The sequence below is a fragment of the Trichomycterus rosablanca genome, chromosome 9, assembly GCF_030014385.1.
Source record: "Trichomycterus rosablanca isolate fTriRos1 chromosome 9, fTriRos1.hap1, whole genome shotgun sequence".
Taxonomy (NCBI): domain Eukaryota; kingdom Metazoa; phylum Chordata; class Actinopteri; order Siluriformes; family Trichomycteridae; genus Trichomycterus; species Trichomycterus rosablanca.
In genome coordinates, this window is record NC_085996.1 from 38,789,312 (window position 1) to 38,861,400 (window position 72,089).

Consider the following 72,089-nt stretch of genomic DNA (forward strand, 5'->3'; position numbering starts at 1 on the left):
TTCAATGGTCAGGACCACCCACAGGACCCTCACAGAGCAGGTATTATTTAGGTGGTGGATGATTCTCAGCACTGCAGTGATACTGACATGGTGGTGGTGTGTTAGTGTGTGTTGTGCTGCTATGAGTGGATCAGACACAGCAGCGCTGCTGGAGTTTTAAAACACCTCACTGTCACTGCTGGACTGAGAATCATCCACCAACCAAAAATATCCAGCCAACAGCGCCCCGTGGGCAGCGTCCTGTGACCACCGATGAAGGTCTAGAAGATGACCGACTCAAACAGCAGCGATAGATGAGCGATCGTCTCTGACTTTACATCTACAAGGTGGACCGACTAGGTAGGAGTGTCTAATAGAGTGGACAGTGAGTGGACACGGTGTTTAAAAATTGATCCACTCATACCAGCACAACACACACTAACACACCACCACCATGTCAGTGTCACTGCAGTGCTGAGAATCATCCACCACCTAAATAATACCTGCTCTGTGAGGGTCCTGTGGGGGGTCCTGACCATTGAAGAACAGCATGAAAGGGGGGTAACAAAGCATGCAGAGAAACAGATGGACTACAGTTAGTAATTGTAGAACTACAAAGTGCTTCTATATGGTAAGTGGAGCTGATAAAATGGACAGTGAGTGTAGAAACAAGGAGGTGGTTTTATTGTTATGGCTGATCAGTGTATATTCCTTCACCAATCCATTCTTATTTTCACATAGCCATAGCCGATCTGATCCACACAGTTTTACGCCTCCTATTTTTATCCGGGCCTGGGACCGACACTAAGATTGCACTGAGATCCTTCAAACCCAGGATTTGAGCGGTAGTGGGCCTGCATTTTGTACCGCTGCACCACCCAGGAGTCAGAGAGTTAATCAATCCACATCAGCGTTGAGCAGTAATAGTCACGCGTCACACCTCCACATGAAGCGACAGCTAAAATCTGCTCAGATCATTCGGATAACAAACACTGCGCCCGGCGCTAACTGACAGGAGAATGCGCGCTTATTAAGCATTAATGAGTTAAAATATTCGCCGCTCTGCGTCTTTGCGCTGGAGGCACTGATGTGCAGTGACATATGAAATATCATGTCAGGGCACGACTGCCTACAGATCGACATTTCAAACAAATTTTCCGCTCCACGTCACCGGAGACGAGCGCGGTTATCAAATCGGAGTGGGATCGGGCGCTGGGTAAACGTGGTGCGGATGGCTGGAGCAGTCGCTCCCGTTACGCTTCTCTCTAACACACAGTGAAGGGTTAAGTGAGGGGGGGATTAACTCCCCAAAATGCCGTAATTACACGCACACATTAATACAGTCTCTCAGTGTGCAGGCCTAATTCGTTAAATAAAGGGAGACACCTGCTATCAGGCTAACAGGAAAATTGCATCCATCTGTTCATGACGGTTACCAGAGTAAATGAAATAAAAATGATCTGATTTCATGATTTCATCTATTCTGAGAGGTGCACGGACGGAGGGAAACGAGGACGTGCACTGTGGTGGATTTTAACTCCAGCATTATGATACAACGACGGCTTTACGTTAGAGGTTTTCTGCTCGGTCCTGTCAGCAGGGTTTAATGTTCTTAATCTGTCTGGTATGTAATGAGCTTTAGGTCTGCTGTATGTGTTCAGTAGGACCTGGTACCTGCAGTCTTATGACAGGATAAAAGTGAAATAGTATTTAATACACTGAGGCTTTGGGTTACTTAAGTCTCACGTGTTACAGCAGCAAAAATAATGTGTTTGCATGTTTGTAAATCAAATGTTTGCTCTGATGAACGTGTAATTTGGGGCATTAACAACAGGGAGCTTTAATGTAAATAGGTTACTGTAGCAACTGCTGCATTATTTATAATACCTAAAATGATGCTGAACCCTACACGGGGCGGCATGGTGGCTCGGTGGATAGCACTGTCGCCTCACAGCAAGAAGGTCCTGGGTTCGATCCCCAGGTGGGGCGGTCCGGGTCCTTTCTGTGTGGAGTTTGCATGTTCTCCCCGTGTCTGCGTGGGTTTCAACACTGAATTGTCCTGTAGGTACCCGGCCGCTAGATGCACAAACCAGTGCATTGTAGTGCCGGTCCCAAGCCCCGATAAATAGGGAGGGTCGTGTCAGGAAGGGCATCCGGCGTAAAACTGTGCCAAATCCCGCCGGCGCCCCCTAAAGGGAAGAAGCCGGAAATGCCGACCCCGTAACTGAAAAACGGGACAGAGGCTGAGGAACACGAAGAAGATGCTGAACCCTACACTGTTGCTTATATATCAAAGCATGCTGTATATCATTTTTTCCCCTGGAATTATATTTACTCAGTACTGTGTACTGGCCAACAACACACTTGTCTTTTGGTCCTGTATTGCCTTTCTGTTCTGACTGCTTCACTTTTTTAGCTCTAAAAATGCGCCTTGTATCTACTACACTTATTTTATCTGCACTGTGTATATTACATTATTTGCACTTGTGTTCTGTGTGGAACCCTGGTCCTGGAGGAACGTTGTTTTGTTTCAGTTTGTACTTGTCTACAGCTAATGAACACCTACCTCGGCAAAGCAATGTAGTAAGGGGGAACACTGAAGCTAATTCTTATATTTACACTAGGGAACAGTACACATAGATGCACAAATACACAAATGCTAAATACAAAAAACACCACCAGAACTAAAAGGACCTCAAAAGGACCTCCAGGATCGTCCAGACAGAGAAACTCTCGCACAGGAACAGTTAGCAATGTCTTTGTGAGCCACTAGGTTCTGTAGGAATTCCTGCAGGTCCAACCGTCTGTCCTCCAAGAAGTGGACGTTGTAGTCATTTAACTTGTCATTGAGTGTGGAAAAGTCACGCAGCTTTCTTTTTATTATATTTTTGTTTTTATGCATTTTCTCCCCTTTTTTGTCCCCTTGTAGCTCATCCAATTGCCTGATTGTGTCATGCTTCCTCTCCACCAACTCCCATCCCGGTGTGTGTGGTGGCGTCTCGGGCCTTGGACGGGTGGAGTACTCCACAGTGGACTCCGTTCATCCTAGTCCGTGTCACAGGGCTCTGACATGCTGCCATGAAGCAACTGCTATTACCTGAATGTCTCTTTTCTGAACCTACATCCTCTACTGCGCCTTTAATAGAGGAAGACTCTGAACTGTTTGGATGTTATGCCCAAACTCGAAATGTAGCTTCACTTCAGACACTATGAAACACTCGGAAATACCTGTAACTATGCAGTGCTTACCGCTACTGACTAAGCTATACATATACCGACACAATAAACTTGAAATTACGCTGCACTAAACATGAATGCTTACACACAGAGCCCTGACTTCAGCAACACACAACAGCTTTGGAATGAACTGGAAAATCAATTGATGCTTTCTTGTCCAACATCAATGCCCAGCTATACAAGTGCTACTTCACACAAATTCCCACAGACATACTTCAAAGTCTTGTAAGAAGCCTTATCAGAATAGTGGCTGTCGTTACAGCTAAAATATGATATGTCCAACAAGATAATGGTCAGGTGTCCAAAGAAATAATTAAAAATGAATTAAACACACTGTTCTTACCTTCGCTAAATGGGAGTTAATCCACTTCGTAAAGGTCCGTTTCTGTACAGCCTCCTGTTCATCTAAATAAAATACACATAGAACAGCAACATTAGTTTCCACTTTAGTCTCAGAACTACAGGATTCTACTGAACTTCACTTTACTCTCAATTAAAGCTCAGTTATCTGTGGTAAAATAAATAATGTGGCCACCAATATCCAACCCAATATGATGTGTTTGACCAGGTCAGGGTCGCAGTCAGACCACCACCACCCAGAAACCCTGAGTGCAAGGCAAGGATATACACACTAGTCAGGCGACCAGTGCATCACAGGGAGCCACACACTCCGTCCTTATGTACTTGAATTATAAATGTGTTTGCAGTCTTTGTGTAACGGGGTGGATCGTGCCTCATCGCTGAGGTGCCGGGTGTAATCCCGAACCTGCAAGAATTGGAAACGAACCCAATTTGAAGGACGCTTAACCAGAGCAATGAGAAAAAAACAGAGGTGGACAAAATAACAGAAACGATCTACAGTACAATGAAAATAATGAATAGAAAAGAAAAATGGTTGGGATAAAATAGCAAGCTACTTAGATTGACTGTGACAACCCAGTTCCAAGAAAAAGAGTAAAGAAAAGACACCCAGAAACAAGCTGGGGTTGGCAATAAACGAACAGGACTGCCACCACCAGCTGGAATCTGTACATAGGGCCCACTCCAGCAAGAGAGGGCGGTTCTCTCATGGTGGCTGAAAAGTGCAGCAATATCGACTGAGTTCCCTGGAAAAGATAAGGAGTGGCGGGACCGGTGTCTGCAGAAATTTGGACCAGCTCAAGCCCACTATCAAGCCCGTTTTCAGAGAAACGCAACTTTCCCAACGGAGGGCCGGGAGCTATAATAAATAAAACTTCTCCACCTGGAGCGAATTAACACTCAGAGGCGCAGGTAACTGTCAGGTAAGAGGAACGGATGGTGCTCTCACACCAGAGCTGACATCTCGAACTCGTCGGTTTGAATCTCAGCTCTGCTACCGGCAGGCCGGGCGCCTACATGAACAACAATTGGCTAGTTCGCAGGGAGAGTTCCGGAAGTGCATTCCTCATAACTGAGCGCCTGCACAGAGTCGAGAGATAATGAGGATCAGGTACACAAAAGCTGAACCGCATATGAACTCGCCTCGTGCAGGTGAAAAGATGCATTCGATACCGCACACGTGTCGGAGTGGGCGTGTGTTAGTCACGGCTCTCCTCGGTCAGAGTGGAGGTCAGCATTAGTGGAGAGGCAGTCGGGTAATTGGATACGACTAGATTGGAATGAAAAATGCAAAAAAAAAAAGGTAAGAGGAACTGGCAAGTCAATTATCTTCGCATCCATGTCCTTTCTGCTGGCCATAAATGGCAAAAAAGACATAATCCTTTAAACGTGCCCCCTGCTGATCTCCAAGGCAAGTGGACCAGTTACAGTTTGTAAATTTCTTAAAGCAGGTACATGCCTATATAGGGCGGCACGGTGGCTAAATGGGTAGCACTGTCGCCTCACAGCAAGATCCCCAGGCGGGGCGGTCCGGGTCCTTTCTGTGTGGAGTTTGCATGTTCTCCCCGTGTCTGCGTGGGTTTCCTCCGGGTGCTCCGGTTTCCTCCCACAGTCCAAAGACGTGCAAGTGAGGTGAATTGGAGACACTAAATTGTCCATGACTGTGTTCGATATTAAACTTGTGAATCTTGTGTAATGAGTAACTACCTGTTCTGTCAGGAATGTAACCAAAGTGTAAAACATGACGTTAAGATCCTAATAAACAAACAAACAAACAAACAAACATGCCTCCATACAGTACAGATGCAGATTAGCCTAAAAAATTATAAAATCATCAACAGAAAATCATCTGGTACCATTTTTTTAATTTACTTCATTATAGAAATGTTCTGTGATCAATATAAAAATAAATCTGCAGCCTACAGATACTTTGCCACCATGTCTTACAGCCCGAGCACTTATTTCAGCCAACATCCCGTTCCTGATATAAACCCCTAATCAAGCCTGTAAAAGTCACATGACTAGACTGAATAATAACTCTATTATTATTATTTATTTATTGCCAGTTATAACTTTTAGTTCATTTATTTCTGCGTTTGTATGATTTGATGATATGATTTGTGTAAATCCTACTTATTTAAAGTATTCTCCAGGCCACCCAAGAAGGAGTCTGGTTCCTCTCAAGGTTTCTTCCTGTAGTTTTCAGGGAGTTTTTCCTCGCCACTGTCGCCCTCGGCTTGCTCAACAGGGGTTTTTGTATCTGTTGGTCCTGGATTTTGTAAAGTTACTTTGAGACAATGTCTATTGTAAAAAGCGCTACATAAATAAAGTTGGCTTGACTTGACTTGACATGAACCTGTAAACCTGTTTTTATTAATGAGGATTATTTACTGCACGGGTCAAAACGTATTAGATCAGAATTGTTATTCTAAAATCTAACAAAGATCAACATCTTAAACAGAATCACATGATTCTAGCAAATAACATGAAACTGTAGGTGAGGCTGAGTCCACATCTTTAATAAAATTAATTAAACGGTGGAAGTCGGTCACTGTATCACACACGTAATGTGTGTGTGTGTGTGTGTGAGTTAAAGAGTCGCCTCATGCATGATGCAGCTCGGATGATTTGCTAAAGATCCTGAATTTTCTGAATTAATCGCTTCATCCAGTCAGATTGAGAGAAAGCAATAAAATATTGATGAAAATGAACGAGTGATGAATAAGGCTGGTACTTTTTCTGTCTGTGTTGTGTGTGTGTGAGTGCACATGCGCATAGCTGCATTCACGCAATCCAAAGGTCGATGTGACTTTGAGCTGAAATCACACGGTACGACTTAAACACACACACACATAAACTACGCACCACTGATTATAAAAACAACACCGCAAACAACATTTAGTTAAATATGTGCTTAAACAACCACAAATTAATCAGCTCAGCTCAATCACACACACACGCAGCCACAGCCCGCTACAGCTGGAGTCTTTCTGCAGACACGTGCACACACACTTTCATTCAGGGTGTAAATGGTTCCACTAATGACAGTGTGTATGTGTGTGTGTGTGTGTGTGTGTGTGATGTCGTATGTCCTACACACATCCCGACAGACTCTATCACCCCATTACCCCTCCAACCAACCAGTACAGACATACACACACACTCGTGTTAGAGATAGAGCAGGTAATATCACAATACACAAGCTATGCGATATTACAGAGGAACCTCCATTTAACGGATTTCAGATTTAACAGATAAAATCTGGTAACCCGGATGCCCAGTCTGATTGTTTGAAATTCCAGTGAGAGGCGAACCGAGACCAGTAGTTCAGTAATCGTCCACTAGCCAGCGCACGTCTCTTTGTTTATATGAGCGAGAGGCTTTATTCTTGCCTGTTTCTCTGTGGTTTATGCTTCATTTTTGCAGGTTCTAGTGCTCAGTTATGGCTTTGAAAGACAAAGGAAGTGGTAAGTGAAACAAGGTGTGTCTAGGTATTGCTAAGAAGTTAGCGTTAGGGTTGAAGCTGAAAGTAGAAGGCGGTGCTATTGCCCAATCGGGCATCTACACAGACGTGATTAGCTAATGTCTAGAAAAGATGAAGATGGTTGAAGATCCTAGCCATCAAGAGGTGCGTTTTCAGTGGCACAGTGGGTGGCACTGTCGCCTCACAGCAAGAAGCTCCTGGGTTCGATTCCCAGGTGGAGCGGTCCGGGTGGAGTTTGCATGTTCTCCCCGTGTCTGTGTGGGTTTCCTCTGGCAGCTCCGGTTTTCTCCCACAGTCCAAAGACGTGCAAGTGAGGTGAACTGGAGATACAAAATTGTCCATGACTGTGTTTGTTGCTAAAAACTTGAACTGGTGAATCTTGTGTAAGCAGTAACTCTCTGTCCTGTCATGAATGGAACCAAAGTGTGTAAAACATGATGTTAAAATCGTAATAAAATAAAAATAAACAGTGCCAGTCCCAAACCTGGGTAAAATTAGGAGGTTGCATGAGGAAGGGCGTCTGGTTTAAAAACTGCACAGAATTAAGTTTGCGGACCTGAATGATTGGCTGTGGTGATACACAAATATTAAAAGAGCAAAATGAAAGTGCAAATGCTAACTCTGTACAAAACTATGACCTGTAAATGTCTCCTAATCCTGCAAAGTTATTAGAAATTAAGTAAAAGTGAAGAAAACAACATTAACAGTTTGTAACTGTAGTGATTGGTCACATGAGCATAATATCAGCAAGTGACATCAAAGACATACAATGAAGGCAGGACACCTAGAACTAACCTAGAACTAAAACACAAAATACACGACACTGAAAACACAAAGGTGAATATGTTAAATACTTCAGAATAGTAATACTCAGCAATGAGGAGATGGTGTAAAAAACACAAACCAATCAGAGAGACAACGGGAAACGTGCGTAGACAATGACAGCGAGCAAGACAGGGCGGAGGCAAGAGAAAGTGAAAACAAAACAAAAGCACGTGGATCAGTCAGCTCAGTCACAGCGTGAGAGAGGAAACCAAAGAGATTCTTATTTTATTTTTATTTTTATTGAAGAAAAATAAAAGTGTGACCACAAACCCATCCTGCACATTACTGTCCAATAAAGCCATAAAAAAGTACAAACCCTGTGTTAACCTGGACTTTTAATTATTTATTAATGAAGTTGTAATATAATAATCAGAGGAAAATGAGCAAACACAAACTGTCCCAAATCCAAACTATAACCATACATGACATGTCAGTTGTAAGACAGGGAACACGTACATTGCGCACTGCACCAACCCTAAATCTATTTTTAACAGCATTTTCATCCCAAACCCTAACCTGTTCAAAATACCACAATAAAGTCATAATGTAAAACAATAATGAGCTTACAAAGAAGGTACAACCCTGCACCCATCATAACCTTAAATATTTTTCGGGGACTGTAGATGGAAATGAGCTTGTTAGTTCTTGACGACTAAAAAATAAAACGTTTACAACTTTAAACGAAGTCATGCGTAGAAGTTCAAACCGCAGTCTCATTCCAGCCTTACCTGTCAGGAACTTAAATTCAGTCATACATGAAGAACAAACCCCCTAACCTTTACCTGTACCTTAATGATTCAGAAATGAACCTTGAACCCTTTAATGATCTGCTTAACCATTTGGTTGATCTTACTTTGAGTCTAAATACTTTGGCGTATTAGAGCCACTTTAAAGAAAGATATTTGACAGGTTTATATTGACGGGTTTAGATGTCATGTCACGTGGATGGAAGCGTACAATACAAACAACCACCCCAAAAGTAATCGCGGGTTACTGGATAACTAGTGGATAACGTGCTTCTCTGAACTGACAAGCCTACGACGGCTACACACTCTTTGGCCGTAATACTTCGACTTTAATCTCATAATCATTTCGAGTTTATTCTTGAAATCAAAACTTAAAAATATTTTTTACAGTGGCTCTAATACGCCGTCGTAGCTCCTTGGTTGATGTATTAAACTCAGACATGTTAGCAGATGATCACTGTGGTTTTAAGAAAACAGCTTTTCTAATCTTTATGTCAACTTGAAGCTCACAGCTGAAAAATTATCCATGATGTTGAATCATTTTTTGTGATCATCTCAGCTGTTTGGTAGAGGCTCATTAAAACAAACTGTGTGCAGTAGTAATATAAATCTGAATTGTTTGTTGTTGGTATAGTCCCAAGGAAGAAAGAAATAATAATTTTAAAGGGTTTAGTGAAGTTGTACAAGCACTAGCACCACCTCTAACCCTAACCTTCATTCGTAACTTTCAATCAAGACATTACCAAAGGTGTAAATACTCATAATAATAAAATGCCCTTCAATGCCCTTACCACGCAGGTGCTGGGAAACCTCTGGCACTAAGTTAACAGATGCAGCCACCACATCTTCCCACTGCTGTGCCATTCTGCTCCTTCCTTCTGTACTCAATCCTTCTGTGTATCCTGGGTATGCTGGGTCCATGAAGTCTAGGTGACGTCCACTACCCCACCAGGGTGCATGGATTGACTCTGGTGAGGGAGGCTACCCTGCTCTCACCTTCAACCTGCGTTCTGCTGGAGTTAACTCTTCACCCCTCGGTGAAAACTCTGCACGTGTCTGTGTGAATGTCTGTGCTATGATTCTGCATGGGAATGTGTGAATGTGAGTGTAACACCGGCCTCTCCATCCATCCCTCCCTCCCTCCTTTCTGCCGTACTTCCCTCCGTGTGTGCAGCAAAAACCCAAACCAATCACAATTGGCTGGAAGGACTGACGTCATTCGACACACAGAGTGTGTTTTGAGGGAGGGGAGGGAACCGCGTGCTGTGATATGAATGTGTGTGTGTGTGTGTGTGTGTGTGTGTTGGGTCAGAAACAGCGTGCCGAGTTCTGTAATATCCTATTATCAGCTGATTTTCTCCTCTCGCCCTCGTCTGTGATGCAGCGGCATCTGATAAAAGCTGATAGGATAAATAAGCTGATTGATTCTCGCTGCCACTGCGACGCTGATTTAACGCTCACAGAGGAGCGATCGAGGAATTATTCAAATGTGATGTCAAAATAATTTGATCCTCTACACTACTAGGCCAAAAGTATGTGGACATTCCTTCAAATTTTTGAGTTTGTGTTTTATTTTTTAGAAACAATTATTGCAGGTGTATAAAATCAATAATATAAAATAATTGATATGTATCGATCGATGGGGCAGAGTGTCAGTCTGCTAAACGTTAATTACGCTAACTGTTTAACTCACACCAGTGGTGTCAGCCCTTGGACCCAAGCCCCTTATCTTTGGTGTCTTGCATTGTACTGGTTTTGAGTATCACTATCATTCCTGTTTCCCCGTTTTCCTCCCACACAGTTCCAGTGTGATCCAGAAAGCATTTTGTTTTTAGGAACCATCAGTTTGAGCTGCTGAGCTACAGGGCAGTAGAAGCTCAATCCATAAGGTTTCCGGTTCAATCCCCACCATCGCCAGGTTGCCACTGTTTGGCCCCTGAGCAAGGCCCTTAACCTTAATAATTGTAAGTCGCTTTGAATAAAAGTGTAGATGTAAATGTACACAGACACACAGTAGGCTGTGTCTGTACGGGGAGGGACGATGGTTGAGCAGGGTTCCTTGTCGCTGCTGCACTCACAAACTCTGACAGCCGGTTAAGGCGCCTGCACGCATCTTTGTACGCAATACTGTGGGTTACTAATAGGGGTGTCTGGGTCATTTTAAAGGGTTTATTTACTTAATTTGTTTGTCAACTGAAGTCATTAATGACATAAAGCGAGGGCCCTATAATATAATTAGGGCCCTGCTAAATTTCACAGATTCTTAAAGAAAAGAGCCACATTTCACAACAGTCATTAAATTACACTCATAAAGGTCGCTCAGGTGGCGCAGCGGTAAAAACACACGCTAGTGCACCAGAGCTGGGATCTCGAATACATCGTATCGAATCTCAGCTCTGCCATCCGGCTGGGCCGAGCGGCCACATGAACAACGATACAGGGGTGGGGTATTAGGCCGGATAGGGTCTCCTCGTAACTGATGCAACTACGACCTCTGCTGGCTGATAGATGGCGCCTGCACAGAGGCGGGGAAGGAGTGCGGATCAGGGTGTGTCTCTCCGTACACAAGGCTGATTCGCATATATGCACTCGCCTAGTGTGGGTGACAAGATGCATACGGCTGCTGCCCACGTGTCGGAGGGGGCGTGGGTTAGCTTCGTTCTCCTCAAATCAGAGCGGGGGTCGGCATTAGCGGAGAGGAAGGAAAGCATTGCGCAATCGGGCAATTGGACCCGCTAAGAGGGGAGAAAAAGGTTAGAAAATGCATAAAGAAAACATATTTTAAAAAATGACACTCATAAATTAAATGATAGAATAAATAGAAGCTACAGTAGACAGAACAGCTCCCTTAATGGATAACTGTAAATACAGCGACGGTCTCAAAAATGAAAATTCTCGCCTGTGTTTCGACACACACCCCCTTTATCCAAACTCAGTTACCCAAGTCGTGTTTTTAGCTGCTTTACTTCTACGTCTTGGACATTTTGACTAAGCGATTGCTAACTGAATTGCCGTAGGATTGCTAGGATGCCTCATAGTGCAAATCAACCAGCAAATGTGAGACACTTGAACGCTACACGAATGAAAAACTTTAAATCGCTGAACACAAACATTAACTATAGCGTTTCTGTACATTCATAATGATACAACAGTCACGAGGCCGTGCAGAGCAATATAAGCAATATAGAAAGTATTAAGCCCAGGGAATTTCATATCTCTGAGACTACAATAGAATCATTAATCACGGGTATCATTTTCTCTTTCACCCTTCTCCTCCCTAAAGGGCTTTTTTCCTAATGATGGGAGTCATTAATATCAAACGGCACCTGTCACATGTTATGTGTCTTTAGGACCTCCCGTCATCTCCTGCAGCACGGATCTTTTCTACAGAGGCTGTACAAGGAACAGGACTGTGTTTCTCAGTGTGAATAAGAGGGAATAAGAGAAGCCCTGTACCTCTATCTAATGCTCTTGTGTTAATACATTTTATAACTATTAGTAACATTTCTCTTTAAGTTATTAAAAGCATTTCTCTAGAAATTGCAGCGTTACTTGTCTAGTGTTGACAGAGAAAAATCTAAGTGCTATAAGATTGGAATTGCAGGACCCCTAACTAATTTTCTGGGGCCTGTCAAATTCAGTTTCTCCAAGTTTCAGTCCCATCACTTGAAAATTTGAGTTTAGGTCTCTTAAGGTTCCCCTCTGCCAAGAGGCTCGGAGCAATTGAGGCTTAACAGTGGCTTGAACCAGTGATCTTCCAGTAACTAGTCCTGTACTTTAACCGCTGAGCTACCACTGTCCTTTTACTTGGTTAAATCTTGTAGCATGTAATATAAAATGTTTAATTACAAAATTACAATTTAAGAACTGGCAAAATATCATATTATTATTTTCATAATACATATTATGTCACAATACTTATTTTTTATTTAACATAATTATTTTACATGAACATAAACTTTATTTATATAGATATATAAACTGTTGGAAAATTGTATTTTTACATTTAAGTAAATAGTTACTTTAATCCTAGGTGACACGGTGGTTAAGTGGGTCACCTGTCACCTCACAGCAAGAAGGTCCTGGGGAGTTTGCATGTTCTCCCCGTGTCTGCGTAGGTTTCCTCCGGGAGCTCCGGTTTCCTCCCACAGTCCAAAAACATGCAGTCAGGTTAATTGGAGACACTGAATTGCCCTATGGGCGAATGTGTGTGTGTGTGTGTCTGCCCTGTGATGGACTGGCGCCCCTTCCAGGGTGTTACTGTGTGCCTTGCACCCATTGAAAAAGCTGGAATAGGCTCCAGCACCCCCCCCCCCCCCCCCCCCCCCCCGCGACCCTGACTGGATAAGCGGTTAAGAAAGTGAGTGAGTGAGTCAGTTTGATCCTCACACTGCTGTGTGTAAGGAGTTTTGCATGTTCTTACTCATGCACTCATAAGTCAATTTGAGTCTGACTACTCTAATTTACCCCTAAGTGTGAAGTGTGAGTGTAATCCTGCCTCGCTTCGTGTTTCCAGCGCAGGCTCTAGATCATCCGGTAAAAACTACCCAACAATCCCGAAAACCCTCCTCAGATGTTTGTATAAAATGTTCAGCACCATGGACAGAGAGACTCTTCAACATCATTCAGTTCTCTGTTCACGTTAAACCTGTTTGAGCGCTTGTGGTCTGTCCACGGTTCTGAAACGCAGCTTCACAACCGCAAAAGAAATGTTTAAAAAAACAAAGGTGGAAACAGTAATGGAAATGGATCTTCTCTAAACAAATACATCAATGTATATTTAACTCCCTTCCAGACCACGACAAACTGCCCTACCTACTGGGGGAGCCAGGTGAGGGACAGTGGGTGACCATGTCTCACACACACACACACACATTTTTGTTCTTACTGCTTACATTTATTATCATCACTGTCACTAAATATTTTTATTGTTACATAGTTGTTACTACTTGCACTGTTTTTTAAATTATTTGTACATCCGTTACCTTTATAATAAACTGTATGTTTTCTATTGTTTTTATTTTATTTTTATTATACTGTAATTACACTGTGGCAATTTCAATATTTGTCCATATTTTGTCATGTCAATAAAACTATGTTTGAGTTGAATAATTTCTTTAAACAAACAAATTGATGTATTTTTTCTTTTAAAAAATTGATGAATTATTTTTTCCTCTTTAAACAAATAAATTAATGAGTTATTTTCTTCTTTAAATAAATACACTGATGTATTTATTCTTTAAACAAATAAATTAATGTATTTTTTCTGATTTAAACAAATAAATTGATTTATTTTTTTCCTTAAACAAATTGATGTATTTTTTCTTTAAATAAATTGATGTATAGTTTCTTCTTTAAACAAATACATTAATTAGTTATTTCTTCTTTAAACAAATACATTTTTGTATTTTTTCTTCTTTAAACAAATAAATAGATTTTTTTTCCTATTTAAACAAATAAATCAAGTTATTTTTTTCTTCTTTTAACAAATACATTTATGAATTATTTTTTTCTTAAAACAAATAAATCAAGTTATTTTTATCTTCTTTTAACAAATAAATGTATGAATTCTTTTTTTTTAAAACAAATAAATCAAGTTATTTTTTCTTCTTTTAACAAATAAATTTATAAAAAAAAATTTTTTTTAAACAAATAAATCAAGTTATCTTTTTCTTCTTTTAACAAATAAATTTATGAATTATCTTTTTCTTCTTTTAACAAATAAATTTATTAATTATTTTTTTCTTAAAACAAATAAATTAAGTTATTTTTTCTTTTTTAAACAAATAAATTGATGTATTTTTCTTCTTTAAACAAATAAATTGGTACATTTTTACTTTTTTAATCAAGTAAATGTAACAATTACACTGATGGATTTTTTTAAACAGACAAAAACAGGTATGAAATATTAAATGGTCATATTTTTTTTACCGTTCCAACCAAAAAGATTTTAGAGCTCTGGATGTGAATCAGCTGAAGGATTAAAGCAAGAAGAATAATTCAGTCTGATGTTTCCAGTAAGAAACACTGAGCAGTCCTGCACTGACAGAGGTGTATAAATTCTAAAGAACTGATTCAACCTGTCATGTAGTGTTTTTTTCTTCTTCTTTGTTAAAAACACACCGGGTTTATTAGCAGGTCAGAGCTATAAACTATAACTACACACACGTTATAAAACAGGCAGCGTGAACTAGGAGAACAAACACGGAGGACTTGCAGCCTGAGGATATTTGGTTTTGCTCATTGATTTCATCAGAGCCATTAATGATATCACAGATAAGTTAGAGCGCCCTCTACATTGTTTGAGGATTAGTGCAGCATTTACACAGCATTCATGTGCAGTATTATTCAATCCCCCGCCTCAGCACCTGGTGGAACATCATGCTGTCTTGAAAACCACTAATAAGATATTTTGGTAAGTGCTAACGAGCTCCTGACACCTCTCGTCTCTCGTGGAATCTCTGCCTGTCATTTTCATGCGTAAGCTTACAGCTCAGTGAGGTCTGACGGCTTTCATGCTGCGACAGGATTTTCTATGAGAATTAAATCTGGAGACTGTAAAAGCCATTCCAGGATAATCCAGGACTGATTCCTTAAGCAAACATTCGCAGACTTGGAAGTGTGCTTGGGATTGTTGTTTTGCTGGGAAGTCCAAAGAAGGAAAATGAGAATGTATTTATTTATTTATTAGGATTTTAATGAATGTTTTACACACTTTGGTTCAATTCATGACAGGACAGGTAGCCACTCGCCACACAAGATTCATCAGTTCAAGCCTTTAATGTCAAACACCATCATGGACAATTTTGTATTTCCAGTTCATCTCACTTGCACGTCTTTGTACTGTGGGAGGAAACCGGAGCTCACAGAGGAAACCCACGTGGACAAAGGAAGAACATGCAAACTCCACACAGAAAAAACTTGCTGTGAGATGACAGTGCTACCCACCGAGCCACCATGCCGCCCCAAAAAGCTTAAGAGGAGTTGTTCCAGTTGTACCCTACTGGCCAGAGTTGACTTGGCAGGTCATGACGTTTGTTTCCTGTCTCTAACTCATGCCATTATGCTTTTTTATTTATGGGGTTGAGTTACTATGTCCATCTGTAGTCCACTTAGAGCCTGCTGAAGGTCCTTTACTGACTTTTTCCCTTGTGATTTCACTATGGATGAGCTTTCAATATAAACATGCACCCAAATCCATCCCATAATAATCCACTTCATACACAAGCCCTAACGAATACTCTACAGCCTTCCTTTATCTATTTCTCTCGCACACACACACACACACAACACGACAATTGCTCTATTTCCTAAACCTTTAAAGCCAAAATGACTTCTTTAACCAAATCACTCATCCAATCATGGAATACTCCTGAGAGAAGCGGAAGTCTCCCGGCTCCGAGGAGCTCATTCACTGCTTCGACTGAGCGCACACGTGGACCTTTCATATGCCAATCGTTTCCTAATGCTGGCTAATTAGCATGGCTAATTACAGAGCTTCCGTAAAAAAAAAAAAAGTCTGCATACATGATTTCATGAACAAGCTGAAATGATGAGTTTCTTCCTCGGCTACTTCCAGATCTTTTGTTGCCGTTTGAAGTCACGTGGTCTCGTGATGTGTGTGGAAAGTTGTCAAACCCCTGCACGCATAACAAACCCGGCATGGTCTGACGCTATCGTCTTTATTTTCTAACATACCAGACAGAAATGAAGCTTCCTACTGTGAAAGTGAAGCCTTTCATTTCGCAAAAGGATCAAGAACTCACTGTTAATAACAAGCGCACTGCGGTGTTCACGGTGCTGTTTTACCCGCCGGGGCAGCAGGTCCTCGGGACGAGGACAGGATGTAGGACAGGTTCTCACAGGGCGACGGGGGGGACAGAATGCGAATGTAAATGCGCAAAGCTGGCATCGTTTCCCGCGGCTGAGCCAAATACAATGCGGGGGTGCGAGCTCTCTGCAAATCTACAGAAAGGACCCGGACCGCTCCACCTGGGAATCAAACCCAGGACCTTCTTGCTACCCACGAGCCAGGCAAACTTAAGTAACGTATCATATCTACAAACATAATGATCCTCACCAATATAATTTAACTGCTGTGGCATTTCCAATTACAATTATTTATTATAATAACACATTTTATTATTTATTATAATTTATTACATGTACTGCCTTGTCCTGACCTGGTCACAGCTGCAGTGGGAACGATTCCACCACAGAATAACTGGACATCATGGACAGGGCTTCACTCTCATGTCTGTGTTGATGCCCGGTTGGCCGATACTACTACTGAGATTGAAACCCAGATCTCAGCGATGGTGGGCTAGTGTAATGGACCACTGCACCACTCGAGCGCCATTGTTAACATGATGCTGGTTCAAGCCCCACCACTGCCAGCTTGCCACTGTTGGGCCCTTGAGTAAGGCCCTTAACCCTCAATTGCTTAGACTCTATACTGTCACAGAATTAAAAGCGTCTGCTGAATGACGAAATGTAAATAATTGTAAGGTTTTGTGTGCACAAAGTAAGTCGCCTCTTTAGTCATTCAGTCATTCATTCATTTATTTTCACGCTTCTTACAAATAATAAATCCTGATCAGGGTCACAGTGGGTCCGCTTTCCCCGGAATCACTGGGCACAATGCATGAACACACTCTGGACAGGATACCAATCCAATCATGTCTGTATGTAGACTGATAGCACAGGCGGGAACCCTGGATCACAAAGCGTCCGAGCACCTATCATTCAATCAACTACCTACATTTACTTACTAATAAAACATTACTGAAATAAAATGTTTCCAGCAATGTGATGAAGATCAGAGGTCCCGACAAGTCTCACACTATACCACGATATTAAAAAATCCAAAAGAATATCAGAACAAATGTATTGAAACATTAGTCTGGTAGGACCTACAAAGCCATTTCTAAGGCTCTGGGAATCAAGTGAACCACAGTGAGAGCCATTATCTCCGAACCGAAGACTTTTGAAACAGCAGAAGCTTAATAACATGGATCCAATACAGTGTCCAGTCCTGATTATCCTAACAGGCATCTGAATATACATACACTTAATGGATGGAAGTATTGGGACACCTACACATTACACCTTCAGAGGCTTTAATGACAGTCCACTGTAAATCCATAAGTATTAATATGGAGATGGTCCCCGCTTTGCAGCTATAACAGCCTCCACTCTTCTGGGAAGGCTTTCTTCAAGATTCATAACTTACTTGACGTGTTCTTTTAAGGTTAAAATACACCCCTGAATTGTTCTGAAAATATATAAGGGTTATAGTTTGCTTTAAACTTAATGTTTACTATGTCCCCATTTAATTAAAAAATTACACAAATATTTTTGTTGACTGGCATGGCAAGTTAATAATCTGAAACGTGGACAACAAACCCCAGTATACTTAATTGGCAGAAGTATTGGGACACCTACACATTACACCTTCTATTCTAAATCCATAGGTATCAATATGAAGTTGGTCCCAGCTTTGCAGCTGTAATAGCTTCCAATATTCTGGGAAGGATTTCGGAGTGTGTCTGTGGGTTGTTTGCACATTTATCCAGAGATAACAAGAGAGCCTGGCTCCCAATCTCCATTCTCTCCATTCTCGTTCAGCCCAAAGGTGGTGTGTCCCCTTTTTAGTCCATATACTGTATCATGACACCACATGTTGTGTGAGTTGTTCAGAGATGCGTTAAGCATTGCGTATTTGACTGAGCTATCACTGGCCACGATTAAAAAAATAAAGAAGCAATATATGTAGAAAAATAATATAGATGCAACAAAGACTGGACAAAACCACCATGAGCAGTTACCCACACAAGATAACGGTGAAATGAAACCATGTAATGTTGAGGACAGAAATAGGTCAGACAGGTTAAGCCCTTCATCCTCTGCCCAGTGCCCACACACAGCGCTTCCACTAAACACTGAAGAGTGGATTTGTGGAACATACTGGGAATGTGATGGACAGAAAAGTGCAGACCAAAATTTGACCGATGCCTTCCACCACTGGTTTTATTATTATTATTATTTTATTATTACAAACTCCTGCTCCAGGCAGTATGCAGGTACCCATTATGAATGAAACCTTTATACAGATCTGATCTTCAGCCAAACAGAGGCCGTCCCGGAGCAGCCGTGTGCAGGACACAAGGTCAACAGACGACCTTCTGCCCTCACCGTATCACACAGGTTGCCAGGGGCGAATGGCCCGATGCTTTTGATTGTTTCGGGATACGACCAGATCTGTGGGGCACATCAGTTGTCAAGCTGCCTTTGTAAGATAAAGGTGAGACGAATTAGAATCCCTTTTGCACCTGAAGGCGATTGTTCCTGTGCTACTGAAGTTGGCTAAAAAAGCCAGTTTATCTGACTGACCCTGACTGACCATCTAATCCATTTCTGTCAATCAGATGGGACAATGCACCATACCACACTACTGTCACTGAAAACAGGTCAGAGCTGTCAGTCAGTGAGGTATAATAATCTATCTAATAATAATCAACACAAGAAAAATAATAAGCTTCCAGTTATGATAGCCGCTCAGGTGGCGCAGCGGTAAAAAGACACGCTGCAACCAGAGCTGGATTCTGAGTACCTCGTATCGAATCCAGCTCTGCTTCACCGGTTCGAGGCTGGGCGGCTATATGGGCAACGATTGGCCCTTTTGCTCAGTCGGGGGGCGGGACAAAGAACCGGATGTGGGTCTCTTTCTGTCAGAATGCGATTACGACCTCTGCCGGCTGATTAGAGGCGCCTTCACAGAGATGAGGAAGAGCGCCCTTAGGGTGTGTCTCTCCGCATGCAACGCTAGGTGGCGCCACACTCATCAATGTGTGGGTGGCAAAAATGCATCCGGCTGCTGCTCATGTTTCGGAGGGGATGTGGGTTAGCTTCGATCTCCTCGGTCAGGGCAGGGTTCGGCATAGACAGAGAGGAAGCACGATGCAAATTGAACAATTGGATGCGCTAAAGGGGGAGAAGAAGGGGAAAAAGAAAAAAAAGAAAAAAAGAAAAGAAAAGCTTCCCATTATGATTATAAACTGTTGAGTGAAATCGGCAAAATACGACACAGTGGACGATAGATAATCAGTCACTCAGATAAACAAGAAGTGGAATAGTTAGTAATAAGGGAGCTCTGTTATATTTTGATTTCTTTTATTACTTAAGAGTCTGTGGCCCCGTGTTTGTATATATTTTTACTCCATCTGGCCCCCAACAAGAAAGGTTTGGACACCCCCGTATTATGTGGAAGAAAAGTCAGATTTACATACCTGATGGGTCAAGGCCTGGTTTAACAATGACCACCACGAGTACTGTTGGCCAGCAGGGTACCAGAAGAAACTATGCTACTGTTAGGGGGATGGACCACGGTGTTCAGGACAGAGCAAGATGGAAACGAAAGATCCACTGTGGCAACTCTTAACATGAGCAGCCAAGAGAAAGAAAAGGATGGTTTGTGGGAAGATGCAGCCATATTGTAGACTGTTGGATTGATTTTGGATGGATTTTACATAGAAACGGCTGTTAATGTTACGTTATTGAAGTTGTTGTTGTAAGGTTCTGTGGCGTCAGTGGTACTTACCATTCTTCCCTGATGTCACAGAGCCTTACAGAGCTCAGTAGAGGAAGGCCTTAAATAATAGGCCTTCCAATTAGGGCGAATTGCCTGCAGCTGTGGGCTGGCTTACTTAAGCCAGCTCTGCACAGCAGCGGGTGTCGCACCTTTTGTCTGCTTTTGTTTCTTTTGTTTGTTTTTTCAGTTCTCTGGTGGCAGCGCATCCACGCTTTCATAGGTCAGACGGTATCCCCTGGTGGCATGTGCCATTAGGGTGTGTAGACTGCAAGGTCGAGGTAACATCTTTATTTAGCCTATTGCTTTAGCGTGGTGCGACGCCGTGCAGCCCTCGTGCTGCCTTTTCTTTATTCGGTTAGCGTTAGCGGTGCTGCTAAACAGCAAGCGATAGCGCTTGCAGCCGTATCCGCATTAACCTCTCATCTTAAGTGGTCATTTGGTTTCGTAACCGCTGGATGGCGAGGCCGTTAAGTGTTCGGCTCTCGCGTCAACATCCCCGGTTCGAATCCGCACTTCTGAGGTTGGCTAACTGATTTGTTCTTTTCTTCTCTTTTCAGATCGGCGAACTTCATTAGCTGCAACCTTCAGCGAAGCCACGCCGATCGCGTCCTTCCCGTAGCCCACCGCCGTGCGGGGGGCTATTGATGTCCGGGAGTCCTTAACTCCCGTGTCATATTGCTGTAGTGCCTTAGCGCTTTCAGCTTGGTGGGTTAGTAACTGCCTGATGGTGATGCCGTCAAGCGCTCGGCTATAACGCCATTACCCGGTTTACACCCACCGCTTTATTCTCAGCGATAGTGGGATTAGTAACTGCCTGATGGTGATGCCGTCAAGCGCTCGGCTATAACGCCATTACCCGGTTTACACCCACCGCTTTATTCTCAGCGATAGTGGGATTAGTAACTGCCTGATGGTGATGCCGTCAAGCGCTCGGCTATAACGCCATTACCCGGTTTACACCCACCGCTTTATTTTCAGCGACAGTGGGATCAGTAACTGCCTGATGGTGATGCCGTCAAGCGCTCGGCTATAACGCCATTACCCGGTTCACACCCACCGCTTTATGTTTCAGCGCCTGTAGGTTCAGTAACTGCCTGATGGTGATGCCGTCAAGCGCTCGGCTATAACGCCATTACCCGGTTCATACCTAGCGCTTTATCTTCAGCGTCTACACACACCCCCTCACCCGCGCTACGTTAGCGCGGTGGCAACACAACCGCCATGCACCGGCGCGACCCGGGTTTGCGCCTTGCATTAATCTTTGTTTTCCTTTTTCAGTTTTCGTTGCCTGCATCGCCCAGCGGTCTCCAGCGGGGTTCATTATTGGTTTTGTTTTTGTTTTGTGTTTTGTGTTTAATTTTTCATTTAAAAAATAAAATTATTATTTAAGTTAATCTCCGCACTTGAGTCCTTTCTCTCCCACGTAACAGTTGTGATGGATTTTGCTTGACAGGTGTAATATTTTGATAATATTTTGCTTTTACAAAGACCCCTCAAAACTCTTATGTCATTTTGCCTTAACCCTTTGATGCACAAGCTAAGCAAACCCCTTATAATGCACAACATGAGTAAAAAATGACCCATATTCATCCATTCAAGAATATTTTCATATGCACATTTGTCAGTTATTCATGTATTTGCTGTCTTAGCTAATAAACGCTATCTATACTAGAATATGTAAACAGCTAGCAAGCAAATAGTATTGAACATATTCAAGATTCAAGAGCCTAATCTTTGGTTGTCTTTCAAAAGATCAGTAAATATGTTTTTGACTACAAACACTTACAAATGTCAGTAGTTTCTGTCAAATTCCATATTAAATACATAAGGGTCATTTTTGACCCATGTTGTGCATTAGAAGGGTAGTGATACAAAAATGAAGAAAATAAAAACTCAGTTGGGTCACTTTTGACCCAGGTTGTGCATCAAAGGGTTAAGAGTTGATTTTTGACCTGATAAAACACAATGAAGTATTTGTACAAAAGTGCAAAAATATAGTGAATATTTAAACAAGTATTTATCAAACACAAATACTGATTACTGATTGTAATTTGATTTGGCTTTTATTAGATAAACTGGCAGGTAAAACAGACCCTTTAACCACAGACAGCCTGTTATTCATAACAACATGAAATTCTCTTCAGGAGCTTTAAAGAGCCACAGTCGCTTTTGTTTAATGATTGACAGCAACACAATAGTATTATTATCAGGGCAGGACCATTGTACACACCTACTATAGGGAACGGGCAGCACCCTGCTGAGGTTGATCTAGCGATTGGCTTTATTAGTGTCCTTCAGGCTGTATGAAGCATTGTGTCAAGTGTAACAGCTATGGTAACACTGACTGGTAAATTATTCAGCAAACATAACACAAGCATCCTGGTCCATCCCCCCCAACAGTAGCATAGTCTCCACTGGTACCCTGCTGACCAACAGTACTCGTGGTGGTCATTGTTAAACCAGGCCCTGACCGATCAGGTATGTAAACCTGACTTTCGATCCACAAACTAGGTTTTTTCACGTCGGATGCCCTGCCTGACGCGACCCTCCCTATTTAGAACAGAATAGAATGTATTTATTTGTCATGTATACAAATACAGGTGTACGGTACAACGAAATTCTTTCTTCGCATATCCACAGCTCTACCCTCTAGGCTACCATTTAACCCGGGCTTGGCACTGGCACTAAAAGTGCTCTGATATGTGCACTCCCAATGGCTAGATTATCTTCCCCATAAATCTGTATTGATTTAAATGTTAAAAGGTCATAAATGGATACCCCTGCTGCTACTAAAAGCATAACTTTTGGTCAGATGCGTCCTGTTGTCCAGAAAAATTGAGTATGTCAATGGGCTACATATGAAACTGTTGGCAGGGCTTGACCGATCAGGTATGTAAATCTGGCCTTATGATCCACATACTAAGCTCGACACAGATTTTACGCCGAATGTCCTTCCTGACGCAACCCTCCCTATCTACCCGGGCTTGGGACCAAGCATGGCTAGATTATCTTCTCCAGAAATCTGTATTGATTAAAATGTTAAAAGGACTTAAAGTGATACCCCTGCTGATACTAAAACTCAGACTCAGATTCAGCTTTATTGTCATTCAAAACCACGTACATGATTAGAACGAAATGCAGTTACTTAGGTCTCGGTGTGTGTAAACATAATGAAATATAAAATATAAAGAGCAAAAAAAACTATATTAAGTAAAAATAAAACTTAACACTTAAAAAACTAGAAGAAATAACTAAGATAGGAATTTTAAACATTTACATATACATTCCAGTATTGCACAAGTATAAAAAGCAGAACTTTTAATCAGATGCGTCCTGTTGTTGATGTCCAGAGAAATTGAGTAAACAGAGGGATGTCAGTAGGTTAAATATGGAGTTATTGGCTCTAGACTCGGACATGTTAATCACATTGTGTTCCTGGCTAATAATCCTTAGAAATATCTGAACTTTGGCACGATTTTAAAGCTTCTTATCCTTGTTAGTTTGTGATGTTAGGTAAAGAATAGGGATGTAACGATACACTCTACCCACGATGCGATACGATTTTTTAAACAAAATGAAATTGAGGACAAATTATGACAAAGTTTCCTTTTATTATTTCTCTTTAGAAAATAAAATGAAATCCTGTATTCGTGCTTATGTTTTATTTATATAAATAATGAACACCCTTTTATTTCTGAGGTAGGTACAAACTATGCCAAATAATGCTTATTGTGTTTAAAAAAAAAACTGAAATGAAATGTTAAAACAAATCCCACATTATATAAATAAATGAATAATTCTAATAAAGAAAGTGTCCTCACATAAATACATTTGGCTGGAAAATTCCGAACCTGGCAACCCTCTAATGACGTCAACCAGGCGAGGTGAATAGCACTGTCACACTTCCTGCGGTTCCTGAAGATAACGCTGACTATAATAATGAGAGCACTGCATTTCCCAGGAGTCAGAGGGCGATCAGGTGACGCAATCGGCCAATCAGATAGCGCAGAGGGAGTCTGCGTCACCCGTGTACTGATTAGCACCTGAATCTAGACAAGTCTATATAAGTGTATAAGTGCGAGGTATTGCCAGTGTTTCTCTGCGTACTGAGCGTTTCTGAATGTGTCTAGCGATTTCGGTGTATGACCCACGAGTGTCTGACGGTTTTGTTCACGGACATGACAAGCGACAGCGCCCTCTGCAGTTTAAAGTGAATATCGATTCATCTTACATGAATAACCGATTCGAATCATGGCACATGTGCACCGATTTTTAACTGTCTTGTGGTGCATCGTTACATCACTAGTAAAGAAAGCACTTGACTTTTTTGTTTTGGTCCAATTCTTGTGTAACCAAAACATACGACCACAAATCTATATACTTAAGTCTTAATACTTAATATATTAAGGTATACTTAATACTTATACTTAAGCACACAGTTAAACTCGCTGGAGTGTACTATAGATTGATTGATTGATTGATTACTTTATTGATCCCCGTTTCGCAATTTCCCTTCGGGGATCAATAAAGTAATCAATCAATCAATCTATAATAGACTCCAGCGAGTTTAACTGTTCTGTAGATTTATTTACTTATTTTGTGGGGTGGCACGGTGGCTACCCACTTAGCCACCTGGGTTTGATCCCCAGGTGGGGCGGTCTGGGTCCTTTCGGTGTTGCATGTTCTCTGTCTGCGTGGGTTTCCTCCGGGTGCTCTGGTTTCCTCCCACAGTCCACAAACATGCAAGTGAGGTGAATTGGAGATACAAAATTGTCCATGACTGTGTTCGATATTAAACTTGTGAACGGATGAATCTTGTGTCATGAGTAACTACCGTTCCTGTCATGAATGTAACCACAGTGTAAAACATGACGTTAAAATCCTAATAAACAAACAAAACAAAAACTTATTTAGTGACTTATTTCTGTAAAGTGAAACGATTATATTCCTTCAAAAGATTCAAGTTGATTATAAAGTGATTATATTACCTCTTAATGATTTCATTGTTTATCAAATAGGCACACAAGAGGTCTCAAAAAAATGTACACATGATCAATTCTACCGCTACTGCAGCACTTGCTGTTCTTTACACATCATTCCAGTGCGCTGAGGGTGAAAAATGATCATTGCGCTGGAATTTATAAACGATTGAGTAGTGCACCACCTCCAGAGAGGGATTCAGCAATCAATCACCATCATACTGCATCATGTGTACATTTCTTCAACTGCTGACCTTCTGCAGCACGGATCATATCTGTGTAAAACGCTGAGGGAGGAATAGAGGAATGATGAGCAGGCATCTACAGACCGCTTAAATAACCTTTGGCAAAGGTGGAGGGATTGGATCGTTCTGTACTGCATTCTCTGGCATGCCATTACACACCACCACAAGGGCAGAATGTCAAGCCAATATTGCCTTTTTTCCCAGTTCGTGTGGAAACTTGCCAGCACTGGTGTGATTGGGCTTAAAGCGTGTGCTGAAGTACATGAAACGACCTCCACGTGTCTCCTTCCCTGACTGCCTCGCTTTCACATTCTCTCATTCCATTACTGGTCTGCTGCTGGTCTGGCCAGTTGCCATTTCTATCTAATACTGTAAAAGGTGAGCTTACTCCTCGAGAATCTGATTCTTAATGCACATCCCAGACGTCCGTATATCTCTACCCTTATTGTATTGTCCAACGTTAATAGAAATAACAAATGCATGTTATTTTGGAAGCAATATTATCCCAATGAGCCACAATAAAGATGATTTCACATATTAATTTCGATGACAGTAACCCAGATGACCACAGTATATAGCAGGGTTTGTACACCACGACTAAAACATACAATATATTTAATTTTGAATGTATATAATTAACATTTTACCCATAATGATAAAGTATAATCTTCTTCTTTGTCCCATTTTTCGGTTACGGGGTCGGCACTTCCGGCTTCTTCCCTTTACGGGTCGCCGGTGGGATTTGGCACGGTTTTTATGCCGGATGCCCTTCCTGACACGACCCTCCCTATTTATCCGGGCTTGGGACCGGCACTACAATGCACTGGTTTGTGCATCCAGCGGCTGGGTATCTATAGGACAATTCAGTGTTTCCAATCAGCCTGGTGGCATGTTTTTGGACTGTGGGAGAAAACCGGAGCCCCGGAGGAAACCCACGCGGACAAGGGGAGAACATGCAAACTCCGCACAGAAAGGAGTTTGTGTGCGGAGTTTGCAAGGACCGGACCGCCCCACCTGGGGATCGAACCCAGGACCTTCTTGATGTGAGGCGACAGTGCTACCCACTTAGCCACAGTGCCGCCCCATAATGATAAAGTATAATAATAATAATAATAATAATAATAAAATTTTATTTAAAAAGCACCTTTCATGACACCCAAGGACACTATACAATAAATATAAAGAAAATCTAAGAAAAATTATAAATAAATTAACATTTTTAAATATGGAAACACTGTACATGTGGCACAGTTCTGGGTCACCCAAAAACGACCCGTCGAAAGACTTTTGAACACGGCTGCAGATGAGCAAGCTCAAGAGGGAGACTGCTCCACAACTTGGGGCCAGCGACACTGAATGCCCTGTCACCAAACGTACGTAATTTATAGAGATGCAAGGTGGAAGAGCGAAAAGACCGAGCTGGAGAATATGATGTAAGCAGACTTCCAAGATATGAAGGTGCGAGGCCGTGTAAAGATCTAAAAACCAGCACCAACAGTTTATATTGTATTCCGTATTGTACTGGACGTCAGTGTAGATGTTTTAGAGTTGGGGTGATGGGTTCCCAGGATCTAGTGTGGGTTAGAATCCTTGCAGCTGAATTTTGCACATACTGCAGCCTGTTTAAACCCTAGCAGGGAGTCCATTAAGTACAGGAGCTGCAGGAGTCAATTCTAGATGTTACAAATGCATGGATAATAGTCTCAGCAGCAGCATATGTAGTTATGAAGTTTTATGAGTTTAAAAACATTAAGTAAAATATAATGCTGAAATATTTTACTTACAAGAGTAAATTATTCAATACTTTATAGTAAATGTAGGAACTATACCTATATCTCTAAGACTTCTGGGTTGCAAAATAAAATATAGCTATTATTTTTTATATTTTTAAGCATTTAAAAAATATATATTTTTAAGCATTTTCCCCTTTTTCTCCCAATTTGTTGTGCTGGGGATCCCAACAGCATCCAAGGAGGGTGTATATTTGCCTGACACACACTCCCTCCTATGTGTGCGCCATCCACCAATCGCTTCTTATTTTCCCATACTTGGGTGGACTGGCGCATGAGGTCAGTTTTGGTGTATGGAGAGCCATGCCCCGATCTCTGTGCTCCTCCACTTTCAGTACAGGCCCCCTGGGCAACCAAGGTCCTTACACAGCGTTGATAACCCCACCTCTTAGTCCGGTCTTTTCCGTCCCGCAGACTGGAGGCCAATTTTGCCTCCTGCAGGCATTAGCCTATTGTGCCAGCTAGAGCAGTGGTATCCAACCCCACTACTGGTCTGTGGGTCATTTATTACCGGGCCGCACAGAAAGAATAAATAATCAGAGATTGCTAGAATTTTCAAAATATTTAGGGTGTTATTGTCTCGTATCACCTCTAGGTGGGAGCAGCGTCTCGTTGCAGCGAAAAAAAACAAATTTTTTGTCATTTGTGAGCAGTATTGTTAAATCCTCCCGTCCCTGCCGGTCCATGAAATTATATCTTATATGAAACCGGTCTTTGGTGCAAAAAAGGTTGGGGAGCGCTGTGCTAGAGAGTCGAGAATCTCGGCGGTAATGTGCTAGCAGATTATCCCACTGCGCCACTATAGCCATTATTTTTGTCAGCTAACCATGTGTAAATGTTTCATTAAATAGGAGCTTAAATGTACTTATGTTAATGCAATGTGTGTGTGTGTGCAAAATGATACACACATTATCAACACACACGCCACGACTGTCCATTCGGATATTCAGTAAGCAGTTAATAACACAAAGCTAGAGCTATAAAACCACACGGGCCGTTCAGCGCCATGCCATCATGCCAGCTTTAGATTACAGTTTGGGCCGTTTAGTATCTGGACGCACTACACTAGCGGCCATAAGGAGAGAGATTCATAATGAGCACACACTTCCCCAGCTGTCTTTTATAGGGGCTTAAAAGCTTATTTTGGACAAAACTTACTATCAGTAGTTCTGTTTGAACCCTGCAAAAGGGAAATGTTGGAAATACAGCACACAGCGATAACGAGGAGAAAGAGAAATCGTAGAATTCCTTAACATATGGGTAGAGTTTTAGTCTGGGAGTGTTCAAAACAGCCCCCCTTTCTCAGACATATGGTGCCACTAATTGCTGTTTTTTCACTCTCTACCTTTTTTTCCTAGTTGGTGAAGGATGTGCAAAACGGACATGAAGGTCGTGCTGATGCCTGCTGCAATAGTGGCGAAGTAACTGACTGTATTAAAACGATTTTAAACAGAAATAAAGCTTCTAAATTATTTTCACGTTAAATGCAAATGCTGTATTATTTTTAACTCTATCTGTATATTCTGCTTATGTGCCGTTACCACAATAACACTTTCAACACTCCTGTACTGAGAGAACATTTACATTCTCAGCACTGAGCAGACGCCTTCATCAGCCATAACATTAAAACCACCTCCTTGTTTCTACACTCACTACAATTACTGACTGTAGTCCATCTGTTTCTCTGCATACTTTTTTAACCTGCTTTCATGCTGTTCTTCAATGGTCAGGACCACCACAGAGCAGGTATTATTTAGGTGGTGGATGATTCTCAGCTCTGCAGTGACACTGACATGGTGCTGGTATGAGTGGATCAGACACAGCAGCGCTGCTGGAGTTTTTAAACACCGTGTCCACTCACTGTCCACTCTATTAGACGCTCCTACCTAGTCGGTCCACCTTGTAGATGTAAAGTCAGAGACGATCGCTCATCTATTGCTGCTGTTTGAGTCGGTCATCTTCTAGACCTTCATCAGTGCTCACAGGACGCCGCCCACGGGGCGCTGTTGGCTGGATATTTTTGGTTGGTGGACTATTCTCAGTCCAGCAGTGACAGTGAGGTGTTTAAAAACTCCAGCAGTGCAACACACACTAACACACCACCGCCATGTCAGTGTCACTAATAATACCTGCTCTGTGGTGGTCCAGTGGGGGTCCTGACTATTGAAGAACAGCATGAAAGGGGGGTAACAAAGCATGCAAAGAAACAGATGGACTAGTCAGTAATTGTAGAACTACAAAGTGCTTCTATATGGTAAGTGGAGCTGTGAGTGTAGAAACAAGGAGGTGGTTTTAATGTTATGGCTGATCAGTGTACAGTAGTGTTACAGTATACAGTCTGAGCAATTGAGGGTTACCACTAGGCTACAACTTCCCAACAAAATCAGGCTTACTTACATTTATTTACTGATACTGTATTCATTGCTACTGACATTTTATTCTGGTCAGGGTTGCAGTGGGTCAAGTGCCCGTAAAAACACCACTAGCCAGGGTGAAGTGGGTGAACATTCATTTATATTGAATTTGAGCTTGAAAGTTATTCTGAAGCCTACCCCAGTCTTTATAGTGAATATGTGCTCGGGATGTATTATTTATTTATTATTTATTTATTACACTGCTCTGTGTGTCACAGCTGCTAACAATGCTCTCATATTTTAGTGCCCCTGCTGGGATCACAATGACATTCCAACTAAAAATATTCAGCCAACAGCATCCTGGGGTAAAAAACATAATAACCATAATAATCTTAGATGATAATAAATACAAGAAAAACCTCAGCAGCTCTGCTACGCCTGATAAACTCATTCCAGTACATTCCAGTACCGCAGCACAATGCCAAAGTCGTGTCAGTGTCACCGTTGTGCTGACGTTATCGATTATCCAAATCATATCCGGTTACAGTGAGCCTGTGGTCGCCGTCTTCCATTAATGTCTGGATAAAAGGAGGCTGATACATTATTCATGGGATAGCTGTATATTTATAAACAGCATGACAGCATACCTTATATTTATTCATTTATTTATTAGGATTTTAAAGTCATTTAATGTTTTTTTCTTTAGATCCATTTATTACAGAACTGCTTACACAAGATTCATCTGTTCAAGTTTTAAATATCAAACACAGTCACGGACAATTTTGCATCGACAGTTCACCTCACTTGCACGTCTTTGGACTGTGGGAGGACACCGGAGCTCCCGGAGGAAACCCACGCAGACACGGAGAGAACATGCGAACCACACAGTAAGGACAGACATCGTTCCACCTGGGAATTGAACCCAGGACCTTCTCGCTGTGGTGCGACAGTGCTCCCGGAGGAAACCCACACAGACACGGGGAGAACATGCAAACTCTATACAGAAAGGAGGCGGACCGCTCCACCTGGGGATCGAACCCAGGACCTTCTTGCTGTGAGGTGACAGTGCTACCCACCGAGCCACCGCGCTGCCCTAACAAAGTACATATACCTAATATTGATCTATTTATAAGTAGGGATGTCCCGATCATGTTTTTTTGTTCCCGATACCGATCCCGATTATTAATTTTGATCCCGATCCGATACCGAGTCTCAAACCGATTTTCTAGATATTGTCTAGATAAGAACTGGATAATACTGTTCACACAGTGCACACTTCAAGTACATTACAGTTATTCAAATTAATCCAGTGTACATGTTTAACAACTGAATAGCTCTGCAGTGCTGATGGGAAAAATGCTGCATCCAAACTATTGCTTAATGTTTTTGTATTTTTACAAAATCAATCAAAGTGATTGAGATAATTACAGTTTTACTTTAAACTTTACATTCGAAGAAAAAAAATCTGTTTAATGCAGTGATACACTAAACATGAACAGAAATCTGTGTAGCAGCTTAACTTGAATTAAATTAAAAGCATTACAGTAAAACCTGAATACCAAAATAAAATGGACAGGCTCTTTTGTTATGAAGGAAAGCCAGTTTTTAAAGTGCTTGTATTGTGACGATGGTTTGATGGACGTTTCTATGCGAAGTGAGTGTGTTTTGACCCTTTGGGGCTTCCATAGCGCGTGGAATAGCGTGCTTGACTCTAGCTGTCCGCTATTCGGAACCGTAACAGAAGAAGTTAATAAAGTGTTCTGCTCCCGACAATATGTGAATATAGCGTGTATTTATTTCTTTATTAAGCGAGTGCATCACTACGTTGTTTTGTAAGCCGGAGTGATCCTCGACTCACACACCATATAAACAGTAAAATTCTACAGTAATGAACGCAGCTCTGCTCCCACCGCCTCGTGAAACGCTCACAGCGCAGACGTTACACTTCACTGCTGGACTTGTTTCACTTTCCAATTTAAAGTATTTCCACACAGCGGACATGCTGATGTAAAACAAAAGATCGGGATTAGGATCGGGTTTAGTAAAGCCGATTCCGATCAGTTAAAAAATGCCTCGATCGGCCCCGATCCCGATCTTTGAGATCGGATCGGGACATCCCTATTTATAAGGATTTTAAGGGCATGTTTCCCACTTTTGATCCATTCATGACAGGACAGGTAGTTACAGGTTACCCATGATTCAACAGTTCTAGTTCAATGTTAAACACAGTCTTAGCTATCTTTGTATCTCCAATTCACCTCACTTGCACGTCTTTGGACTGTGGGAGGAAACCGGAGCTCCCGGAGAAAACCCACACAGCAAGCACCCACATTGTTCCACCTGGGAATTGAACCCAGGACCTTCTCTCTGCGAGGCGACAGTGCTACCCACCGAGCCTCCACAACACCCGACATACCTTATAAAATACCAATAATTGTAGGTACAAAATAGGTTTACCCAACTAGCCATTAAATCATATATAACAACACACACACACACACACACACAGCTGTTCAACACATGCAGCTCTGCCTAGTGCAAACGTTCACTAACACACACGTATACAAGTTTAATCCCACTGTGGCCACACCAAGTACCCACTCTCACAGCGATCATTTTCCTCCGACCCAACACACCATCAATCTTCCCGCTCCACATCTGGTTTCTAGGGCGACCGAAGCTCACACCTCCTACATGTTAATTACACACTACACTCTTCTGCAACACTTCAGTCAGTGAGAAATGAAAAACTGTGACAGGATGAACGGATGCAAATTGGTCCGAATTAGTTTAAATGCAGCTGGAACAATTAGAGTCGATTTATTTCGCTGGGCAAAACTACAGGGCTTTTCTTAAAGTTAGCAAAATGTATTTGTATTTTTAAAACGTATGTATAAAAAACTTAATGTAATGTATTTCAAGAAATTCATTATTTTCCCCATTCTTTTATTATTCATGATTACTCCAGGATGAATCGTAATTGGTGCCACATTGTTGTAAAGACGAATGAGGGCTCATAATCTCTGTAATTAAAATGCATCCCTGAAAAGACATGACAAAGACAAAAGAAGAAAATGTAAAGACGGGGGGCGCTAGTGGGGGGGTGGCTTCTGCATAATGACATCGTAATAAGCGTATTGTTATTATTATTACATGTCTGCTTCTGTAAATGCTTTTGCTACAGTCAGCAAGCACATTATTAGGTACACCAACATGGTACGAAAATTCTACGATCTTTACCGTTTTAAAAAGCTACATCTATCATTACGGCCCAACTAAATTCAAGGGAGAATGTGCTTAATTTCAGACCTTGTTTTTCAAAAATCACAGATTTGACTGATTTATAAGGGAAAGAGCCACATTTCAAATTAAAGCTAAAACACACAGCACAGCTACATTAATAGTTGAATGTAAACCTAGAACATCCAGCGACGGTGCGAGGCTTCATGTTCTGTCTGAAATACGATAATTCTCGTCCTGTGCGTCCACAGATTTGGTTGTTAGTTTTCCAAACTCACTTACCCAAGTCGTGTTTTTAGCTGCTTTACACTTCTACATCGTGGACATTTTGTCTAACCGATTGCTAACTGAATTGCCGTAGGATTGCTAGCGTAAGAGACTTTTCTGCGGTGTCGTGTGCTGTGCTGACAATGTTTGATGTGTGTGTTTATGTATTGATGCATTTTGTCCTTTTGGGGATTCCATAATCAATGGATAAGTGTGCTTCTCTACACACGTGATCGTCTCTATGTAATCAAACAGATGATCACCTCAAAAGAACAATCCAGTAAAGTATTTTGTTTCCAATAGTTTGTCTATGTACAGCTAATTTCTTACTTTATAAACTCTGCAAACTCTAAAGATGCTCGATTACACACGACGCCTTATAGTGCGGATTAATCAGTAAACATGAGGCACTTAAACGCCGCACGAATGAAAAATGTTAAATTGCTAAACACCAGAGATGGGGACTCGAGTCCGCACACACTCGTGACTCGCAAAAAATGACTTGTAGACAACAAAAGTCAGCATGTGTTAACACTGGTTACGTGTGACAATTATATAAACATATGTGATCCGACGTTATTCTGATCATGTTATTTTCTGCTCTCTAATAACGCTCCGGCGGTCTTAACCTGCAACACACACAATGTGTAAATGTTCCAGCCAGCTTCCGGCGTAGTGATGAAGCGTCGCTCCCTACTCCCTACTTTGGATTGGAATCTCACTTAAAATGGTGGAATACCCTACGTAGTGCACTTCACAAAAACAACCGGGGTGAATGGAACGCTCCTACAGAATCGGCGCTGATGGTTGAAAGAGCCACTTTCTGAACCAATCAGAGCTTCTGATTGTAATTGTTAGTAAGAAATGCTGTTATTTGCATTTATTTAGTTCGCAGCATCACCCAGACGGCGTGTCAACAATACGGTTGATTGGCAACCGGGAAAAGTTTGGAGGTTTTTAATTATAAGCACATTTACAAAATAACGGATTCTGTTCCTAATGGGACGCACGCTTATAAATGTAATAGCATCTGGAAGAACAGAAGCTAAGGTAAGCAGCGGTTATGATTGTTTTTGCCGTGTTTGGGATTTTGGCCGCTGTGCCGTGATTTATCGAGCGCTTTTGTTCTGTAATGAAAACAAAACGTATCAGTTGAAGCTTTTAACTGGAACCTTCTTGTTACAGGAATTACATTCATTTACACAATGAGGAGGAAATTAAAGGCACGAAGTAAAACGGCTAAAAACACTCGCTAATCTGTTGTTGTTTTTATCTGAACTTACAGATTATTTGTTTGGTTAGGTGTCCACATACTTTTGGCCATAAATCCTTATATTGCGGATATCCGATTTTGCACCGGTCTAATCATTTTCATGTCCTTTAATGGAAGGGCCACACACGTGTTAAAGAGGGAAGACGTCTTTACAGAGTCAGCTCTTTAGCAGCTTAGACATATGTGTCTCCCAGAGCCTCCCGCTCGCCGTCTCCTCCATCCACTCTTATTTTTTCCCCTCTTGTCATACTCATTAACCCCAGATCATCCTCTCCTTTCATTTAACCTTCCCTATTCTACTTTCCTCTTTTTATTCCTGTACGACCCCCTCGAGTGATTTTTCTTAACTATGACTGCTCCCCCCTCTCTTTTTAACCCTCTTTTCATCAGTCTGCTTCAACACCACCGATGCTTTTTTATTTTGTCACTTAGTTTCCCTCTTCTAAGCCTTTTCAGCAAAAAAATCTATTTAAAGTTTAATGAAATGAGTGTGTTGAAGAGTGAAAAGCAATTCCTGTCCCTGTCAACCTGGTACCAAAAGGGCCATTTCAGATGTTTCGTCCTGTTAACACTAAATTTAACATTTAAAAATGTTATTTTTTTTACTTATACCCTATCAGCTGCATTAATAGTGTGTAGATCAGGGGTGGGCAATTACATTTTGCAAGGGGTCACATGAGAAACTGGAACTGTTGTGAAGGGCCAGACCAATATGCTGAACTTTATTCCACTCAATACCTATTTTTAATAAGCTGGATACACTCGCACACACACAAATGTAAATTAACAAAAAAATAACAGTCCCTTCAAAATAAAAACGATGCTATTGTATTGCAGGTATGATGTGCACTTATTAACGTCTGATTTCTAATTTACACTGACCTCATGCGGGCCGGTTGGGGACAGCCACAGGGATGTGGCCCGGGGGCAGTACAATGCCCAGGTAAGGTATAGATTATCCGGACATAGGACTGTCCTGGTGGAGCGTTAACCGGCTCTTTGCATAGTCACCTGCTTTTGTTAAACATGTGTTAGTGGTGTGTCTTGGGTAATATTTCGCCTGTTTACAGGTGTAGCATTCATAACATATAAGCAGTCAGTTAAAAGCAATGGCCAAGCGGACGGACAGAACCTCTTCAGTCAGACATGCAGTTAAATCAACATTTGCCTCATGGCTGCAAAGGCACACCAAAGGTCAAAACACTAAAAGTAAAAATGGTTCAAATATAAAATAATACATTATTTCTAGGTTTTGCATTTTACATTTATACTCGGCACATTCATGAGCTACATTTAAACAAATTAGGAAACTAGGAAGTCTGTATTTTTATTCTATTTTTTGTATTTCCCCCTTTCTCTCTTAGTGTGGGCATATCCAGTTCCCTGATTGTAACTCCTCCACCACTTTCAGCATCCCACCAACCTAACTGTGTTGAGAGACAAACTTTTTTTTTGCAGTTTGCATAGTACAGTTTATTTGTACTAGTACTAAAATATATTAAAGCATTGTGGCATGTAACAGGAACACTGAGGATGAATTGTAGTTCATTTTCCACCAATTTATCGTAGTCAATTTATCATCCGCTGCTGGTGGATCCCTGACTGCGGTCGAGGTGTGTATATTGCTGCTCACGCCTCCTCCGACCCGCACGCAGCCTTTAGCGGAACCCTTTTTCACCCATGCATTCTGCACAGGCACCTCTCTATCTGCTAATCAGGGTCCTTACACAGCGTTTGATGACCCCACTTACATAGTCCGGTCATCCCACCCTAGCAGAAACGTGTCTGCTGCAGGCACTGCCAATTATGCCCACTAGATGGCACTCAGCCAACCGGTGGCAACGGCAAGTTTCGAACTGAGGAGTTTAGAATCTCGGCGCTGGTGTGCTACCGGAATATCACGCTGTGCCATCTGGGCGCCACAAGTAAACAAATAAGTCAATAAAATAAGTATAAGTGAATAGGTAAATTCCTGCCTCGTACGTGCAAGTATAAAGATGTCTTACCCTTGGTAAAGGTTTAAGCTTTCATATTTTTTTGATATAAGGCAGCAGGAATCTTTCATTCATACATTCATTTATTTATTGTTTGTTTTACCACCTCTTTATGCTGGTCAAAATTGAGATGGGTCCGATTTACCAGGCGAGCATCACGGAACAATGCATCAGATTTTATTTCAAAGTTGGTGAAAGCTTGAATCTTTACCAAGGGTTACACATCTTACACATCAATAATCGTAGGTACAGTGCATGAATTTATCTATATATTATATTTTATGGATGGGTAGCACTGTCGCCTCACAGCAAGAAGGTCCTGGGTTCGATCCCCAGGCGGGGCGGTCCCGGGTCCTTTCTGTGTGGAGTTTGCATGCTCTCCCCGTGTCTGCGTGGCTTTCCTCCGGGAGCTCCGGTTTCCTCCCACAGTCCAAAAACATGCAGTCAGGGCAATCAGGGAAAGTACTGATTAACCCTCAATTGCTCAGACTGTATACTGTCACAGTAATGCTTTGGATAAAAGCGTCTGCTAAATGCTGAAAATGTACAGTGTAAATTTGGAGACACTGTATTGCCCTATAGGTGAATAATGAATGTGTGTGTGTGTGTGTGTGTGTGTGTTCCCCGTCCAGGGTGTTACTGTGTGCCTTGCGCTAATTGAAAAGCTTGGATAGGCTCCAGCAAACCCCCCCCCCCCCCCCCAAACTGGATAAGCAGTTAAGAAAGTAAGTGAGAGTGATTATATTTTATTTACTTGCCAGTCTTCCAGTTACATGCCATACTGCTTAAATATATTTTAATCCCACTACCAAAGAAATGTACTACGCAAACTCAACACAGATAACTTGGTGGGATGCTGCAAGTTGTTGAAGGAGTTACAATCAGGGAACTGAATATGCCCACACTAAGCAAAAAAGAGGGGAGTAAAGCTTGAAAGGTGTGTAGTGCTTCTATACCCCCACTATACCCATTTTATAGAATTATATTGACATTGTTAGCATTGTAGCTATTTAAAGAACAACTGGAAGTTAAGGGTCTTGCTCAGGAACCCAACAGTGGCAACATGATGGTGGTGGGGCTTGAACAAGCAACCCTCCGAATACTAGTCCAGTACCTTGACATTAAGCTACCACTGCTACCACAGATAATAGTAACAGCTGGCAGTATGTGTGTATAATTAAACATGGGTATCAATTGGTAAAATATAGTAGGTTAATTTACTGGTGTAATTATAGTACTGTATTATTTACACACACACATAATCAGACAATCCTAAAGGAACATACTGCAACCACCAACCCCCCAAAAAAACAAATGCATCTTTCTCCTACTGCAAACCTGCATTCACATGTTAATATCACTACTGTTAGAATTCACTGGGTTCACATACTTATGAATGAATCACTGCAAACTATAGTGACCACAGTAATGCCTGCAAAACATTTAGCAACTTCACGAGACATCTAAACGCCCCTAAAGTCTTTATCTATAAACGTTCTGGTGAAATCCTGCATCCAGGCATTGCAGATTCCTATACAGGTTTCTGCTGTGTCATCCTACAGTACAGCAGCGGGGTCACCTTAAGAGAAAGTGTGTACCAGCACCTACCCTGCAGCCTCTGCATCACGCTGGCGATGTCCCTGGCCGAGCGTCCATACTGCCTGGCAGATGCCATCCTGTGCCAGTCGTGGACTCCGGTAGCACCTGGGATTAGTGCTCAGTGGTAAAGTGCATGCATGTTGTCCTCTGCTGGAAGACTGGAGTGTTTAGCATAAGAAGTTCTTCTGTCTGTAGCTGCAGCAGCAGCCTCTCCTTCCTCCTTCACTTGCTCTGTCTCGCACCCATAGACACACACACACCCAAACAGGAGACTCTAGCACTGGTAGTCACTGCCACCTGGTGTCCAATCAAAATGCAGATTTTAATTCGTACTGCATAGCATAAAAATCTGACCAATAGCATCATTAGTGAAGGTCTGTATTTACTGCAGGTAAACAGGTGACTGGTGATATTATCATAATTCAGTATAAATGGTCATTATTATAAGGGTGGGTCGAGGTTTACCACTTCGAGAAATTTATTCATTTCGTTTATTAGGATTTATTTGGTTACATTCATGACAGGAACGGTAGTTACTCATTACACAAGATTCATCGGTTCAAGTTTGAATATCAAACACAGTCATGGACAATTTAGTATCTCCAGTTCACCTCACTTGCACGTCTTTGGACTGTGAGAGGAAACCCACGCAGACACGGGGAGAACATGCAAACTCCACACAGAAAGGACCCTCTTGCCGTGAGGCAACAGGACTACCCACCGAGCCACCGTGCCGCCCACCACGTTGAGAAAAGCTGTCCAAGTGCATCATAAAAACTCATATTTTAATGCATAATGCATTATTCATCATTTTAAAATTGCACGATCTACAGTTACATTATTAACAGATTCAGCAAATCCAAATGAATCCAAGCGCCTTCAGACAGAACTGTATTCAAAACCGACATGCTTCTGTACTGAATATTAGGCTGAATAAACTGAATGGACTCAGAAACACCTACAAATCCAGGAGCGGAAGCCATGTACATCCCAAAGATGCCAGCAACATCCCAAAAATGTGGCCAGCTTCTCAGAGCTTAAGCTAATCTGAGATGGATTGAAGCAAAGGTGAAACGTGTGCTGTGGTCTGATAAGTTCACCAGGGACATTTCTAGAGACACCATTGGGAGTCTTGTCCAGTAGTTTTTTCGGAATGTGTTGCATCTGTCAGATTTCGAATTTGCATATACAGTAAAATCAGTAAGTATTCTAATCATTTAATCTTTTGTACTTTATTGTTTTGCATTTGAATTTCAATGGATATCATTGCCATGTCGTCCAACAATCTACGCTTAATCACGCAGAATGACTACTGCACACGTCGGAGTTTATTAGGTTTTAATTAGGAGAGATATGATTGGGTAATTGGATAGGACAAGACTGGGAGAAAAATTGGGAGAAATGCATTTAAAGAAAATGTATTCGAGTACAAAAAATGTGCCTGTGTGCCCGTAAATGTTTTACGCTAAAACTACACTGTATTCAGTAAATATTAAATTAATTCAATGTAGCCCCTGTGTAAAGTGCAATTTCACTCTAAACATGTACTTACTTTACAGCTGTGGGGTAAACATATAACAAAAATATTCTTGAATGGTGCAGAACCCACCTTTAAATGTTGGCACCATATATGATAAAATAATATTTCCATTAATTTACACTACAGGTATGCCTAAAATGATTAAGTCATTGTTTGTGCTGGTACACTCAAAAATTTACTACAATGACAGTTTACAATGATAGTGTTAACTGTGTATCATAAATCAACTACATCACCCTTAAAACCAGACCATACTCTATCAGCCATAACATTAAAACCACCTCCTTGTTTCTACACTCACTGTCCATGTTATCAGCTCCACTTACCATATAGAAGCACTTTGTAGTTCTACAATTACTAACTGTAGTCCATCTGTTTCTCTGTGTGCTTTGTTACCCCCCTTTCATGCTGTTCTTCAATGGTCAGGACCACCACAGGACCACCACAGAGCAGGTATTATTTAGGTGCTGGATCATTCTCAGCACTGCAGTGACACTGACATGGTGGTGGTGTGTTAGTGTGTGTTGTGCTGGAGTTTTTAAATACTGTGTCCACTCACTGTCCACTCTATTAGACACTCCTACCTAGTCGGTCCACCTTGTAGATGTAAAGTCAGAGACGATCGCTCATCTATTGCTGCTGTTTGAGTCGGTCATCTTCTAGACCTTCATCAATGGGCACAGGACGCTGCCCACGGGGCGCTGTTGGCTGGATGTTTTTGGTTGGTGGACTATTCTCAGTCCAGCAGTGACAGTGAGGTGTTTAAAAACTCCAGCAGCGCTGCTGTGTCTGATTTACTCATACCAGCACAACACACACTAACACACCACCACCATGTCAGTGTCACTGCAGTGCTGAGAATCATCCACCACCTAAATAATACCTGCTCTGTGGTGGTCCTGTGGGGGTCCTGACCATTGAAGAACAGAGTGTAAGGGGGGTAACAAAGCATGTAGAGAAACAGATGGACTACAGTCAGTAATTGTAGAACTACAAAGTGCTTCTATATGGTAAGTGGAGCTGATAAAATGGACAGTGAGTGTAGAAACAAGGAGGTGGTTTTAATGTTATGGCTGATTAGTGTATAAGAGTTACAGCTTTTTGGGTTTAAACATTTGACACAGGGATGTATTTTTATTAAGTATATGTATTTTGTGGATTTAGAAGATCCAGACTAACCTTAAATCTAATTAAGTACACACTTGTAGATTGAGGATCACTGTACCTTTTATACATTGACTATTTTCTAGAACTGCAACTGCAATTGCAATTTTGCGCTGTGATAATTCCTTATATGAATAAGGTCAATGGTTCTCAAAATAAAACTCGAAGGCTACCCAATGACACAGCTATAGGTCAGTACAGTACAGAAATCCTGGCTCTGCTCTAATGTTCATATTTTGCCTAGGCACACAACCGCAGTGGGGAGGGATTACAGAGAATGTAAAGCCAAACGCTCCATTGCACCTCCTTCCACTCAGGCTGCTGACTCTGCCACTTTCCATCAACAATGTGACCTCCAGAAGGGAGGCTCGCTGTGGAAGTGCAGCAGCATACTGCAGAGGAGGACAAGCGGTGAGGAGAGTGAAAGAGAGCACAGCATCTCTCTGTGCTATGGAAACAGATGAAATTTTATCTGCACACACACACACACACACTGCTTCTGCAGCACCCTCTGAAATACCCATCATCAGCAAAATTACAAAAAGCTCATTAAGCTTCTGACGCACCGTTGGTACCAATGCAGGGAAGCAACACATTCAGTAAGAAATAAATGAAATTCATTTATTTGCAGATTATATTCAAAGCTGTAAAATTTCATTGATCACCTGGTTGTGAAACATAGCGCAGTTTATCTAGGCAGATTTAGCTAATAGTGTAGTAAGAAAAATCAATTGTACTTTGATCAAGGCATGTTTGGTTTCAGAAGTTTCAAAAGAGCCCTGTATATTTGTGTCTTTCTCCAAAGACCATTTTTATTTCTTTATTCTTGATTTTAGGCTCATGTATACGTCATTTGGATGTTTATATGTTTGTATCCTTTGTAACATTCACTTACACTTAAATAAAATATAGCATTATATAAACACTTTACTTAGCTGAAAGTATTTAATGATAACAGATTCAAGACTATTTCAATTTTCTATTTACAACCTTTGCACTATAATGTAATAAAAATACTGCTTTGATCAGTTCACTGCTGCTCTCTAGTGCACACTCAGTGACATGCTTTTCTATTTGCTTATCATTTTTTTTATGGAATTATTTTTTGACCTGATCAGGGTTGCAAAGGGCCCAGGTTCAGCGGTAACCACTGGGCTGAATAAGCAGGGATTCAAATCAAACTTTATTCCAAACTTCTGAAGTCGTCTGAGGTAGGGTTCAGGCTCAGTAAGGAGGAGGTAATGCTGCTGAGATAAAATGTATGAAGTTGAGTGTGTTCCTCTGTATAGAATATAAATGCATTATGGACTTTAGATGGTTCTTATCTCTGCTTAGTAAGGACTAACTGTCCCACCAGTGTTAGAAATGACAAAACAGGCTCCAGGAATTGTGCACTTGGACATCCTGTAGCTGCACGATCATGCTACCTGATCATTATGATGTATACATTATTTCAGTATATGTGTTTAAAGCACTTTTACTTTCTGTGCATTGCATACTCCAAGCAAAAATATAAAGTTCTGGTCATCTACAGCTAGTGTTAAGAAGATAAATGTACAAAATAAGAAGGACCTTAAGTGTAAACAGTATCTAAAAACCCAAATATGCTGCCACACATATCAGCTTATTGGTGTCATTGCAGCACCTCTCAGGTGGGGTCCCTTGTTACTAATGAATGTGGTAGAGGCTGGTGACAAAGTCTACAAAGCCAGAGTTGGTATACAGCCAGTTAAACCACAAAGTGTCAATATGATAGGTGTAGCTAATGAATAAAAACTGCACAATGAGTGCCAGTTTACAAGACAGCTTCCTAAAGTGGCTTCCCTGTGAACATACTCATTTGAAATGGCTTTTAGTAAAGCACAATGTAAAGAAACAGTCATCGCTATACATCTGTGTGTATTTGTTTTTGTCTTTATATCACTGAACGGTGGTGGTGTTTAATATTAGTCACAACACTGTAAAATGACTCAGTAAGACTCCTTCAGTCCAGAATCACAAGACAACAATGAGAGGAAATACTAGCATACCTAACCTTCATTCCACTCCAAACAAAGCACTGCTCTATTCCAAACCAGCAAGATACTCACTCCACTATTCACCTACGCTAAATCCTCTGAGCAGACAGCAGAATGGAAAGTGTCCTATAAAGGGACACATATTATAAGCCTTTGCCCATTTTGGCTGGATCTTATCGCATTTTATGTCACCAGCCTGGTCAGGATAACCCAGTGTAGCGTTCGTATCTTTTGTGGAAAAAGTGAGCCACACTTAAAGTGAGGATTCCCAAACTCTTGGCTCTCGCTCATACCGCTGTGTCGTTTTTCCTTTATAAGGTTTATAAAAATGCCTGCCAGTGGTCCATTCTGTGGTCGAATATGGAAAACAGATTAAAAATGCATAACATTCTGTGTAATACATCATTCACCATGTTGTTTCTTACTTAACTTACACTTTCCTTTAAAATTACATTGTTTAGATGCCTAGAGCAGCTGAGCAGCAATTTCTTTTTCCTATACCTAATTGTTACTACAAAGTGCTTCTATATGGTAAGTGAAGCTGATAAAATGGACAGTGAGTGTAGAAACAAGGAGGTGGTTTTAATGTTACGGCTGATCAGTGTATATAGTCATTGTAGGCACCATATCTCCACCTAAGTAAATTTTGAAAGAGTATAAATCGAGATTTTACTCTCCATCCTAATTATAAAACAACCAACTGAAATAATAAGTTCCATCTTCTAATACAGTTTGTAGAGGACTGTGGTGGTATTTACAGTCTCACCAATATGTATATAGTAATTTATTCAATTATTATTTCATGCAGTAAGATATATATTTTAAGATATAAAATATATAATATATAAATGATCAATTGTGTCATAAAGAATATTATAATTCTGCTCTACTGTGCATAGAGCAGATTTTCATTACATTAAATTCCATTTTATTTATAATGATTTTTATCAGTGGTGGAAGCTCATTTCATATCATAGGCAGAAGAACAAGATTCAGGGGTGACACCGTTTCTCCACTCTAAAACCACAGAAGAGCAGGAAAGAATGGGAAAGGGTGTAATTACGCACAGACCAGCTCAGCTCTGCTCGAACCTTCATCACCCTTCCTCCACCCTACAGGAACCCTGGACGGAGCAGATAAGCCCCGAGCGCTGCTAATTTTACACAGGAAAAGCAGGAAATGTGACAGTGAAGTTTCCCTGAAACAAACAGCGTGAGGCTGGCCTTGGAGGGGATCCTGTGCGCCTCCGAGCTGAAGTGGGAGGGAGTGGTGCAAGAGTGAAAGTTGTGGACTTGCACAGACAGCAGACAGATACATACGCAGACAGAGTGAAAGTGAAAAGCCGAGTAAACGAATTGGAAGGAAAAATAAAACGACCGGAGGACCGGAGGAGCGAGGAAGACGGATGAGACAAACTGAATGTGCATCTCTGCTCCGTTCTCCCCGGCCTGCCTGGACAGAGTGATGGCCGATAACAGCACTCATCCTATTCTGGAAATACTTCAGTCCTTCAGCACAAGTAAGAGGATTTAATTTCTTTCTTTTCATCCATTAAAATGTTTAACTATTATTGATTATTACTTACATACATTTTGAATATGCTGATCAGTGTTCTTTAGTTCCTATTTCAGACTTGACAAAAAACATACTGATATCTGATTACAGTCTGGATTTGGTCTGATATTGTATTAAATAACTCATATTTTCTTTAGTATCATCATCTAAGATTCATTGTTTGGGTCTAGATTGATTCTGAGGGAAGAAATACAATCTTAATCTGGTACAAAACAAAAAAAAAGACAGTAAGCAGGTATTGTGGACCAGTGTGGGATTTTCTATTGGACCCATTTGGTCATAACACAACATCTCAATTGAGTTAAAGTCTGAGCTAATGCTCCTTTTCTTATACATTGTTTTACAAACTTTAACACAAATAAAACATTTTATACGTTTTTTTAAATCCCAAATAGAGTGCCGTGCATTTCTATACAGTTCTACACAGTTATAAATTAGAAACATATACATATGACAATGTTGTTGCTTTTTGAAAAGCGTTTATTTACTCTGTGTTGTTCATAAACACTGTTCTGTGTGTGTCTTTTCAAAATCAGGTGTGAGAAATATCATTTATGTCACGGTCATATTGATCAGAACAACTAAGAAACTCCTCGCCACACTACTTCCATCAGTGGAGAAAAGTTTCATCTTATTGATTATGTAATAATTATGTAATTATTATTGTTTGACATTCATCAACCATCAGTCATTTAACTTAGACCGTAACTTGTTCTCCCCGTGTCTGCGTGGGTTTCCTCCGGGAGCTCCGGCTTCCTCCCACATTCCAAAAACATGCAGTCAGGTTAATTTGAGACACTGAATTGCCCTATAGGTGAATGGGTATGTGTGTGTATGTGTGTGTCTGCCCTGCGATTAACTGGCGCCTTGTCCAGGTTGGTACTGTGTGCCTTGTGCCCATTGAAAACACCCCAGCGACCCTAATCGGATAAGCGGTTAAGTAAGTGAGTGATGACTTTCTTATAGATTACATTCAGATTTTACGTTAGTCATGTTCATACTGAAATAAGTCTTGGAGACTAAAGCTCCTGCCATTCGATGCCCTGGTAATCAACTGTTTTTTTAGTCACTTAGATCTTATTTTCTTTTGATCTTAATCCAAATTTAAGGTAAACGAAGGTAAAATACTCTGTGGTAGATTTTATGATATTATGCAGCTCATTTCTGTAAAAACAAGTGCTTTTGTGATGTTCTCGATGATGTTTATTCAGTTTTCCATTGTCAGCCTTTTGTAATGTGCATTTTTTAAGTGAAAAGACTCACCAGGACATGGTGGTATGAAGTCCTGTTCATAAACTGATGAATTACTGATGTCTGGCTGAGCAGGTTCTTCTTCATCTTCATTTACCTAGAAATAATTTGGATTTTAAACAACTGTTATATTCATGTTTAAATAATCCAGCAATATGCAACAGCTCAGCACTAGAAATTATTCTGACTTATAGACTTAAGGCTTGATTTAACCCTGGGTTTAATTTAGGGATTTGAAAATACTACTAATTAAAATAGCAAGATAATATGTAAAGCTAGCAATAGCCAGTAGCTAAAATAGCTACTAGCAATAACGTAACCGTCAAATTGTAACCGTTACCCAACGTACCTGAGCTCTGTAACTTATCTGGCGTTTATATATCGGTTGTTTGAATGTTAAAAGTTATTATTCGACATAAAATGTATATTATACTCGGTTCCTCGCTCATTACATAAGTAAAATATAAAATAGAGTCTTCAGGTTTTAAATTTAAAGTAAAAAGAATTTTACCTCAGATAGCAACATCAGCTTCTCTATCTGGGCGCGAGCTAAACTGAATCAATTTCGCTCGGCTGAATCGACGCACGAGGAATCTGAATCGACTCGCGTTTCCCAAAACATGGAATCTGTGAATCGACTCTTTTAAACAATCATCCTTGCAGTTTTCGTAAAGGCTAAATGAACCGAATCAAGACGATGCTGAACTAAACGATTCTGTGTTGTTGTGTTTCTTAGCAGAAGTGATTCATTACACTTTCTGACATTTAACGGGTATCACACACTTATTTATTTACTTATTTACACCTGATGCAAACGTAGAGTAGGCTAATCCATCTACTGGTATGTTTTTTAAGAAGTGAACAGAAACCAGAGTATCCAGGGGAAACCAGGAGAACATGCCAAATTGTATAGAGACCACAATTTAAGGGAAAGACTGAACCAGGTTTTTAAGCTGTTTGGCCATTTCCTAATTAATAAAGGCTAAAACACTTGTACCAATTCATTTGCACTTTCATAAACTTCCTTAACATTAAGGTAAACAAATGTATACCTTAATGACACCGATTTTAGTTTTGTAACACTAAAAATATACATTTAAATATATATAAACAAGAATATGCTTTATTTACATTTTACTACAATTTTGAGGGGTAACAAAACTTTGAAACATGATTTTGATAGAAATATATATGTATTTTTCATTAGCATTAAATGACATGTTTTTTTTATATATATTTATTAGGATTTGAACGTCATATTTTACACACTGGTTACATTCATGACAGAAACGGTAGTTACTGGTTACACAAGATTCATCAGTTCACAAGTTTAACGTCAAACACAGTCATGGACTATTTAGTATCTCCAGTTCACCTCACTTGCACGTCTTTGGACTGTGGGAGGAAACCAGAGAGACACGGGGAGAACATGCAAACTCCACACAGAAAGGACCCGGATCGCCCCACCTGGGGATCGAACCCAGGACCGCCTCATTAAATGACATAAACTACAGATCAGAGTTCACACATATTTTTCCATAGTGTGTGAGCTATTTAATCATAAGCCTATTTTAATGACATTTTTACCAAACTTTACTTAAAGAGGTATATTGTCATATCAACCAGACCTTCTTTTTTTGTTATTAACTTTTTAATAAGACACATGTCACATAACACACACATGCACATTTACAAATACAATTTCTTCCAAATGAAAGGAACGGAGAGAGAAGGGTCCCAATAAGCAGATATAAGAAAAAATACACAGTCATGAAATATCACAAACCGCAATAAAATGCACAATACAACCAGGCCTTCTTAAATGTAAGAATAAAGACTGTAAAAGCAGTTACTGAGCCAATACTTATTACACTGTGTCCTCAGGATATGCACAAAGTACCAAAAATATTTACAAGCTTGGGCCGCAAAAACTACAGAGCAAAGTTATTTTCCATTCAGCCTTTCTCCAAATATCCTTTTAGATTATGATAGTAAACAGTGAAAGTGAAGTTATCTCCTTTACTTTAAGCTTTAACAGCCATCTTTAGGATTTGTTGGTATGGGTTGCTGATATCTTTCCTGAATAAAAGCATCTGTAGCACCTGGCACTTCACAAACACAATAATCCATGATTGAAGAAGGGAAGGCCAGATACGATACTATTGATGCTGGAACAGCATTTGCCATTACCTGGTAGCACTACAGCAGTTTTAGTTACTGGCCCTCAGGAGTAATGTGATTAAAAGTCTAAAAGACTAAGTATTTATTTATTATGTATTTAGTTATTTTAGGTACTATATCTTACCTTTAACATAAAAGTCAGATCTTAATACCTCATACTGCCTGTGCTACACTGTGGACAAACAACTGAGTGCCGTACTTAATTGCTTCGGCAGAGAGGAACAGCCCAGCAGGCAGCCTTTAAACTATTTTTATTGAGTTTAAGAAAGAGAACAAATAAAAACGTTCGGTCGGCCTTCCTTTTTAGGTCTGTGATCAGTGCTAATTTAATACAGCTTAAGGCACAGGACAAAAATTCCTCAATAAATGTTTGCATATTTTACTCTAATGATCTATCAGAATCAGGTGCTGATCTGCTTAGCAACATAACCTGCTAAACTTTTATTAAGAACTTAAAACCAAGTCTTGTAGAGCCAGCTGTCATCTGTAAGGACATTAAGCATCTGAACAGTAACATAAACAAGAGTGGCAACACACACAGTTTTTCTTATACATGCCCTTTTATGCACATGTTGATGCCATAACATCTGCAAAACAATGTCTCAAATTGTATTAAATATTAAGTATTTAAAATATAAAATTTTCTTAAAAAAGATTGCACCAATGTACTTCCGACATCCCTGCCTGTACTGTGTTGTTCATATTTTGATGACTAACTGTTCAGATTTTCATGTATTTTTACCATACTGTTTTATTCAATTTAACTAGCAACATGTTAACATTTGCCGAGCAATTCCTTAGCAATCATCTGGCACACACACAATCACCTATCTGAGCGAAAGTATTTACCCCCGACCCCTGAGTTTCCTAAAGGTATCCTGATTTCCGTACACCTTCCAAAATATGCCCAAGTATCTCAATTTTGTTCCCTATTAATTCAGACGTACCTGCACCTGCACGAGTCGAGTTCATATGCGGATCAGCCTTTTGAGCAGGCGCCATCAATCAGCCAGTTATGAGAAACCCTGGTACGGCTTACCCACCCTGTGAACAACAGCCAATCGTTGTTCATGTAGCCACCCAGGTGGATGGCAGATACGATGTCGAATACGATGTATTCGAAATCCCAGCTCTGGTGTGCTAGCATGTTTTACCACTGCGCCATCTGAGCGGCAAGAGTTTTGAAGGGAGGTTTTTAAACAGTTAGCCTCAACTTACCTCAGCCAATATTGCTGATTACACCTTTAATAATTTTTTTAAATATGCTTGAGAATAATTCTTTAATGCACATTTTCTTTTATTATTTTATTTATTTCATTCATTCATTTCCTTACCTCCTCAGAGGATGTGATCCTGGCGTTCTGTCTTTCCATGGTAGTTGGACTACTACTGGGTGCTTTGGTTTATGTGGTGCTCACCTGGATGGCGCGCCGTCGTGCCACTGCCACCATCACCCGCCTGCCCTCACCTCGCTCCTCCGGCCGGCCAGCATCCCCTCATACTCGGCCCGTCTTCAGCCGCCACAGCAGTAGCTATGACCGCCGCAGCAACAACAGCCTGGCCAATTCCGCCTTCTCTTTCCATCGGCAGACCTCAACTTCTCCCGACCAAGCTGATCTGCTGGGTCGAAAAGACAGCTTTAGAGTCTCCACCTTCCACCCTCTGCTCCAGTGCAGCCAGATCGCCCGTGAAGCCGAAGAGGGCAATCATGCCACCCTGTCCAGCAGCCCAGGAGCCACTGGGAGGAACAGCATAAGCAGCAGCATGGTCACTCCTCCAAGGCCCAGGCCCAGACCTGACTCCTTCTGGGGGAACAATAATCTGCGGGAATTCAGTACCGGACAGACCCCACCACCACCCTATAACAGCATCATTCGGGCCTATCAGGAGACCTGCACTTAAGGGATAAGGATAAACGAAGAAGCGTGGTGTGGAAATGGACATAAACCTTAACATGGGCAAGGGCTTAATGATCCTTCATGGGAAAGAATGATAACGTTAAAGGACGTTTGATGTTTAAATGGTAGTAACTTTAAAAAATATTTAGTTATTATATTTGTTATTGTTTTTGCTGTATATGGGCATAAAACAGAACTAATCAGTGATTAGTGCCACTTTAACTGGACCAGCTACTATTACAGATACATAACATGTCTTTTTACGTATAACAAGAACAGACAGATAATAAAACGTTTTTCTTAAATGCTTTAGTTAATCATTTTCATTTAAATATGTGTTTAATGCTTTTTAAAATTCATTCATTCATATATTGCAAGGAGGAACAAATGTAAAGAACACTTTTTGGGTAGCCCAGTTTTATTATGATGTACATTATATAATATTTATATAAGATGTACATGTACAGTAATTTTGTCAGTATACAATTACTGACTGTAGCCCATTTGTTGACCATTTGTATACCAATAAAGTTTTCTATATAGAAGACGTAGCTTAGAAAACAATCCATGAATGTACATACAAGATTACAAACCGCATTCTAGTCTCATTGCCGTCAACATGATCGGCTGTGTCTGAGGAAGGGAGGAGCGCTGCAATAGTGACATCTACTGCTACCATCACATTGTCTGCTGCAAGCAGTGCCAAATAGGCCTGCTAGAGGGCGCCCAGTCGACCGGTAGCAGAACTGGGGCTCAAACTCGGAAGTTCAGAATCCCAGCGCTGGTGTGCTAGCGGATTATCCCGCTGCGCCACATGGGCGCCCGCAAGGTCCTTTGTTGATTGAACCTGTAATACTGGGTTGCTCGATCCGGTCCGGTTTTCTGTTGGTATGTGATGGGAACTCACCCAGTGTCACATTCTTGAGCCTTACAATTAAACAACCCTGGGAAAGAGGATTATCCTGCGACGACCCTTTTACAGACAGGATCTCATCTGTAAATCCATGTTATGCGCAGGCTGCGCTAGCTGTGGGTTGTGGTGTCACTTGGCATTTGTTTCCATTAAAGACCACCCTATTTATTTACGTCCTTCCCCATTTTTGTTAGATTAGCCACAGTATTGTTTTATCAGGGTGAAATGTTGTCTTGACTTCACCTTGCACTTCTCTCAAGGCGTAACCTTAATATGACAGGCTGCTCCATCCGTCTGTGAGCAATAGGTGTGGCAGAAATGTAAAAATTAGGAAGGGTGTCCACACACTTTTGGCCATTTAGTGTAGCCAGTGCAACATGGTACCTACATTTCCTGTAATAGTGACCTGTTGCTCTTTACGGGATTTCCCTTTTTCCTGTGGAGGAAATTATTTTACTAAACTGCACCAGCTGCAACATACCATCCTAAGGGCTCATTCAGATGAAAAGCGACAAAATGGCTTTTGAGCTGGCAGTGCCATTGTTTTTTATGTAGTGTTGTGGTGCCGCTTAGCTTGCTGTTGCTCTTCCCTGAGCACTGAGAACAGCGCACATTTGCGGAGTTGGTCATGCAACTGTATTGCTTGATTGAAGCACCTGATTAAACTTTAAGTATGAGGTATTAACCTAAAGCGCCTCCAATGAGACAAACTTTTGGATACGACATTGTAAAAGCAACTCAGGTCATACAAACATGGAGGAAAAACAGGAGAGTCTGAACCGTTAAGCTTTTTTAACATTAAGTGTTTTAGACTCTCTCAGAGAAGCTGATTCTCACTGTTTCTCAGAACCTCAAGCTGTAACACAAGTTAAAAAATTAAACCACAACACAGTGCAAAAAAATTCAGCTAAACTTAGATACATGTGGACGCATTCAGAGTGAATTTGGTGGTTTTTCCACACAAATGCAGATTCGTGTCGTGGTGCACTTTGACAAGCGCTGAGCGAAGCGGTCTTACAGACTTGTCTCTAATTAAAATTGTGTGGAGCATTTTAAAGTGCAATATACAACAATAGAGATACTGAACTATTGAGCACCAAGCTAAAATGTAGAAAAATCCCACAGCAGTTGTGTCCTCAGTTCTTAATCGCTTACAGAAGATTGTGAAAGGAAAGGCGAATGTCCCAGCCATTAAAATTGAATAAATAAATAAATAAATAAACACATTGATTAATTTAATTGATTAGTTGAAACATTAAATATTTGTCTTTGTACTGTTTTAATTGAATCCAGGTAAAAAATCATTCAAATCATTGTAATCCAGTCCAATGCAGTAACACACCACTGGGTGTAAAGTTTATACAGTGTAAAGTGTACTTTATACAGGTGTTTTATATTGTGGTCATTATGTGATATACCAGGGTTTTTCTTAATTTTGTGATAGAGTATAAATGTTACAATGCTGAATTTGTGATCCTTAATGTATTTCATTACAATGGCTAAAGTAACATGTCCAAAATACATGTATTATACAACATAAAACTCTTGTGTGATTTGTTTGTGTCAACATTACTTATATCAGAAGTATATCTTATATACTTACATCAAAGAATCCAACGTCAGCACCTGCTACACCACTTTTTCGACCAATGTATGTATATGTCTGTTCCCCTTTTTAAAAAATTACTAAATAATAATAATAATAAATGCAGTATTAACAGTATTAAAACAATTTGAGAAATAAGCTTTATTGTATTCATATAGTACATATTGCCTATGAAGGTGTGTCCACATATCATAACATACATATCATGTAAACATACCAAATAATACAAATCAGGGGCAGTGGTTGAACTTTGTACCTGGAGGCGTGAGGCACCAACACAGCTACACCAATCAGCCATAACATTAAAACCACCTCTCTGTTTCTACACTCACTGTCCATTTTATCAGCTCCACTTACCATATAGAAGCACTTTGTAGTTCTACAATTACTGACTGTAGTCCATCTGTTTCTCTACATTCCTTTTTAGCCTGCTTTCACCCTGTTCTTCAATGGTCAGGACCCCCACAGGACCACCACAGAGCAGGTATTATTTAGGTGGTGGATGATTCTCAGCACTGCAGTGACACTGACATAGTGGTGGTGTGTTAGTGTGTGTTGTGCTGGTATGAGTGGATCAGACACAGCAGCGCTGCTGAAGTTTTTAAATACCGTGTTCACTCACTGTCCACTCTATTAGACACTCCTACCTAGCTGGTCCACCTTGTAGATGTAAAGTCAGAGACGATCGCTCATCTATTGCTGCTGTTTGAGTCGGTCATCTTCTAGACCTTCATCAGTGGTCACAGGATGCTGCCCACGGGGCGCTGTTGGCTGGATATTTTTGGTTGGTGGACTATTCTCAGTCCAGCAGTGACAGTGAGGTGTTTAACAACTCCATCAGCAGCACTGCTGTGTCTGATCCACTCATACCAGCACAACACACACTAACACACCACCACCATGTCAGTGTCACCGCAGTGCTGAGAATGACCCACCAAGTAATAATAAATAGTGTGCTTTACTAGAGCTCAACATTTATCCTGCACAATCAAGCAAAAGATTCAGTAAAACAATGATTTGGGGTCGAAGCTCAAACGTCTTTCTTTGTAGAAATCATGATTAAGAACTAAGAAGATTCGGAATGAGATCCTATACTCGGTATTTTACGGTAATCACGTGGATGTTTCCTGTTTATGTTGGGTTTTGAAGGTGTAGAGGGAGGTTATACAGGGGGCTGAGGACTCAGTTTTCTCTAAAATACCTCAAACACACGTTACTCTGCACAACAAGGTAAATTACTATTAAATAATGTATGTAGCGGTGGACATTAGTTCTTGCAATTGCAGCTAATTTAGCCTGCGTGCTAACCCTCTGTGTTGACACTGTGTTAACACGTTTTTAGCTTAACGTGTTAAATAATCACTGTAATAATAGACATTCTATTATTCTATTACACTAATATTACTCAGATGACTGAACTAAAACTTTTGTTTTTTAATCTTACAAATACACCACAGCTAACAGTTCGCCCTGATTCAATAGCTAGTAAGTTTGACAACTGGTAATGGGCCGAATACCAAATCGCTACCTGTAGGTAAATATAGTGCACTGTGTAGGGAGTACAAGTCATTCATTGGTTCTTAAGGTAGTGCACTTATTTAGGGAATTAAATAACATTTGGTATTTAACACTTCAAGCAAAATAGTGCGACCTTTAGCTGAACTGAACATTTGAGTACTTGCACATACAGCCGATTTATCACAATAATTTGTTTAGTTTTGTTAATGACTACTATTAATTCTGTACTTCGACAACTTCACTGCTATGGTTAAATCACTGTACGATTATATTTTATCACTTAAACACTATGTTCTGTTTGTAATTCTGTTTTACATATGATTTATTTTGGCTAATAGTTGTTTTCATCTAAAATGTATTACTACTGTATAATTTAATATACAGTCTTAATCAGTTTAAAATAATGTAACAAACTCTACAGAAAATAAAGTTATTTGGCATTTTTCTGCACATTTTTGTAAGAAAATGTATTATTTCTATGTCGAATTTAATATTACTCACTTTCTCAACTTCTTATTTGATCAGGGTCGCTGGGGGTGCTGGAGCCTATCCCAGATTTTCAATGGGTGCAAGGCAAACAGTAACATTTGTAAACAACAATAGTAAACAACAACAGTAGTCCATTGCAGGGCAGACACACACAAACACACACACCTATAGGGAAATTCAGTGTCTCCAATTAACCTGACTGTTTTTGGACTGTGGGAGGAAACTGGAGCTCCCGGAGGAAACCCACACAGACACGGGGAGAACATGCAAACTCCACACGGAAAGGACCCGGACCTTTGATGTGAGGCGACAGTGCTACCCACTTAGCCACCGTGTCACCCTGAATTTAGTATTAGTAATTATTAAATATAAAATACTGTAATAAATTTTAATAGCATTATAATGATTTGAAGAAACACTATATGATAATAATAATAATAATGTTTGCATATGCCACATTTTGTTCAATTTAACAAACAAACAACTGAGATGAAACTCAGTGTTTATTTTGTTGTGTTGCTAAAATCTTGTAACAGATGTAATAAATGTGTAAAAAGCTAAAAGCCATTACATAAAATATGTTTGTTTTTAGAAAATGTGCATAAGTACTATGTTTTATCGTATAGCCCTTCCCTTTGTTTAATTTGAATGTAAGCTGAGAACTACACTGGCTGTTTTAAAGTTAGACATCTAAAGATTTGCTATTAGCTATTACTTGTTGCTTAGACAGGGTTAAGGGCCTTGCTCAAGGACCCAACAGTGGCTCCATAGCAGAGATTGGCATTTCAATTCCAGGCTCTGCTATGCAGCCACTGTTGGGTCCTTGAGCAAGGCCCTTAATCCTCTCTGCTCCGCCGTACTATGGCTGACCCTGCGCTCTGACCCCAGCTTCCAAACAAGCTGGGATACGCGATAAAAGAATTTCATTGTACTGTATAACTGTATATGTATATATCACAAATAAAGGATATCTTATCTTATCTTTTTGCCTAATTTGCAGATGTCTGTAGCTGTTTTGCGGTTGATGCCTTGTCGTAGACTAAGCACAACTGGTCCAGGCCTAAGAAAAGCAATTGCATGGAAAGATGTTCGTAAGTTTCGGAGTAGACTCTTGTGTTTTACAATAACTACCAGTTAACTACTGTGACTCACATGGATATGCAAACAATACACATTTATTACTTCTGGTGTTTGTGTTTTTTCTTGCAGGAAAAATAGCTAAAGTAACCGGTGCTATTGTACTGGGGTAGGTTTAATAATTTTCTTGTTTACAAGAAAGCCAGAGTTAATAATTACACTTCCTCTATAATTGTTAAGCATATTTTAGAATACAAACTGGTACAGTTTAGTGTCGATATTTGGTTCTGTAATGGTATTATGTGTGTATTCCTACAGCGGCTGTGTTTTTATCACTTATGAGGTCGTCAACTTGAACAAGGCGGTCACCATCGACACTCAAGCTATTCTACAAGAGAAACAGAAGTCTTTTATCTACCTAACCCCCATCACTAAGGTAGAACAGGAGATCCTAAGCACCAGTACGTTCCTTTTTTAATCTGTCATAGAATAATTAATGAAAAATGTTCTGTACTAGAAAGTCAAGATCGTCCAGTTGTTCTCTGGAGGACTCTTGACAAAGCAATGGTGGTATTTAAATTTTATTAACAATTAGTCAACACACTACATTGTGTATTGCAAAATTATGAGTTTAGTCACATGTACTATGTGATGATAATGTTCTTCTGCGAGTGATTGGAAGTCACTTCTTTGTCTGATTAACATAAACATAGTATTAATAGATGTACAAACAGCTTAAAACCACTGATTTTAAACCAGATTTAAAAAGAAAACATTTAGATTTTTCAAGTGACATCGCTGTTCGTTACAAGCCAGTGCCGGGTTTGGGGCAAGCTTAGCCTAGTGGTTATCAGAAGGTTGCTGGTTCAAGCCCCACCACTGCCAGGTTGCTGCTGTTGGGCCCTTGAGCAAGGCCCTTAACCGTCAATTGCTCAGACTGAATGTAAACGTAAAATGTAACAATTGTTTTTTTTAATTGAAGCTCAGGAAAACATTATAAAAAAAATTATAAAACATTATAAAAAAAAAACAACTTTGGTTCTAACAGGGTTTTAGCAGATTTGTGTTCTTGGACTGTTGTTTACTTAGACTAGAGTAAGGTAATGTTCACTATGGAAGCACTTCAGATCTGGACGAATGTCCTTCCTTTCATGCTGTTCTTCAATGGTCAGGACCACCACAGAGCAGGTATTATTTAGGTGGTGGATCATTCTCAGCACTGCAGTGACACTGACATGGTGGTGGTGTGTTAGTGTGTGTTGTGCTGGTATGATGGAGTTTTTAAACACCTCACTGTCACTGCTGGACTGAGAATAGTCCACCAACCAAAAATATCCAGCCAACAGCATCCTGTGACCACTGATGAAGATCTAGAAGACGACCGACTCAAACAGCAGCAATAGATGAGCGATCGTCTCTGACTTTACATCTACAAGGTGGACCGACTAGGTAGGAGTGTCTAATAGAGTGGACAGTGTGTGGACACGGTATTTAAAAACTCCAGCAGCGCTGCTGTGTCTGATCCACTCATACCAGCACAACACACACTAACACACCACCACCATGTCAGTGTCACTGCAGTGCTGAGAATGATCCACCACCTAAATAATACCTGCTCTGTGGTGGTCCTGTGGGGGTCCTGACCATTGAAGAACAGCATGAACGGGGGCTAACAAAGCATGCAGAGAACTACAGTCAGTAATTGTACTACAAACTACAAAGTGCTTCTATATGGTAAGTGGAGCTGATAAAATGGACAGTGAGTGTAGAAACAGAGAGGTGGTTTTAATGTTATGACTGATCACTGCATACTGTTATCATTTTAGCTGTTATTGCACAGCCCTAACATTTACAAATGTTCTGATTCTTCTTTAGATTTCACGTATAAAGCCAGAAAGGAACTCCATAAAGCAGCAAAAAAACTTATTGAACTATCATCTAAAGTCTTCCGTCGTCCCCTGGATGGTAAGAAATGACACTGTAGATATTATAGATACTTATTACACTGTCAGATAGATGTGTTATTATACACTTATGTAACTACTGTCTATAGTGTACAGATTAGTAAATCGAGTTGTGAATAGTAATTCTTATGTTTGCATCCTCAGTCTATTTATTGACTGTTAAACTCAGTAACGATCATTTATTTATTTAACTAAACATTTGAGAATGCATCACAAATTGCAGTTTATGTCCTTCACATTTAAAGTGTCCTTGTTTTTAGGAAGCACCTGGCCTGCACGTGCTTCCTGTGCACATATGCATAAGCACATTCATATTTTAGCCTATAGGTCACCGGTGTCACTGTATTTCAGAGGAGCAGGATATTGTGTTAACACTGCCATGTCTTACTTGCCTGATTCTATAACCTACTGCTAGTCTGTAGGACCTAAAGTTGGGTTACAGCATGATTAAACCATTGGGACTCAATAACGAACCTTAAGCTGCTTCAGCTGTGATGTGTTATATATAAATGACACTCAGATATTCAAGAGTTTAAGGTGTTTTAATGATGAAAATGAAGGAGCTGTTCACGGATTAATTATGTTTTGTATGCTAATGTGTCTGTGTTAGAGAGTCTAAGTCACATGGATGCAGATCCACATGAGTTCGCTTTGTGGGTGCTGTTAAAGAGGACCCGTTCTGCCAGTCAGTCAGAGCGCCTACAGGCTGTCCAGGACCTGGCACACACTCAGTGGCAGGGTAAGAGGCAACCGCCTGACCAAACTTCTTACTGTCTTCTGTTCTACTCTATGCTGTTCAGTGTCTTTTAGACCCAGGTAAGACTAAGATATGACGTGTTGCAATCATTTACACTGCAGTATGTTTTTATAGAATATTGTAGGTTGTATCTGGAATATATTAAATTACAGTTTTACTTTTATTGTCATGTCTTAAAGCTTTATTCAAAGCGACTTACAATTATGACTGAATACAGTTTGAGCAATTGAGCAATTTATTACTAGTACCTTAACCGATGAGCTACCACTGTCCTTATTACGTCTTATTACACCTGAAAGTGTACATTTAAGAAACTAATATTACAAATATATTGTTACGCATTTTCCTCCCAATCTAGTCGTATCCGATAACCCAGTTTGTAATCCCACCACTGCTTCTGCAGTACCGACCACTTCTTTTCACCTGCATTTTATATGGAAATCCGTATCGAGCATGGAGAGTCACGCACCGATGTTTGTTATCCCCTGTCTCTGTGCAGCACTCTAGATCAGCCACCAGAGGTTGTAACAGCAGCAGTTATGAGGAATCCTTGCATTCCTCCCTCTCTTAGACTATCCAATTATTGTCAGTATAGGCGCCCAGATGGTCGATAGCAGAGCTGAGATTCAAACTCATGAACCGTCAGTTACCTTAAGAGATTTAACTCATAAATCTCAAAGACTAGATGAATGTAATTTAGAAGAAACACCTAGTTCAAGGCAGGAATAACCTGGAGAGGGTGCCAAACCATTACGGGGGGCTTCGGACACACCATTTCCTTAAACAAAGCCTATAATGTCTGTGTAGATACCCAGCCAGCCAACAGCACAGCAGAGATTCGAACCCAGCAATGGTGGGCTAGCGTAGTAGACCACTGCTCTTCCAGAACGGCCAGTTACTATGTATTGTAGAGCTAATCTGGTAGTCTTACTGCATTCTCTGGTCTCTTGTGATTGTCGGCTATTTATGACAGATGTGTGACTGAATGCAGTTGTAGCCTAGTGATTCAGATACTAGTAACTGAAAGGACGCTGGTTCAAGCCCCACCACTGCCAGGTTGCCACTATTGGGCCCTCAATTGCTTAGACAATATATACTGTCACAGTACTGTAAGTCACTTTGGATGAAAGCGTCTGCAAAATGCTGAAAATGTAAATAAAATCTTAATAATCCTAATAATAATTTTTATCTATCACAGATTACCAGTACCAGACAGCAGCCCAGTCTATAGACCAGCGCACGGCTATCGGCCTGGCTCGCGCTCCTAACGTGAACCTACGCTTCTTCCTCTCCCCGCCCGCTCTTCCTGAAGTGCAGGATGTGGGTATCCATCACTGCGATGTGTTGTAATGTAGTTTTACATCCTGGAGATCTCGGAGCTGTTTGTGTTCCCGCTGACGGTGTGTGTTATGTTGCCAGGAGTTTCTGATAGAGGACGGTCTGAGGCAGCTGCTGGCCTCTCTGCCCCAGTCAGAGGTGGATCAGTGTGTGCAGTATTTCACCTCACTGGCTTTGAGAGAGAGCAACCAATCAATGGCTACACAAAGGGTGAGCAACAAACGTCTGATGGTCATTCATTAATTTATCATCCGTTTACCACCAGTGTATCCCAGTTAGGGTCGATTCAGGGGGCGAAAGGCAGGAAACACCCCATACAGGTCACCAGTTCATCACAGGACACACAGACACACACAGACTAAATGTCTTTGGACTTGTGGGAGGAACCCCACACGGACACAGGGAGAACATCCACACAGAAGGGATACCAGGGAATCGAACCCAAGCCCTTCTTAAAGTCAAGTGTCATGAAACAATAGCCGTGCTCCTGTGTACAAATGCAGCCAGGGGTGCCCAATACGTCGATGAACGAGGCGCGATCTACCAGCGTTCACTGTGCGATCGACTGGTAGATCGCGCCTCATTCAAACAGATCAACGTGATTGACATGAAATGTGGCCACTGTTTCTTTCATTTGCGGTTTGTTACCATAATTGTTACCAACATTTTCATTCATCAGTCGCCAGTTTGCGCCATTTTTAAATTTTTCCTTTTGTAACCTCCACTGTTTGTGAAGATGAGGCGCAACCAAGCACAAAGAAACCAGAAACGCTTCGATTGGGGCAGGAACGCTGCAGAGACGCTGTTCCATTCATATGTGGAAGAAGCTGATGGAGAAATTTTAACCCTCAATCTGACATTCATATGAAATCGAGCGCCTCTGCTGGACAGTTTTGGAACTTGCTGGCTCAGGAAAAATATCCAAACATAAGAAAATGTGCCACATATTTGCCAGCATTTTTAGATCGACCTACTTGTGTGAATCAGCCTTTTTCAAGATGAAAATAATGAAGTGTGAATATGGGTCCACACTTACTAATGAACACTTGGAAGCTGCTTGAGAATCGGTATCAGCATCTCCTGTCCAGATACATAAACCTGACCGACACATTCAGTGTAAATCATCAGAATGAGGTCAGTGTGATTTTTTTGTCTTGTAAAGTTGAATATCAATACAGGAACTGAAGCGCATTTAAAAAGCTTTAAAGCTGTTTTGAAAAATGATGAGGCCGACCTTAAAAAGTAGATCACGATGACCTGTCGACTGAAATAGTAGATCTCAAGCCACAAAGGTGTGGGCACCTATGGTCCAATCCATCACAGGGCTTCTGCTATCTCCTTCTAAACATAGCCGATCACGTCTGTGTAGAATCTGAACAGTTGTGGCCTAGCATAACAGAAATGTGTTTGCAAATGAGGTCTCGCCCAGTGTTAGTCTGGTGTTTCTAAAAAAAAATGGCAAATTATAACATACTGTTTATGTATTTGACATGTTTGTAGGGTGGGCTGTGGTGTTTTGGCGGGAATGGACTGCCATACGCGCAAAGTCTTACATCCATCCCCTCAGAGAAGGTGGAGTCTTTCTGCCTGCAGGCTCTGGTGCAGCACTCGAAGGTAAACGCAGATGATGAGTAGGATTTTAGTGGCTTTAGTGAGTACAGTGTAAATTATAGCAGCATTTTTTAGATAGACACACAGACACACAGACAGACACACAGACAGACAGACAGACAGACAGACAGATAGATAGTAAGCAGATAGATGGACATACAGATAGATAGACAGACTGATTGACTGACTGACAGATAGACAGATAAATAGATAGTAAGACAGATACATAGACAGACAGTAAGATAGACGGACAGATAGTAAGATACCTAGATAGATACATAGACAGACAGAGATATAAATAGACAGACAGATAGATAGCAAGACAGACAGACATACAGATAGATAGATAGATAGACAGACAGACAGACAGACAGACAGACAGAGATATAGACAGGCAGATAGTAAGATAGAAGGACAGATAGTAAGACAGATAGACAGACAGATGTATAGATAGTAAGACAGATAGGCAGACAGATAGATCTTTAGACAGACAGATTTAGACAGACAGCTAGGATACGTGAAGAAAGAATTTTGTTGTACTGTATGTCTGTATATGTATATATGACAAATAAAGGCAGTATATATATAAATATATATATATATATATATATATATATATATATATACAGACAGATAGATACTTCATTGATCCCGGAGGTTATTGTACTTTACATATAATGAATGTGTGTATATATATTTATTTATATACATATATACATGCATATAGCATCCTTAGTGTCAAAAGATGTTAGCCATTTAGAAAGAGAGTCTGCCTTGTTTTTACTTGTGAGTGGTTTTAAGTTGTGGTGCAGTTATAGGCTCTTTGTGTCATGGTTATAACAATACAAATACAGGACACGACACACAAGACACGACACACAAGGTTATTATGTTTATAGGTTAAGAGTCACTGCGATCACATGGTGGCTAACGGAGGGCTGCAGCTCTTACAGAGAGTTTACCAGCTTCGGCGCGACTCACAGAAGATTCAGCGCAACATCGTGCGCGTCATCGGAAACCTGGCGCTCAACGAGAACCTGCACACGGCCATCGTGCAATCAGGTACGACCTCACGACCTTCAGACCTGCTGTGCTGAACGATTTCTACTCTCATGTTTATTTAATACGGGACTGATCTCGCTGTAGGTTGGGTGTCTGTCCTGGCTGAGATGGCACAGTCTCCTCACATCCTACAGGCCTCCCATGCTGCCCGTGCTTTAGCAAACCTGGACCGAGATGCAGAGCTGCAGAAGTACCAAGATGGAGTCTATGTTTTACATCCACAGTGTAGAACCGGGTAATAAAACAAACTTTCGCTTGTTTTTTTATTTTCACACGTCATGTTGGCTTCTGTGCCACCTTTAAATACTGGATCCAAGGCCGTACCCATACACTGAACATTGGGGGAGATGGATAGATTTGGGAATTGGGAATTTGGCTTTCCTGCCATTCCTTCCATCAAAAACTGATGGGAAGGGCGCCCAGGTGGCGCAGCGGGATGTTTCCCTAGCACACCAGGGCCGATATTTTAAACTCCTCGGTTCAAAACTCGGCATTGCCACCCGTCAGCTGGGCTCCATCTAGCGGGCATAATTGGCAGTGTCTGCATCAGACTCTGATTGGCCACCGTGTCTGCTGGGTGGGATGACTGGACTATGTGGGTGGGGTCAGGGCAGTTGTAGCCTAGTGGTTAAGGTACTGGACTAGTAATCACAAGGTCGCTGGTTCAAGCCCCACCACTGCCAGGTTGCCCTTGTTGGGCCCCTGAGCAAGGCCCAATATTCTGTAACACTACTGTTTCCTGTTCTATAATCATCATCAAATATTGATGTGTCCAGATCCGTGTTCGAACCTAAGCAGTGCTATTGGCCGTCCAGGTGTCCACACAGTCATGATTTGCTGTGTCTGGGGGACAAGGGGGATGGCTGAAAAAGAACTATGACAGATTTGAGCCCTGTTTAGGTTATTCTTGCCTTGCGCCCAGTGTTTTCCAGTGTAACTGGACCTGATATGACCCTGTCTGACCAGGAGCATAAAGCTGTTGATGAAATGAGTTTTCATACATATTTATTCCATTTACAAAAATGCAACTGGGCGGCCTCAAAGCAAGACAGTCCTGGGTTCGATCCCCAGGTGGGGCGGTTCCGAGTCCTTTCTGTGTGGAGTTTGCTTGTTCTCCCCGTGTCCGTGTGGGTTTACTCTGGGTGCTCCGGTTTCCTCCCACAGTCCAAAGACGTGCAAGTGAGGTGAACTGGAGACACTAAACTGTCCGTGACTGTGTTTGATATAACCTTGTGAACTGATGAATCTTGTGTAATGAGTAACTACCGTTCCTGTCATGAATGTAACCAAAGAGTAAAACATGACGTTAAAATCCTAATAAACAAACAAACAAACAAAAATGCAACTGAAGAACAACCATTAAAGAAAAACCAAATGAAATAAGGGAATGAAGGGAATAAATGCAATTGTAAATGATAATAATAATAATAATGGTACAGCTGTACAGTCAGTCATATAAGCCATTGATAGCCAATATATTAGATTTTCTCTGATTTGCTCACTTTGTGCCTCCTTTTTGTATCTTTCTAAATCAGCCAGCCCATAAAAGCAGACGTCCTGTTTGTCCACGGCCTTCTGGGTGCTGCTTTTAAGACGTGGAGACAAAAGGACTGTGATCTAACGGAGGAAAAATCAGGAGAATCAGAAGATTACACCGAGTGCTGGCCCAAGGTACGATTCACATCTTTAAACATCAGTGGTCTTAACTTTTAACCCAGTGGTCCCCAACCACCGGGCCACAGACCGGGCCGCACAGAAAGAATGAATAATTAGAGATTGCTAGAAAAGCTGCTTCTATTTTGGATGTTTTTGTCTTATTGTCACCCCTAGGTGGGAGCAGCAAAAAAGCTCATTTTACGTTGTTTGTGAGCAGTATTATTAAATCCTCCTGCCCCCGCCGGTCCGTGAAATTATATCTTATATGAAACCGGTCCATGGTGCAAAAAAGGTTGGGGAATGCTGTTTTAACCCACTGAACGATCCTTGATAAATATTTAATCTACTTAGTCCAGACACTCAATTGGTATTGAATTGAATTTACCACACTTACCAGTCTGATCCATTGGGCAAGATCACAGTTACACCTAGGGGTACTTTAGAGTATTCCCAGTTTCCCTTCTATATGTTTTTGGAGTTTGGGGGAACTGAAACTGAAATAACTGGGAGAAATCCATGAGGAGAAGATGCAAAAGCGAGGATTGAACCCAGAACCTCAGAAATCATGTTGATATGTGGCTCCCTCTCATCCAGCTGCACCATCATGTTATGTATAAACAAGCCAACACACAGAGCGAATTTTATTATTTTAAACTATATTTTATTAATTTTAGAAAAATAGATTCTGTGCATCCATCAGAGACACTACCTCATTTTTAATGTGGCTCAAAGAGGTGGTCGGTGTCATAAAATACATAAAAAAATAAATCTGATTCCCTGGTTCGAATCTCAGCTCTGCTTCCGGACGGCCGGGCGCCCTCTAGCCAAGTTCACACTACAGGATTTTTTGGCCAGATTTTCGCTCGGCGGCTGGTCGGCGCTAGATTTGCCGGCTCGGGAGCAACTCGGCGTTTGCTCGGCGATCAAAACTCGGCTCTCAGTCGCTATGTGTGAACTATCCAACAACTCGATCCGACCGGCTCGCCGAGCGCGATTGAGATTTCTAGCACGTCAGATATCTGATCTCAGTTGCACGTCTGGCAATGAGTGCTCTGTCGAACAGCCAATGAGAACGCAGGATACGGTGTGAGGGGAAACAAGGAGAGGAGTGTAAACAGGTGGGACAGGGGGATAATATAGTTTATATCAGAATACATCAGCACACACACGTCTTACAGTATTTCTGACCTGATCGTTCTCTACAAAACACCAACGTTGCATTGCAAACATATTTATTAACCTCCAACTTACTATAGAACAATCCGTACTGTTCGTGTTGCCAAATCCACTCAGATTCATTTATTTTTCCTCCTTGATTTTACGCTGCACATCAGCGCACAAACACTTTGATTACTTGTTGACGTGCAGTTTTGGACGTGGTATCATTAAACCCCTTGTCACTTCTTGCGTTTGTTTTCGTGACAAAACGTAGTTTGGGAGACCAGAGAATCTCGCCTGTGATTCCAGTTGGTTGTGTAGTGTGAAACCCCCTATCGCCGATCATTCATGTAGTGTGAAATCCACACCGACTGAAAGACTCCCGAGTGCAAAAGATTCAGTCGTGTAGTGAGAACTGTACAGCGACCCGACAAATCAGAAAGTCGTGTTGTGTGAACTTGGCATAAGAAGGGGTCGAGGGACCGTGCAGGCATCAGAGAGGGTGTGGGGCAGGCAAATATACCCTCCTCGGATGCAATCGGGATGTAGGTAATATGTAGGTAGTATGGTGGCTTAGGTTGTAGAGGTTTTTGATGACCTGGAAAGGTTCATGTTTTTTCTGTGTCTGCATGGGTTTCTTTTGGTGTACTGCACCTTAACCTTAGACTGCTCTAAGTTGCCCCAAGGTCAGAGCAAGTGTGTTGCCAAATTCACTACGACCAAAACTATGACAAAGAGAAAGTGGTTATTGTAAATTTAAAAATATATATAATAATTAAATCATGTGTTTAAATGATTGTATTGTACTGGTCATGCTTTACTGTTATTATAGGTGGTTCTGCTTTACATCTTGTAATAAACGTCTGTTCTTACTGATTTGACCTGCAGTCCTGGTTGGCAGCGGACTGCCCCCACCTCAGAATCCTGTCCGTAGAGTACGACACGCACCTCAGTGACTGGAGATCCAAGTGCCCTGCTGAAAACCAAAGGTAAACTGGAAAATAAAACAAAAAATATTCCCTTAGGTGTGTCTAGCAGGTTCGGTGTTTACCTTGCACCTCAGGGTTTGACTTTAACCCCGTTTGGTTCTGTAGGAAGTCTCTGGCGTATAGGAGTGGAGAGCTGCTGAAGAAGCTGAAGGCTGCCGGAGTCGGAGACAGACCTGTGGTTTGGGTGGCACACAGTATGGGAGGTTAGTCATCAGCGGGTCAGTGGGTTTCCTCAAGATTCATTACGAACACATATAGACACTCTATATGATTACTTGTAGACGTTCCTGAGTAACACATCAGTGTATATGATTTATAGTTGTATGTATATAGTTGTAACCCTAGTGGTTAAGGTACTGGACTAGTAATGGAAAGGTCGCTGGTTCAAAAGCCCCACCACTGCCAGGCTGCCACTGTTGGGCCCTTGAGCAAGGCCCTTAACCCTCAATTGCTTAGATAATATACTATCACAATACTGTTAGTCGCTTTGAATAAAAGTGTCTGCTAAATGCCAAAGATGTAAATAAAAATCTATGTGATAAGCTTGTAGACGTTCCTAAGTGGCACTATCATTAATCAGAGAGATGCCGTTTGTGCCCTAGTGGCTCTTTCTTTGGAACAAACAGGATGGCACTTTAGTCACCCATGTGGACCCAGAGCAACTCTTAAAAAAAAAAAAAAAAAAAAAAAAGGGTCGTAGACAAAGATAATATTAATTAAATAAATGAATTTTAAGAAAGAAACTTGTACACGAACGCCCCCTTGTGGAAGCTTTACGTTACACATTGTAAACCACAGTGGGACCAGATTTACACCATTTTCATTCGTTAAGTACTTCATTGTGCTTCATTTTAAAAGTCACATGCAGTTGTAGAGACGTCTTGTATCTTTACACTAGGTCTGCTTGTGAAGAAGATGCTTCTTGATGCATCTAAGGATCCTGAGCTGAGTCCCTTGGTCAAGAACACGAAGGGTCTGTTGTTCTACAGCGTACCCCATCGTGGCACGTTTATGGCAGAGTACTCTGTAAACGTGCGGTATCTCCTGTTCCCCTCCATAGAAGTGAGAGAGCTCTGCAGAGGTTTGATCTGCTTCAGTCCTGCCGTTTTATTTCTCCCTCATGTGTTTCATTTGGTTTTGTTCTGTAAATTAAGACTTTTTTTTTTTACTTTGTGAACATTTCAGACTCTCCAGCCCTGCGGGACCTGAATGAGAATTTCCTCAACATGGCAGAAGAGAACGAGTTCAAGATTCTGAGCTTCGCTGAAACCTTGCCTACGTCTGTCGGTCCAATGCTGAATATATTAGTCGTTCCTGCTCAGTCGGCAGGTAGGTCAGAGTTTTAATGATTTTAACCCAAGTGAATGTAAACTTATGATATCAACTGTATCTATAAAGTTTAGGTTATAGACTGTGTGTTAGCTCCAGTAATCCTATAGTTTCCATGCAAAGAACAAAAGATCCTTCGTGACATATAGATTTGTGGAATACTTTGTGGATTACATTATTATGACCACTTCCTACTTTCGACGGTGGCAGCGCGTAGCTCATGAAGGAAGTTACGTTTGGTGAGCTGGTTAGGTGGGTATATAAGGTGTGTGATAGGCTGCACACATATCCCTCGTTGCTGTCATGGGTAAAAGTGGTGTGTCGCAAAACGGGATGATTATTAGCTTTTGGGCCAAGGGTGGCAGTATTTCTAAAACTGTGCAGTTTGTGAACTGTTCATGTGCTGCTCTGGTGAAAGTCTATTGTGAGTGGACAAACGAAGGGCAAAGACACGCTACAGTGGAGCAGCTGCCAAAATAAACCAGGGGGCGACCAGACGTGTGTCTAAAACAGTTCAGCAAACCCTACTGCGTATGGCTCTCCAAAGCAGCCGGATGGTCAATGCACCTCTGATAATGAAGTTCCATTTTCACAGCAGCATCAAAATTGGACCTTTAATGATTGGGACAAGGTTTCCTTCTCTGGTCAGTCACATTTTCTGCTTCACTGAATGGATAGACGTTGGCGTGTCAAACGAGAAACATCAGAGAACAAAGACCCTTTAACCACTGCTGGAAGAACACAAGCTAGTGGTGACATTCTCTGGTGCCATGCCCATGCATCCATGTGGAGGGCAATCTCACACGATTTGGGTACGAATCCATCCTTCCAGATCACATACACCCATACATGCTGATTGTCTTCCCTGGGGTGGACAGGATCTTCCAGCAAGACAATGCGACTCGTCACATGGCTAGAAATGTCCCACAGTGGTTGGAAGAGCATGACCAAGACCAAGACTTCCAAGTACTACCCCCTAATTCCCCAGACTTAAACCCAATTGAGCATCTGTGGGTTGTCCATGGTCGTGTTGGCTCTGTGGATCCTCCCCCAGGTCCCCTTCAGGCAGCTGTGGGATGCACTGCAGTCAGCATGGCTCCAGATAGCTGTGACAACCTACAAGGACCTTAATGAGTTCCTCCCGGCCCGTCTAGCTGCTGTCCGTGCTGCACACGTCAGTTACTCTGGATATCAGCTCATAATAATGTGACTTGACTGCTTTTGATTTTTAATTGATTTTTTCACTAAATTATTCATTTATTGGGTCAATTTAAAGTCAGTAAGCACTGCTAGGAATGAATTCTTTCTTAAAAACACTTTCTTTATACTAACACAGAGAGCAGGTCACAAAAAATGTGTACTTACTGTCCCATAACCTCCCTCACTTTCAGATTTAGGTGTCGGAGACCTGATTGAAGTGGATGTCAATCATCTCAACATCTGCAAACCTGAGAAGAAGGACACGTTCCTCTACAAGAGCAGCTTACAGTTCATCCAGGACGCTCTCAAAGAGCAAATACAAAACTGAATCCTTCCGAATGTCAAGTCGCACGTCCAGATCTTCCATACGAGCCATCGATATGAGAAATGAACCAAGAATTATGGACTAGATATAAAAGAGTCATTCTGAAATTTGTAAACACGGTTTTGAAGAAATTATTGTACATGATGCCTCGATATTTTACACTTAACTAATTATCCTTAACTTAAACGGTAACATCTTAATTTTTAATGTTTGATATACAGATTTGTTTTGCTGATACTGTGTCCATTCGTGTAATCCCTTTTAACTCTGCCCATCATCTAACTCTTATTTATTTTATTTATTCTGCCAGCCAGGTGGAGCATCCCCGACTCACCATACGTTTGGTCGAACTACCTCAAATGTACAAGACTTTAACTGTATAAAGTATTTTCACGCATCAGTAATAACTATTAAACCTGTTAGAATCTTGCCAAAACGTGTTATCAGAACCTGAGCACAACAAATAAAATGTTTGTCATTTCATGTGTGTGATTATTAAAAGTCTAATTATCTAGTATGTTCTGCACTTGGATAAACAATAAAAGTAACATTTAAAAGTTAAGAATGTTAAAGAAAACCCATTAAGCTTGTTAATAAACTTATTAAGTGCTTACTTTATGACCATGTTGGTTGGCTTTTAAGTAAACAAATGCAAACAAGTTCTTTATAGAATACTTACTACAAACTATAGACCACTTACTAGTAATATCCTCCTGAGACATAAATTAAGTGTTGGGGTGGTAAAAAAACACATTGCAAAGAAAATTTTTTTTTACAATACGTCCACTGTAGCGGACAACAGGATTTCATTGTTCGCAAAGTATGTTAATTGAAATATCCGCTGAAATCATCCAGTAAAAACAAACAATTCCTCAAACAAAACTAATAACAAATGAAATACAGAAAAATGGAACGTTTCACCTGAACCTTTTGTGATTTCATTAGACATTTGACACTAGATGGTATTTCATGAAGCATTCTAACTGGAGACACAGAGGAACATGTTGCACTTGCATCTCACAAATGTTTGTTTTTTGCATCCAGGCATTCTGCATCTGGAAGCATTTGGAATGTTGATCATTGGGGTAAATGAATTGCACCATATTTTCTTATTCTCACATCTGGGCAGGGCTTCCAACATTTCCAGACAGACTTTTTGATCACTTGAGTCAGTGTCATCTCGTTGACTTACCTGTGCCTGGGATATCAGTTCTTCAGTCAAGGAGAGTTTGAACTCCAGGTATTGGGAGGTTTTCTTTGCAGGTCTTTGCATCATCTGGCTGTCTTGTCTGTATTGAATCCATGAGTTGGTGATGGCCAAATCAGTGAAGTGAAGCATGGTACAAACAGTCCACTTCTTTGTACGACTGGACATTCTGTGGTAGCTGAGCATGCGTTCACACATGTCAACACCCCCATGTTACTGTTATACTCTGCTGTGAAGAGCAAAATGTTTACCCACGGATTAGTAATCCGTACTCTCAGTTTATAAACTGTACCAACAGATTAGTAATCTGTACTCTCAATGTATAAACTGTACCCACAGATTAGTAATCCGTACTCTCAGTTTATAAACTGTACCCACAGATTAGTAATCCGTACTCTCAGTTTATAAATTGTACCCACAGATTAGTAATCCGTACTCTCAGTTTATAAACTGTACTCACGGATTAGTAATCCGTACTCTCAATTTATAAACTGTACCCACAGATTAGTAATCCGTACTCTCAGTTTATAAACTGTACTCACGGATTAGTAATCCGTACTCTCAGTTTATAAACTGTACCCACAGATTAGTAATCCGTACTCTCAGTTTATAAACTGTACCCACAGATTAGTAATCCGTACTCTCAATGTATAAACTGTACCCACAGATTAGTAATCCGTACTCTCAATGTATAAACTGTACCCACAGATTAGTAATCCGTACTGTCAGTTTATAAACTGTACCCACAGATTAGTAATCCGTACTCTCAGTTTATAAACTGTACCCACAGATTAGTAATCAGTACTCTCAATGTATAAACTGTACCCACGGATTAGTAATCCGTACTCTCAGTTTATAAACTGTACCAACAGATTAGTAATCTGTACTCTCAATGTATAAACTGTACCCACAGATTAGTAATCCGTACTCTCAGTTTATAAACTGTACCCACAGATTAGTAATCCGTACTCTCAGTTTATAAACTGTACCCACAGATTAGTAATCCGTACTCTAAGTTTATAAACTGTACTCACGGATTAGTAATCCGTACTCTCAATTTATAAACTGTACCCACAGATTAGTAATCCGTACTCTCAGTTTATAAACTGTACTCACGGATTAGTAATCCGTACTCTCAGTTTATAAACTGTACCCACAGATTAGTAATCCGTACTCTCAGTTTATAAACTGTACCCACAGATTAGTAATCCGTACTCTCAGTTTATAAACTGTACCCACAGATTAGTAATCAGTACTCTCAATGTATAAACTGTACCCACAGATTAGTAATCCGTACTCTCAATTTATAAACTGTACCCACAGATTAGTAATCCGTACTGTCAGTTTATAAACTGTACCCACAGATTAGTAATCCGTACTCTCAGTTTATAAACTGTACCCACAGATTAGTAATCAGTACTCTCAATGTATAAACTGTACCCACAGATTAGTAATCCGTACTCTCAGTTTATAAACTGTACCCACAGATTAGTAATCCGTACTCTCAGTTTATAAACTGTACCCACAGATTAGTAATCCGTACTCTCAGTTTATAAACTGTACCCACAGATTAGTAATCCGTACTCTCAGTTTATAAACTGTACCCACAGATTAGTAATCCGTACTCTCAGTTTATAAACTGTACCCACAGATTAGTAATCCGTACTGTCAGTTTATAAACTGTACCCACAGATTAGTAATCCGTACTGTCAGTTTATAAACTGTACCCACGGATTAGTAATCAGTACTCTCAATGTATAAACTGTACCCACAGATTAGTAATCAGTACTCTCAATGTATAAACTGTACCCACAGATTAGTAATCCGTACTCTCAGTTTATAAACTGTACCCACAGATTAGTAATCCGTACTCTCAGTTTATAAACTGTACTCACGGATTAGTAATCCGTACTCTCAATTTATAAACTGTACCCACAGATTAGTAATCCGTACTCTCAGTTTATAAACTGTACTCACGGATTAGTAATCCGTACTCTCAGTTTATAAACTGTACCCACAGATTAGTAATCCGTACTCTCAGTTTATAAACTGTACCCACAGATTAGTAATCCGTACTCTCAGTTTATAAACTGTACCCACAGATTAGTAATCAGTACTCTCAATGTATAAACTGTACCCACAGATTAGTAATCCGTACTCTCAATTTATAAACTGTACCCACAGATTAGTAATCCGTACTGTCAGTTTATAAACTGTACCCACAGATTAGTAATCCGTACTCTCAGTTTATAAACTGTACCCACAGATTAGTAATCAGTACTCTCAATGTATAAACTGTAC

The 72,089-nt window shown here is 40.9% G+C and overlaps 3 protein-coding genes across 4 annotated transcripts in view; 2 read left to right on the forward strand and 1 right to left on the reverse strand.

Moving 5' to 3' along the window:
* Positions 1-10,015, reverse strand: part of syne1a (spectrin repeat containing, nuclear envelope 1a) — a 252,167-nt gene extending 242,152 nt beyond the window's left edge. The window contains exons 1-2 of the mRNA XM_063002393.1: positions 9,423-10,015; positions 3,560-3,621 (exon numbers count right to left, since the gene is read on the reverse strand). Coding sequence (XP_062858463.1) covers positions 3,560-3,621; positions 9,423-9,552 — 192 coding nt within the window. The 5' untranslated portion in view covers positions 9,553-10,015. The remainder of the gene's footprint in view (positions 1-3,559; positions 3,622-9,422) is intronic.
* Positions 10,016-44,044: 34,029 nt separating this feature from the next.
* On the forward strand, positions 44,045-49,876 carry myct1a (myc target 1a). 2 transcript variants are annotated; one of them, XM_063002394.1, is made up of 2 exons: positions 44,045-44,203; positions 49,034-49,876. In XM_063002394.1, the coding sequence occupies exons 1-2, from the start codon at positions 44,104-44,106 to the stop codon at positions 49,591-49,593; spliced, it is 660 nt and encodes a 219-aa protein (XP_062858464.1). In that variant the 5' UTR covers positions 44,045-44,103; the 3' UTR covers positions 49,594-49,876. The 2 variants fall into 2 exon arrangements, with proteins under 2 accessions (XP_062858464.1, XP_062858465.1); XM_063002395.1 differs by lacking the exon at positions 44,045-44,203 and adding an exon at positions 45,124-45,203.
* A 3,376-nt stretch (positions 49,877-53,252) lies between these two features.
* On the forward strand, positions 53,253-69,064 carry serac1 (serine active site containing 1). The gene is made up of 17 exons (XM_063001464.1): positions 53,253-53,338; positions 55,116-55,206; positions 55,325-55,361; positions 55,511-55,653; positions 57,068-57,157; positions 57,767-57,895; positions 59,112-59,233; positions 59,333-59,461; positions 60,752-60,865; positions 61,762-61,924; positions 62,009-62,159; positions 63,460-63,595; positions 65,627-65,727; positions 65,833-65,930; positions 66,626-66,808; positions 66,913-67,056; positions 68,448-69,064. The coding sequence occupies exons 2-17, from the start codon at positions 55,116-55,118 to the stop codon at positions 68,582-68,584; spliced, it is 1,968 nt and encodes a 655-aa protein (XP_062857534.1). The 5' UTR covers positions 53,253-53,338; the 3' UTR covers positions 68,585-69,064.
* The last annotated feature ends 3,025 nt before the right edge of the window (positions 69,065-72,089 follow it).

What these genes read in the sequence shown, in the direction of transcription:
- myct1a (XM_063002394.1), top strand. Translation starts at nt 44,104, where the DNA reads ATGTGCATCTCTGCTCCGTTCTCCCCGGCCTGCCTGGACAGAGTGATG. An exon ending in ACTTCAGTCCTTCAGCACAA is followed by an intron (nt 44,204 to 49,033) that starts GTAAGAGGATTT and finishes TTACCTCCTCAG; the next exon opens with AGGATGTGATCCTGGCGTTC.
- serac1 (XM_063001464.1), top strand. Translation starts at nt 55,116, where the DNA reads ATGTCTGTAGCTGTTTTGCGGTTGATGCCTTGTCGTAGACTAAGCACA. An exon ending in AATTGCATGGAAAGATGTTC is followed by an intron (nt 55,207 to 55,324) that starts GTAAGTTTCGGA and finishes TTTTTCTTGCAG; the next exon opens with GAAAAATAGCTAAAGTAACC. An exon ending in GGTGGCACACAGTATGGGAG is followed by an intron (nt 65,931 to 66,625) that starts GTTAGTCATCAG and finishes TCTTTACACTAG; the next exon opens with GTCTGCTTGTGAAGAAGATG.